General features: G+C 33.3%; 2 protein-coding genes and 1 long non-coding RNA gene across 4 annotated transcripts; 1 reads left to right on the top strand and 2 right to left on the bottom strand.

The window, feature by feature from the left end:
* The first annotated feature begins 7,276 nt into the window (after positions 1 to 7,276).
* LOC103501298 (probable CoA ligase CCL7) lies at positions 7,277 to 10,595 on the top strand. The gene is made up of 6 exons (XM_008464841.2): positions 7,277 to 8,713; positions 9,052 to 9,241; positions 9,444 to 9,589; positions 10,001 to 10,068; positions 10,160 to 10,262; positions 10,342 to 10,595. The coding sequence occupies exons 1-6, from the start codon at positions 7,703 to 7,705 to the stop codon at positions 10,453 to 10,455; spliced, it is 1,632 nt and encodes a 543-aa protein (XP_008463063.1). The 5' UTR covers positions 7,277 to 7,702; the 3' UTR covers positions 10,456 to 10,595.
* Positions 10,596 to 31,034: 20,439 nt separating this feature from the next.
* Positions 31,035 to 44,669, bottom strand: LOC103501308 (protein SEMI-ROLLED LEAF 2-like). 2 transcript variants are annotated; one of them, XM_008464853.3, is made up of 19 exons: positions 44,303 to 44,669; positions 44,123 to 44,197; positions 43,450 to 43,565; positions 42,872 to 42,986; positions 42,562 to 42,690; positions 37,624 to 37,671; positions 37,014 to 37,195; positions 36,741 to 36,937; positions 36,338 to 36,630; positions 35,882 to 36,031; positions 35,209 to 35,757; positions 34,957 to 35,103; positions 34,051 to 34,123; positions 33,755 to 33,882; positions 33,376 to 33,576; positions 33,114 to 33,254; positions 32,898 to 33,023; positions 31,994 to 32,230; positions 31,035 to 31,755 (listed from the first exon to the last, which is right to left on the bottom strand). In XM_008464853.3, exons 1-19 carry the CDS (start codon positions 44,429 to 44,431, stop codon positions 31,594 to 31,596), a joined length of 3,198 nt encoding a protein of 1,065 aa, XP_008463075.1. In that variant the 5' UTR covers positions 44,432 to 44,669; the 3' UTR covers positions 31,035 to 31,593. The 2 variants fall into 2 exon arrangements, with proteins under 2 accessions (XP_008463075.1, XP_008463083.1); XM_008464861.3 differs by having other exon boundaries at positions 33,114 to 33,251.
* A 3,277-nt stretch (positions 44,670 to 47,946) lies between these two features.
* LOC127144371 (uncharacterized) lies at positions 47,947 to 50,454 on the bottom strand. Its single transcript, XR_007816035.1, has 3 exons — positions 49,426 to 50,454; positions 48,184 to 48,264; positions 47,947 to 48,091 (listed from the first exon to the last, which is right to left on the bottom strand). It is a non-coding gene; the product is annotated as an uncharacterized LOC127144371 (long non-coding RNA).
* Positions 50,455 to 72,089: the final 21,635 nt, after the last annotated feature.

Raw genomic sequence — 72,089 nt, 5'->3', positions numbered from 1 at the left:
AACATGATTCATCAGTTGTTGAATGGGATTGAGAACTCAAAACACTCTAAAAACGACAAGTTGAATGCTACAACACATCGAAATATTATTGTCGTTTTCAAATAGCCTTTTTTCTCTACTAACAACAATGTTTTTCTTGGTGCAAAACATGCTAATCTAAAATGAATCCAATACAAGAGCCTAAAGGTAAAATGGCAAAGACAATACACATTAACTAATTTAAAATCATAGAGCTTCAATCTTATTCTTAAACTTTTCAAAATGTTTCAATCAAGTCTCTACTCAACAACGTTCTAAGAATTGGTTGTACTAATTGAATACAAGTTCTCATATTTTCCCTTTCCAACACAAGTTCAAATTAGATTTTACATTCTCAAACGAAGAGTAAGAGCATTCCAAACTTGTTCATTTTTTCAAAAGGGAAATAAAAAATACAACATTTTGTGTACAAATTTTACAGAATTTTAAAAATACAACTTTGAACTTGCCCTCTCAACTTCAATTTCCTCCCCTACTACCCTCCTCAACCCTCCCCCTTCAAATTTCAATTTAACTATAAACTCTTCCCCTTCAAATTTCAATTCAATAATAACAACATTACACACATTCTATACAAAAATACATTTAACAATAAAAAATTTATTCCAAAACAAAATTCTAAAACAATTTTTTTTAAATCCTACACTATCTACCATAACCTAAAAGTTAACTTATTTAAACTTACCTGTATGGTGGTAGACGACGGTGGACGACAGCAGCGAAGGGCAACGGTGGTGGAACGGCGGCAAGGCAACGATGACAACTCCTTCTCCCTTTCTTTTCTCTTTTCCTTCCCTTTCTTTTCTTTCTTCGTTTCGGTTCTGTTTAACACAGAACTGAAATGAATTTATAGGGGATCTCCCTACGCAGCACGAAAACATCGGGAGATCCCACTTATGGTATTGGGAAAACACCTTATTCTCGACGCCGTCCCTGGGGCTTTGCCGACGCATAAGGGATGCGTTGGGAATAACCTGTAATTCTCGACGCATTATGCATGGCTTTGGGAATACATGCCTGCCATAATTAATGTGGCCTTATTTTCGATGACTTTTGCCCGACGCGCACTACAAGCGTCGAGATAACCTGCCTTTTCCGACGCCATTCCTGACGCTAAGCCTAATGCGTTGGGAATATCTTTTTTCGATGTCTTACTTTTTGCGTCAGGAGAGCCTGTTATTTTCGACGTCGTTTCTGCCGACATCTTTGGCTCGGTCGGGAGATCCCCGATTTCTTGTAGTGCATTCATGTTATTTCATGTACTTTGCACCGAGGCACATAGAATATAACATTTGAGAAAACTTTAAGGACAATATAATTGTTGGTATGTTTAGGGATGCAACACAAGCCTTCCAAATGATAGAGTTTCAAACACATTGGGATCAGCTTAGGTGTTTTTAAAACGACGTTGTCACATCGTGGAGGATATTAACCTTGAAAGGGCACAAGTTTACCAATTAAATCAATGATACAACAACATAACCTCTAATAGTGCAAAGTGTTTCAATTCATTGACTAAAGAATTCTGTCTTTTGCCTATTACCTCCTATCATCTTCAACATTCATTGAACCCTTCTAAAAGAATCTTCAATACTTGATGAGTTGTTGGTTTAAGAGCTTTCTTTCATCCGTACAAGATAGAACACTGGTTGTTTGTCTACTAGAGTATCTTTAAACTCAATCTCACATCGGTAATGACAAGACTCTATTTGATCCTTATCTACATTAACAACTCAAAAAAATCGGTTAATTAGTTTCAATTTAATAGCCATATAATTTAAATTGCATCGAGTATACTTACATTTGGGGACTAAAAAATGTCTCTCTCCAATACTTTGAAGGAAACCGAGTGGGAACATGACCAACATAATATATGAGTCACAACTACCTTATTTCTTTGGTTGACAATATTTCCTGCTACTGATGCTGATTAAATCTCGTACACCCATGCCTAAATAAGAAACAAAATTTGTTAAAAATTAAATAGTTCGGGAAAGTAAACAACAAGGTTATGTAAATGATAATTTATTTGGAATGCTTGTGGAAAACACGGAGCGAGTATTTCACAACATAATTTTTATGCTTCTTCGCATTCTTCTTGGACTAATCGACAATGTCATTCATATAGTTTTTAGAGAATTGATTGTCCACTCCCAAATAACGATACCTCAATCTAGAATATTGAAGTACTCAATGTCCTCAGCATCTTTGAACAATTGAATTTCTACTGCACCTTTCTGCTTGTTCTTCCCCATCATTGCAATGTTTATGTAGTATATATATACTAGGGTGATCTTTCCAACATCATCATCATTTTCAAACTCTAAAGTCTTATACTTTTCTTCTAGGCTATCGATGTGGAATGAGGTCATTGTAGATTGATTACCAAAGTACTTCATTTGAAGTTCAAGTGAGAACTCCTAATCGTTTGAAATTAAGAGCTAAAATTTTGAGGTAAAATTTTTAAGACATTTATAAGAAACTTTTTAGAAGAAAGTTTTCTCTCAAGAGTTGTGGATTTTTAGTTATGAGCTTCCAAAGTTGGGTTAAGTTTCTAGATAAAAAAAAATGAGTTTCTAGGTATGACTGGCCAAGTAACAAGGTAAGCTAAGCAACTTTTTAGACAAGGTATACTTCCCAAACGCCTAGTACCTCCACCGCAAGGTATACTTCTAGAAGGCTACAGAGCTTATCGTTTTAAATTAAGAGTTAAAATTTTGAGGTAAAATTTTTAAGACATTTATAAGAAACTTTTTAGAAGAAAGTTTTCTCTCAAGAGTTGTGGATTTTTAGTTATGAGCTTCCAAAGTTGGGTTAAGTTTCTAGATAAAAAAAAAAGAGTTTCTAGGTATGACTGGCCAAGTAACAAGGTAAGCTAAGCAAGATGGGCGTGCAAATTGGAGATAAGAGAAGTTAGTGACGCGTTAAGGTTGGTGCTGGACATAGAGCTTGCATGCAAGGCGTGCTCGGAGAAGGAGGCGCATGGCAAGCCCTGCGTGCAAGGGGGTCATGCAAGACGCCAGGTGCGCGCGGCCAGGTGAGCCACGTAGTGTGTCTGTGCATTCGATTAGCACATCGCTGTGTGTTTGTAGCCAAACGCATGCGACCAATGCCCCAACGCCCATCCCTGCGTGCCAGACAGTGTCATGAGGTGCTTTTTAGCCTTTTTGGTGGTTTTTGGAATTTTTAAGTACATTTTTAGTATTTTCTTGATTAAAGGGAATTAAATGAATGATTTTACCATTATTTCAGGTCAAGAAGAGATCGGACAAATTTATAGACCAAGGACTTGAGCTTGTATTTGTGAGTGAAAAATGAATTTATTAAAGTGATTTCAAGCATGTTTTCAAACTACTATTTATGATTGTTTTGAAGCAAATATTTAAGTGATTTATGAATAGTTTTTCAAGCATGTTATTGTTTAAAATAATTATTCAAGAATATTGTTTGTTGATGAATTTTTAAGGTTTACTGGAAAATGAGTTTATCAAGGTATTATGAGATTTTACCATTTTTCACAATGATGTTTGAAAACATTGCTATATCTCTTACTATCCCTTTTTAAAAGATTAGATGTAGGTCGTGGACAGTGCGCTGGGCTATGGGATTTAAAGAGTGTATTAAAATTAGAGCTGACAAGAGGAATGACAAAGTAGGAGGTTCACTTTGGATAAATGAGAAATTCATTTTTAAATTGACAAAATAGCAAAACAGAAAAAGCCCGTCGTCGTTTTCGTCGAAACTCTGACGTCTTCCTCTCCGTTGGCCACACTTTTCTCCTCTCTTGTTTGCAAGAAAAACTTTCTCCCTCTAATGTTTGTCTCTTATGTCGGCTGCCCCATCCCTCTCAATCTCCTTCTTTTCTTTTCTCAAATAAAGCCTAAAAGAAGAAAATTCAAATAATTGCAAAAATGCCATTGAGGCATAATTACCATTCTAAAATTTTATTTCAAATTGTTATTAAAAATATATATTATGTATTATTTAATAAATTGTTTAAAATATAAAAAACTAAAAGACCTGTATCTATATTTGACATTATTTTAGGGAAGAATCTAAAATTTAAATTCAAATCGTTATTAAAAATATTTATTGTGTATTATTTATTAAAATGTTTAAAATATAACAAAACTGAATATCTTTTATATATTTGGCATTACTGTAAGAGAAGTTGTTGCAATCTTGTCCAGCGACAAAATAACAAATTTAGTTAATATTTACCAACTTTGAATGTTGTTTGCAAAATACATTTTCATGCTATTTCCAATATCCTGTCTCATTTTTTGACCTATTCAAATACACTGTAGAACAATACTATATCTTGATGACCAACCCTTTTACCTTTTTTGTCCCAAATCTGGTGTTCATAACATTATTCATACTTGACATATACCATGTTTGGGAAATCTTGATTCTATTGGTTATAATAAAGTTCATTTAATTAAACAACCATTATTATGATTCAATGACACTATTTAGAAAATTGTTTGGTTTTGTAACAAATTCATCTTAATTTTAAGGTTTTTTGGATTTGAAAAGCATATGATTATATGAGTAAATAAATATTAATATTTGAATATGTGATCATGGTATAGAACGAATAGTTTATCACATTATTTAAAAGTGTAAATTACAATGTAATTGTGTCAGCAACATATGTTATACATTTTGTCAAATACTGTGGATCTAATATAGAAAGAATGATATTGTCATGTAGTATGTACAAATACATAGTAACTCTATAGAAAATCAACACAATCAAACCTGACTGATTTAACCAATAAATCAATTTTGTTAAATTAAGAAAAACGAAATAAACAATAAAACAAATTGAACAAATTAAATATATTCAAATTTAAACTTTCCTTATAGTTTCCAAACAAATATAAGGGAAACTTTCTTAAATATAACAAACTATTGAAATATTTACGGCGCGTGTAACAAAGCCTATAAAGTTAGCCATTTTTTAAATATTCTAGATTTGCCCTTCCATCTTTTTCTCCTCCCTGCGATTTTTTAATCGTCCCTCTATACTCTTCTTTTTTAGAAGCGATTTCTTCATCTTTTTTTGTTTTTAGATTTGAGTAACCAAATCTATTTCTTTCTATCGTCTTTCTTGTTTTTCTCTCTTTTTTTAGATGTGTGCATGTCTTTCTTACTTTTTCTTCTTTTTCTTTTTTTTTTTCATTCACTGCATGCATTGTATCGTCTTTCTTCTTTTATTTTTTTTACGTTTAGATTAAGTAACCAAATCTGAGGGTATATAAGAATCTTGAAAAAATTGGTTAGGCTTTTAAATTAGGGTAACCAAAACTAAAAGATTGTGTATAAAGAATATTAAAAAAATCGTTAGCCAAATCTAAACAATCGTGTAGCTAAATCTAAACGAATGTATACCAAATTTTGAAAAAAAAACTGTTTAGATTTGGGATAGCCAAATCTAAAAGATCGTTTAACCAAATCTAAACGATTGTGTAGCTAAATCTAAACGATCGTATAGCCAAATCTAAACGATCGTATAGCCAAATTTAAACAATCATATACCAAATTTTGAAAAAAAAAATCGTTTAAGTTTGGAACCCCAAATCTAAGCTATCACATGTAGCCAAATCTAAATGATCGTGTAGCCAAATCTAAACGATCGTATACCAAATTTTGAAAAAAAAAATCGTTTAAGTTTGGAACCCCAAATCTAAGCTATCACATGTAGCCAAATCTAAATGATCGTGTAGTCAAATCTAAACGATCGTATACCAAATTTTGAAAAAAAAAGGTTAAACGATCGTGCAACCAAATATAAATGATCGTGTAACCGAATTAATTAAACGATGTAACAAATTAGTCAAATCTAAATGATCGTGTACCAAATCACGTTACAAAATATATTACGCGCATTGTGACGGGGCATTTTTGGTATCTTACACGTTGAGCCTTTGGGCTTTTTCCATGTTTTATACAGTATAAATACTTTGTCGCTTTTTTATATTTTTGAAAAGACCACATATTTTTAAGTAGGTTAATCAAATGTTCAATGAAATATTTTTGATAAAATTGAATTTATTAATTTTTTTTAATAAATAAATAAATTTGGAGATTATCAAAACAAATTAAAACTAATAAATTTTTATTTTTATTTTTAGCATTTGAATCATCCAATCAAATCGTTATCTGTAGCATCATTTTAGGGATAATAAAATTTAAATTCAAAATAACAATTATGTATTATGTATTATTTATGAAATTATTGTTAAATCAGTAGAATTTGGGGATGAAGATGTTGTAAATGAAGTTTGTTATTTTTATAATACATTATTTTAGGAATGATAATCTAACTTAAATTTAAGTTTGGTATATTTAGCATACTTTTAAATATATAAAATTAAGGTGTAAAATTTGGATTTAAAATTAAGGTATAGAATTTGAATTAAAACTAACCATTTTAGAGTGATATATATTTCTAAGCTCAAAATATTAATAAATATCAAATATGTATTATGTATTATTTATGTTTATTTTTTGATAAATGGTTTGAAAAATAAAAAATGCGAAATAGTTGAATTTATTTTGGCATTATTTTAGAGATACGAGGCAAAATTTGAATTCAAATTGATGATTTAAGGGAATGATATAGAATGTAGATTCAAATTGTTATTAAAAATATGTAATATGTATTATTTAATAAAGTTTTGATAAATAATATGAAATATAAAAAATTGTGAATTAATTAATTTAAATCCTAATAATTTGCAAATCTAGTTGAAACTAAAGTCATATCTTTAAGGATATTGGTACAATCTTCTACGGCGAGAGAATATTTTATGATTTAGTTAAGATTTACTAAAAGTGAATGTGTTTACAAATACATGTTATGGTATTTTACTTGGTTTTTTAAGTATCTGGACAAAAAAATTCAAAAAAATTATTCAGAATGCGGTTTTGCTATAAATTAAATTATTTTTGGGATTTGCTAATTTTATGCTTACTATCCAATATTTTGCTATTTTGATGGTTTTTCTCTTAAAAGTACTTAAAAATTCGGGCTTACAGAAATTAATAATCATAATTATTAAACATTTATATATTTATATAATATTTTTACATTTTGATGGGCGTGGATATAAATTTGGTTGGGTTGGTTCGGTTTTTCAAAACCTCTTCCTTAAACCTACAACTACCAAGCATTTTTTCTATAAAAACTAACCATTAAATATCGGTTTGTCGAATCGGTATTTTGGATGTCGATGACCATCCGATATGGGGTAAGCTCTGGGTTAGTTGGCATTATTTTTGAAAGATGGGTCAATTTAGATATTGACCGACTAATGGGTCATCGTGCAAATTTCCAAATTTTTTATCACCTTCCTCTTACCGGTCAAGGTTGAAGACGAAATCTCCAAATCTTCCCATTACCTGCCATTCATGGCAACAATTTTTTCTTCCCTCGTGCTGCTGTAACTACCCCACACTAAGGTACACTCTTCACTCTTTATACAAGTCTCTTCTTATTTTGCTTCCATTCAACCAAGACTTTTGATGATGCCTCATTTTTCTCATATTCCTTGTCATCTTCATTTTCCTTTTCTCCCTCAAAATCCGCATCGGTCTGTGTGCTACTACTACTTATCCAAACCCTCTCCTCTAATACCTTTGTAATTTTGATTCAATGGAGAAATCTGGGTGTGGTCGCGATGGAATTTTCAGGTCTTTACGGCCTCCACTTGTCTTTCCTAAAGATCCCAATCTCTCCATGATCTCTTTCCTCTTCCGAAATTTATTGTCTTATCCTAATAGACTAGCCATTGTTGATGCGGAATCTTCATATTCTGTGTCGTATTCCCAGCTTAAAGCCTTGGCAATTAGGCTATCCAATGGTTTGATCCAATTGGGTATTGAGAAAAATGACGTGGTGATGATTTTTGCTCCAAATTCAGTTCAACTCTCCATTTGTTTCATTGGGGTTATTGCCATTGGGGCTATTGTAACTACTTGTAATCCTGTCTACACGGTTTCTGAGCTAACTAAGCAAGTTAGAGATGCTAAGCCTAAACTCGTGATATCTGTTGCTGAATTGTGGGATAAAGTGAAGGATCTAAACATCCCAACTGTGTTACTAGACCAGAAAATTCCTTCAGCAATTCATTCTTCTAAAATATTGTGTTTCAATGATTTGGTGAACATGGCTGGTGATAAATCTGGGTCTGAGTTTCCAATTGTTGGGGTGAAGCAGAGTGATACAGCTGCACTTCTGTATTCATCAGGAACAACAGGAGCTAGTAAGGGTGTGATTTTGACTCACAGAAACTTCATAGCATCTTCTTTGATGATAACAATGGATCAGACGTTTAGTGGAGAGGAACATGGCGTATTTCTGAACTTCTTGCCAATGTTTCATGTGTTTGGATTGGCTTGTATAACATATGCTCAGCTGCAGAAAGGAAACACCATTGTCTCTATGCCAAAGTTTAATCTTGAGAAAGCCCTGTGGGCAGTGGAGAAGTATAAGGTGACAGATCTGTGGGTTGTGCCGCCTGTTGTGCTTGCTTTGGCAAAGCAGAGTCTGGTGAAGAAATACAACCTTTCATCAGTGAAGCGTGTCGGTTCAGGGGCTGCACCTCTTGGGAGGGAATTAATGGAGGAATGTGCTAATAACATTCCCAGTGCTGTGGTTATCCAGGTACCCTGTTGTAGGCTGTGTGTGTTCTATAACATGTTTTATGTACTGTTTCTTTTTGTCTAAAATCAGCTTATCAGATTACAGAGGTAATTACTAAATCACCCTGAGTGTTTTTAGAAATTTTCAAAATCTCTGACGGTAATAAAAACAATGAAAATGTTTTCAAGTTATTTTATTCGGTTAAACATACTTCCCGTTCTAAAAGTCATAGACAATCAATGTTGACTACGAATGGAAATTGTAATGGTTCTCACTTCATTTGACTTTGATTTACAAACCCGTAGAATTAAATTATTACATTTTAATGTAATGACTGTTGAATTTGTTATCATTTTCAGGGTTATGGTATGACTGAGACTTGTGGAGTTGTTGCGTTGGAGAATCCAGCAGTTGGCAAACGAAATTCTGGTTCAGCTGGAACACTTGCCTCTGGTGTTGAGGCTAAAATAGTCAGTGTGGATACTCTAAAGCCTCTACCTCCTAATCAATATGGAGAGATACATGTTCGAGGACCAAACATGATGCTCGGTATGATTGTGATTATCTTTTCATTGATTTTATGGTTTTCATACGATACTTTGGAGAGTGTATAAGCGTAGTCCCTGCACTTGTTTCAGTTAGAGTAACTATTATCATGAGCTAAGGTGATCTTTCCCATGTTAGGAGCCATTATTAGTACCTATGATTAAAGTCAGTTTTGAAATTCAATATTGAAATACCTCACTTACAGGTTATTTCAACAATCCTGAAGCCACCAAGCAAACTATTGATAAATATGGATGGGTGCATACTGGAGACCTTGGATACTTCGATGAAAACGGTCAGCTTTATGTTGTCGACCGAATCAAGGAACTCATCAAGTACAAAGGTTTTCAGGTGAATATATGATATATGTTTATCTTATCATATTTAGTTACGATCTGTACATTTTTTAAATTGAAGTAACATGAGCTGAGCTTTTTTGTCGCTATAACTTTGTTGTTGAGATGATACTGCAATCAATCATTACCTTTCAAAACTTTGTCGAGACATTAATGACATATTTTTAAGTAATTTTGGAATAGTTAAAACCAAAATGACGCCGAAACTTGGTTTTGCATAGTGAAAGATATACATATACTTCAAAGTGATTTTAACAATCTCAAAATCATTGACGAACATGTCCTAATATCCGGTAACTTCTCTATCAATGGTAGCATGCTAGGTTAGTCATTGTTGTATATGCAAATGCTGTTTGGAGTTCAAGCTTTTCTCTCTCTCTATTAGTTTTTGTTACTATATCACCAGGTTGCACCAGCTGAGCTTGAAGCACTGCTGGTTTCTCACCCGGAGATACTAGATGCTGTTGTCATCCCGTAAGCTTTTATTACTCGTATTTAAACTTTTCAAGTTCATTTCTTAGTAGCCATTTAACTGATACTATCAAGTTTGAAACTTCATCGACAGCTACCCTGATGAAGAAGCTGGAGAAGTTCCAATTGCTTATATTGTTCGATCTGCCAATAGTTCTTTGACTGAAGAGGACATCCTTAAATTCATTGCTGATCAGGTAAACCACTTTAGAAGAAAGTTTACTGTTGTTCAACGTACATCATGAGTTAAACTTACTTGTCTTTCTCTTGTAACAGGTTTCTCCTTACAAAAGGTTAAGAAGAGTGACATTCATCAGCAATGTCCCCAAGTCTGTTTCTGGTAAAATTCTGAGGAGAGAACTCATTGAGAAAGTAAGAGCTAAAATCTGAGATCTTTGTTTCCTAGTTTCATTCTGATAGTGGCCATAGAAGAGAAGTAATAAGTTAGTCTAGGCCTAATATTAAACCCATTTTGATCGAATCTGAATAACTTGACCATAAAAGTGAATAAATTCTCTCTTTTTATTTCATTATGTGGTGCCAAAAGACTCGATAGTTATCTTGTTTGTCATCTGTTTGGTTTTCCAAAATTATGCCTACAAATTTTACTTCTGTCTATTGGTTTCCAACTTTTTGTTGTCTATATTTTATGAGTGTTTTTTTGAAACCAAACTAAAAAAATTGTTTTTAAAACCTCGTTTTATTTTTGGATTTTGGCGGTAAAAAAGATAAAATGATTATAAAATGGAGTCTCAACCATCTTTGAAATTTGAATATTGACTCCAACTATTGGTGGAGAAGTTGCACAGTTCAATTCTGTAGAAGATCTATTTTATGTTGGACTATTATACAGTTTTGAACTTCTGAACATCATTCTCTTTACGATCTACTTGTCTCAAAATGATCTAATTAATTTGCCTTATGATATAGTTAATTAAAAAATGCATTTTTTTAGTACAAGTTGGGATGAAGATTTGAACCACGGATGTCGTGGTTTTTACCAATAAAATGTCAATTGAGTTAAGCTTTTGTTGGCAATTAGAAATTCCCATATTTGAACAAGAACCTATTCTCTTAGATGCAGTTTGTTCGGAGCATTGCTCTGCAGCTAGGTAGGGGAAAAAAAATTAGAAAACAAAGTTTCAACCTTGGAATTTATTGGTCTACCCCAATTTATAGATCTTTACAAATGTGAAATGTGCATTTACTTTCTCTACCTTAAGTATGACATCTAGAAATTGCTTGTACATTAAAGACCCACTCTATTTTTCTCTCTTTTCATAATTCACTGTCAAATTTCATGGGTGTTTTAATAGTGCATTTAAAACAACGATTTAAAAAAAACACACATTCTTTTAAGATAAATCAATGCATCGCTTGTCTTTTCTTAGTACAATATATTGTTTGACTGTCTTTTCTTAGTGCAGTTCATTGTTTGACTTTGAATAGTTGATATAAATATATCATCCATATCAGAAAATAAAACAAACCAACAAGGAAAAACATCATGTGGGTATGTAAAACAGTTTCGAAAACACAACAAGAGCTTAACTCATCTGAATTTGAGTGTACTAATAACATCGATGATTGTGGTTTGAAACCCCTACCTCCAATTTTTATACTAAAAGAACCGAAGAGAATGTTAAAGAAGCTTTTGTTCTACCATTTAAAGACTTGTGAATGTTTATCAAAGTACACATATAAGAAGTTTTTTGCCGCTGTGACTTCTCAAGAGATCTTTTCAAAACCTACATGTATCTCCAAAAATCCAAAAATTATTACCCTCATGAGTGAAAGCAAGAATGGATACGAAACTTCGATGGAGAAAATAATATATTTGGCAATATACAATACAATATATTCTATATTTATTTGATTTTTTTAGAAATAAATTGAAGCATATTTGATAAATGCATGGATAAAACAATTTGAATAATTTTATATATAGAAAGATATATTTGAGGTATATTTACATTTTTCAGCATATTTATAAACACAAAAAAAATAAATTATGATATATGCAATGTAAACACTATTTTGAAGTATATTAGTCGTATATTTAACCAATACTTGAGATTTTAATGGAGTGATGGGTTTTTTTCAACCATGAATATGATAGAAAAATAACGAAATCTATTAAAAAGAAGAAAACAGCAATTTGAAATATTGTATATAAAAGGAATATCAATAAAAATAATAGAGAAACTTATGTGAAGGTAACAAAACACCAAACTATTTATGTCTCCAGTAAAGTTAGACATTTTTTAAATATTACAAGTTTGCTCTTCTCTTTCTTGCGATTTCTCTTTCGATTTCTTTCATCGTCTTCCTCTTCGATTTCTTTCATCGTCTTTCTTCTTTTCCTCTTTTTTTTTTACGATTTCTTTCCATCATCTTTCTTATTTTTCAATTATTTTTTTACGTCGTTAAATATTTCCATCGTATTTCTTCTGTTTTTTCACTACATTTTCTTTCCATCGTATTTCTTCTTTTCTGATTTTGTGATTTCTTTGAACCGTCTTTCTTCTTTTTTTATTCTTTTTTACATCGTTTAATATTTACATATTCTTCTTTTTTTATTCTTTTTTACGTCGTTTAATTTTTCCTTCGTCTTTTTTTTTTTTTTTTTTTTTGCGCGTTTACATTTGGTAGCCAAATCTAAACGACTGTGTATAAGACAAAAAATCTTGAAAAAAAATCATTTAGATTGGAGTAGTCAAATGTAAACGATGTTGTAAAAAAAATAAATGATTGTATATAAAGAATTTTGAAAAAAAAAACCATTTAAATTGGAGTAGTCATATCTAAACGATGACGGATATATTAAACCATATCTAAACGATGGCGTATAAATTTAATTATATCTAAACGATCGTAAATAAATTACGCCCGTGTTATTAATGGCATGGTTGACGGGGCATTTTCGATATTTTTCACGATGGGCCTCTGAATTTTTTCCGTTTTTGGAATTGTTCTATATAGTGTAAATATTTTGCTTTTTTTTTTATATTTTTAAACTAAAATAATAAGTAGCAAAACCTAGTAAAAATTCAAGAATGATTCAATAAGGAAATATTAAATATTTCGAAAGTTATAATGTCAAAATCATGTTTTGGGCTCTTTTTTTATTTTTTTATTTTTTTATTTTATTTATTTGTTTCCATTGCTCAACAATCAAATAAATTACAACCATTTTAAAAAGTTAAAATAGTCTTTTTGGTATACAAGTTCTTGAAATGAATGGATTGACAGTTCTAAATTTTTAAAATGTGTGTAAACTCTTTAATTAAAGTGAATGGAGTATTGATGAGTGGCTACATATTTTTTTTTTTTACTTTATTGATGAGGATAATTAATATATTTTAGGTTAGTATTTGTTTAGTTGTTAATCTAGATTAATTAGTGTTTAATTAGAATTAATTAGTTAAGTATGTAATTTCTTGTAAGGCTGTAAATAGCCCATTAGAGTTGTGTATTGGGAGTTTTGGATCATTATATTTCAATACAACATTGTTGTTGAAGAGTTCTCTTCTTCTTTGAGTTAGAGTTTCCTTTGTTGATAATGGATTTGGCCTAATATCTTCAACCCGCTACATCATATATCCTAACACCAATAACATTCACTAATAACATTTAATCGATAATCATTAAAAAACAATATTCATAGTTTAATCGAATCAACAAATTCATAATTTAATAGACTAACAATAAAAGCAAATAACTTCATAAATGAGGTGAAGCAAATGGAAGTACTAACCGAAGTGTAAGAATTATTAATTTTTTTTAAACATCAAAAGTAATGTCTTCCTTCTTCAAGCACTCTATGAAAAGTCGCTTCTCTATATATATATAATTATAAATACCAAAATTATTTAATAATTCATTTGTTTGAAAGTTATATCTCTTTATATGTTTAAAAACACTATATTACTATCCGTTAATTTTTTTTGTCGTATATATACTATGAAATTCATTCCTACACTAATTTTTGAGTCATTGAATACTTCCTTAAGGTACATTTTAATTCTATGCATGTGTGTATGTGTGTATATATATGCCTCCACGCTATAAGATTGTGGATGCATTTTGAAAGTTATTAATTTTGTTTTTTTTTAATTACTATTTTTGTTTGCATGTCAATTATTTAACAAGTGGCTGTAGTTCATTAGGTAGGTGTCTTAAATATTTGTAAGAATCGAGTTAGATGGTTAAATTTTATTTAAAACCCAAAATTTGGAGGAAGTAGTAGTTTTGTCCCATGGTTTAGACAACTTATAGAATTTATAGATATTAACTACCATTCTTCCTCGATTCAAAAGAAGAGTTTACTCGATAGTGAGAGAAAGGAATAGAGAAAGTTGAGCAAAGACTCTGATACCATTAAGGTCAAGGGACGTGCCCTTATATAGAGAAAAGAATCTCCCATCGAGATATCTTTTCTCCATATAGGTTAATACATGTATCAACAATAATTTACAAAGTAGAAAGATACAAAGAGTGGCCCACAGGACAAGATCCCTGACTGACATTTTCTCTTCAGAATATTTCTTTTTGAAAAAGAAGACATTACAATAAGATTTGAGTGGGATAGGACCCCGAATTATCCTTATCTCTTCGTAATCTAAAATATGCTGAACAAAAGCTAAAATACAAACCGAAAAGTAGGATTACAAACAAACAAAATATAAACAAATAAAAGAAAAGCTGAATTGATATGTCTGCTAATGTCTTCAAGTCATTTTTGGTAATTTCTTCTTGAAGATGATGATGTCACCTGGCCTCGTCTGAATGGTCAGGATTGGTCTTACCATGCAATATATGGCTATAGATTCTCTGAGATAGCATACGTCCAGAGACTTACTCTCAGCTTCCCCGCCATTAACTACTCAAGCATTCTAATCTCTTTACATTAGCTGGTCACGATAAGACTTCCTAATCGGAAACAATCCTTACTGATTGCGCTAGCTTGTGGTTGGTCACTCCACTTTAGTCGCTTTCCGTCCCCATCACCTCCCCTTCAATCGAAGATTATTTCGATCAACGATTACATTTTGCAGACTGGAAATAAAGGATAAATTTTTTTACAGGGACAAAAAATTATTTATGTACTTTTTTTTTTAATAATACAAAAGCAAAAAACTATTTTTTATCCTGGTTGGGAATCCAAATAGGGGTCGAAAATATCAAAGTTGTAATATAGATCATTATCAGAATCGATATTGTTGACAGATGAATCTGAAGAAATTCTGGTATCTTCAGGGTCATCCTCTTTGTTGTCGTCGAAAATGTTGTGGACAACTGTTTTCATGATCGCCTGGAGATCTGCCTCAGATTTAGCTCCAGCGATGGAGGTCATAATTGAGTTCTTTGCAAGAAGGAACTGATCTTCTTCTTCTCGCAAGAGACGAGCGTTGGTTTTGAACCATTTCGTTATTTGATCTTCATCTAGGTGGGAGTAGTTGTACTTATCCCACCATTTTACTGGCAAAATCTTTCCAAAGATTTTGAACTTTGCTCTGGACGAAAGTTGGTGAATCCATAAAAAAATCCAGGACACTTGGAAATAGAGAGAGAATCTATACATCGACGAAAGTGCGGACGAATAGATGCTTATTGAGAATTGGTAGTAGGCTTGATGGACCTCGATAGGGAAGATCTTTGGAGTTAGACCGAAGTAACTCCAACATTTTCGAAACCAGTTTGAAAAGTTAGTTTTGTAAGATTTCTTGTAAAATATAATGAACCAAGAGTGGTTATGAGATTCGTGTCATAATACTTTGTACCAGGCTTCCATGTAGTTCTGGTACATGTGCATTTGAGGGCTTAATATCTTAGAAAATTTCTTAGGAACAAACATCCCCTGTGACCAGTGAGATGGTGCGAGTGATGGAAATCAAAACATGCGTAACGAAAAATAGGAACAAATATTTACTCCAATTTCATCTAACTTATTAGAGATTAACATGCAAATTACCCTAATGAAATATAGATCATACCTTTGATGCTTTTCCAATTCCTCGAACTGGGACTACCACTAGAGTTGACCTGCTAATCTCTGGATTAAGAATTAGGTTGTGGGACCCGTTAATTGAAGGAATTAGAGAGAGATGTGGAAATTTGGAAGGAATTAGGTTGAGATATTTAATTTTTGAAGAGAGAAAAAATAAATATTTTTTAAATTAAAAAATATCAAATGGTCAAAGTGTCTTTTTCAATTTGAAAAGAGAACTATTTATAACCTAATTACATGCAAAATTGCATGTAATTAATTGGTCAAATCTTAACACCTAACATTCCACTAACGATTGATGGAACTTAGTGGGCTAGGTGTCTACATCTCATGTAGCCACTTATCCCACTAAGTGTTAGTGGAATTATCCAACAAAATGTTGGATTTTTCCACTAACTTAGTCCAAGGGCTTTTTGATCATTTGGCTATTAAAGTCAAAGTCAAACTTTCAACTTTTTGACTTTTTACCATTTCGTTCGTCTTGGTCAATTTCGACCTCTCGAGCATGAATCCACATTCATTTTTCTAAAATTCAAATCATATTTGAATATAAAGTCAGTCAAAGTTTGACTTTTCAAAGTCACTTTGACCATTTCCATCAATTGTGAGCTTTCAAATATGAATTTGTATTTATATTTTTAATATTTAAATCACATTTAAACATAAAGCTCTTTCTGAAAGTTATAACTGACCACCATATCACATATACTTGTTGGTTTCTCTTTCTTTACCTAATTTGAACAATTCAAATTATTTCAACATGTTGTTCTAAGTTAATTCTGTATGAGCTAGTAGGTAAACCTAATGGACCTATAGATCATGGGCTCCAACGATCCGAGATTAACTGGATAAACTCTTTTAGATTAAGCCAATCAACATTCGTTAACTAACGAGTAATTCCACTAAAGTCCCGTAGTTGTACTCCCCCCTCACCATAGATATATTTCTATCCATCTGATATAACCACGACCAGTAAGTTAATCTTTCACAGGTTGTTCGTAACCTCGACTGGGTTAAAATACCGTTTCACCCTCGAGACTATATCTTATTCCTTAAGTCCCACTGATCCATTATTGAAAAATTGGTTTAAGGTCCGATCTATAAATCGAATCCCTCTCGGACAAATGAGAGGGTGGGGCCCCTTGTTCAAGACTTTGATTCAATCCTTAATGGAACAATCTATTTACTAACCTTAAAGCAGGTAGGAGCAAATTTTGTCTTACACCCTATGTCTCTAGCTATCCACCCGATCTTATCCCTAAAATGGGACACTTGTTGGGGCAGCACTTTTGAGCTGTCCTCACTCATGTAGATTTGAGGATAATACCATTTGAGCAGAAGTTTATAGTTAACTCGGAATTAAGATTAAGTGACCTAGGTCATAAAAAACAAAATAGTCACTTTTATATAGTCAACGATGTTATAACTTAAAAGTGACTATTTCATGGTTCCAGTCTTATGTAAACTCTTTACATAGGATGCCCCCACTCCTATGTCTCTACATGAACGATTTAGAATCACTTCGTTTGTACTAACTACAAAGCGGACCACATGTTCTCAGAATAAGGTGCTCAATCTTATTCATACACGTCCATTTGGGCTATAAAATCGATCTTAATCCATGTTGATGTCTCTACATAAAGTTCAAGCCTACACTAGATAGCCTCAGGACCTTAGTTTATTGAATTCAAGATTATAGTATTATATTTTTACTAATATGTCCTCAATAAACACTTCATTGAACAGAATGTAATTTAAACTACAAACTACGAGTTTTAGGACATAAATTCCAACAAACTCCCACTTGGACTAAAACTCATAGTGGGATAAAACAATGTTGAATTTAACTGTGAGAGAATTACTTATATGAGTACAATAAACATATGAATATGATAAACTATGGTAGACACCCAAACATTCTCCCACTTGTCCTAGTGCACAAACTCCATAGACCTAAACTCTTTAGGTGACTTTCAAACAATTTAGCTATGAAGGACTTTGTAAACCGAACAACCATGATTTGTTCAACTAGTATCGAGGTTACTACAACGTCACTACGACGCATAATTACTCAAATAAGGTAGTACAATTTGACTTTACGCTTTTTCACACTGTTGCTCCTCTATTTAGAGTGAATATTGATTCCAACGTAAACTTTTTAGCATCTTTGGAAATTTGAATCAATGTATCTAATAAGGATTAGATCCTTAGTACTATACACAAGCACATAGTCTTTTCATTTCTTAAACTAATTTAGAATATACTCAACAACAATCTATCCATTTCGAAATTCTATATTTTTATATCTAGACAACATTTTGTCTATATAAGATGCTTGAGACTGGCTAGTGTTCTATTCTTATAGCTCCAAACAATTTGGACCTTGAGAACACATTATGCATTTCCATATTTTATTTGAAATTGCATAGCTAGTCATTTCTTGACGTCAGGTAGATAATCTACATCATTCATTGTCTATTCATAAGTCAATGGATCCTTTTAAATCATCATCAAGTATGACGATTTAGTTTTCAATAAAACTAAGTAATGGTCAGGTTGATGAACAACCCTCCCACTAATTCGAGGCACTCTTAACTTTTGAGAAGGATGTAACCAACCAGGATGAACTAGGTTTATCTCTAACGTCTTTGGAAATCCTGTTCAATACTAGATGCAGAGAGTTGTGTCTGGATTCCATGTTATATCAAATAGTCTTGGAATCTTAAGTCCACATACTCTCCACCTCGATCTGATCGAAATGTCTTTATACTTTTACCTATTGAATCTTAACTTCAGTCTTATATTTTCTGAACTTTCAAGAGAATCGGACTTGTGATACAATAGGTAAACATGACCAAACCCTTGAATAATCATCAACAAAATTAATGAGATATTCATACCATCCTTGAACATTGACATTCATTGATCTACAAAGGTCCAAATGTATGAGCTCTTTAAGGTATTTTGGTTATGAGATCTTTTTTCTAGTAAAAGATCTCTTGGTTATTATTTCTTTTAAGATAAGACTCACATGAAGGTAAAGAGTTATCTTTTAACTAATTTAGAAGTCTACTCTTAACCAAAATCTTCCAATCGTATTGAGATTTATGTGACCGAATCTTAAATACCATATATAGGTATTAGAATAAACCTTTATCTTTTATGCTAAACATTTCAGTATTTTAAGATAAAATTTGCTCCAATTGGTCTTAACTTATATAAGTTGTTTATAAGTATAACAGAATAAAATTGAATACTTTTTCTAGAAAAATGAACATTTCATTGATTTCAAAATATATTCTATACATTTATTCTGAAAAACATGAAATAGATATTAAATTCCTCAACTTTGAGAGACATATAAAATATTTTTAAGTATGAAATATCTATTTAAACAACTTTAGATCTCTCACTACTTTAGCTGAAACAAACTCTTTTGTTCTAAACTTTGAGGATGATCTCGTCTTCACAAGCTTTTCAAGAACTAGTTTCCTGAAATAAGAAGTAAATATGATTAGTAGTTTCCTGAATCTAGTATTCAAGTTGAAGTATCATATTCCATTAAGAACGTTTCAACAACAAGTAAATCATATTTACCTTGTGCTTCTTTCTCAACTTTCTTCTTAGCAAGGTACTTTAGGTAGGCAATTTCTCAACCAATGTCCATCCTTGTTGTAGTGGTAACATTTACCTTTAGCAACTTTCTTTCACATACTATTCTTGGGAGTCTTCCCCTTTCCCTTCTTCTTCATTTGTGAAGGTCAAACTCTAGTCTTAAAGGACAATCCTCCCACTAACTTTTTCTCTATGGTAGCAACATTTGCTTCCACTTCCTTCCCCTTACCCATGGTAAGGTTCTGGAATCACTGGAGCTCATTTAGAAGAGTGGTCAAGGTGAACTCATTTTGTTAGGAGACGTGTTGGTATAAAACGGTACAAAACTCTTTGGAAGAGATTGTAAAATAAAGGTCACCTGATTTGCCTCATTAATGGGACCACCATTTACTTCAACAATATTGAAGTGCATCTAGGACATGTTCTCTAACAGAGGTCCCTTCCTTTATTTGCTTAGTGTAAATGTATTTAATTACTTTGTGTCTGAGGGACCATGAAGGCTAACCAAACATTTCCCTCAATGAATCCATAGTCTTTTTATTCGTGACTAAGGATTCATGTTTCTTTGCCAAAACATCTGACATGTTGGCAAGAACATAGATACGGGCCTTTTCATTGGCCTTAACCCATCAATCATATGCTTTCCTAACATTTCGGTTAGTATTTGAGGCAGGGGCTTAAGGACGTTCCTCAGTTAAGACAAACCTTAAATCATCTATGACTAGTATTGTATTTAAGTTTAATTTCTAAGTTGTATAATTATTGCTGTTAAGCTTCTCGAAAGCTAAGAATTGTACTATTGAGCTATTCATGCTGAAAAATAATAACATACTCAATTTAGTGAAAAACTACAATCCTTTAAGAACCAATTAATTTAGCAAATATTAATAACATACCCATCATTATTATGTTTTGCAACGATATTTCGAAGGTTTAGAATAACCTCCACCGAAGGGTAGTCGATTACTCCTCCTTTGAACCAAGACAATCTTGACCAAATGCTAACTCTTGAATATCTCATATTCGCTTAGCACTTAGTTACCGCTACTTCGGTCGAGAATATACTAACAACATAGTAATTCTTGTAAGTGTAACTATCCATTTTTCAAATCTCAGAGATAAGAATCATTATGCTCCCGAAAGTGGAAAGTCAATATGAAAACCAATCTACGAGACTCTATCCATATAAGGAGTTTGTGGTGTTCTGAATCCTATAATAAAGCACTTCGAAGAGAACGTCACTCCAGGGCAGACAAGCAAGCACATTATAGGAATCTCACAGTGCGACCTAATGGAAGAGACCGTGGAATGTGTTGTCGCATATCCCTCACCCTACTTACTATGAACTACTTCCCCTATTCACCTTGATATTGATCCATGCAGACACTCTCCAAAGGGAGTTCGCTCCTATGCACGATCCAAAGCCCTACATGGACCTCACGGTGTGAACTCTTAAGAACGTTGGAGCTAAAAGTACACTACTTTTCTTTAGCTGAAGTGTTGACGGTTTTAAAGGGTACTCAGAAAAATATGATCATACTTAGGCTAATTTAAAAAAACCATAAGTCTATATGAAACATCCAACTATAACCCTTATACTGGATTTTAACCTTGATGTCTAGGTGATAAACATGTTTTATTACCTCACATCTCTCACACATGCTCATAAAACTAGATTAATTAGGCTCAAGAACGGATTATGATCTCTAGGTAGCAAGTGTTCCATAAACTGTCAACTTAAGAACCTCCAACCTTAGTCATCTTATCTAACTTGTTGACAAGATTGAATCAGGTGAGTCTCTTGTAACTAGTTTTACAAGATATCGACCTAATTTTATGAAAAATTGGTTGATATGTTTTTAACCTAGGTTGATATATTTTTAACCTAGGTGGGCATGCAACTAATTCTATGAAAAATTGATTTTATAACGCTTATAAAACTAAAGACAATAGTCTATAACATACATTCATCATTATATGACCATTAAATAAACAATCAATTAATATAGATTTTAATTTATTTAACTTTTAATTAAATCATATTTAATTAAATTAAATCCTACTTAATTAAATTAAATAAATTATTAATTAATTAATAAACTAACTGTATTAAATCATATTTAATCAAAATTAATTTAATTAATTTCCATATTAATTAATTAACATGCATACTATACATTATAGCCATTATAACATATTTTCAATGCATGAACATGTTAACTTATGGAGGGATTTTAAATCTATGTGGCATACATCACATGCATAATTAATTAAACAAATACCTTAAAATGGATTGGTTTTGGCTTCTAAATTAAGCTAAGACCTAAATTATTACAATAGTAATCTGATGTAGTACATAAAAACTCCCGAACTAGCTTGAAAAACACCAACTCTACACTGAACTGGCCCAAGAACGAGTGAACTGACTCAAAACCACCAGCCAAATGCACGGGTCAGCCAGGTGGGTCTCGAAGCAGGAACCGAACGCGTGGCGCAAGCAGAGCGGACAAGGACCGGATAGGATCCGGGTCAGATGCACGGTCACAGGGCAAACGAACCGAGTTAGGGCGCACGCGGGTGAAAGGCCGAAATTGAATCTGGGCTACGCGCATGCTGTGGGCCGCGTTACTGGGTTTCATCTGAGACTTGGGTCGGGCCTGACGGGTGAAAGGCAGGCCAACGATATAGGAACAGACGAACCGGGTAGCGAGCCAGACCCAGGTCGGGTTACGACCGGGGTTTCAGGTCTGGAAAAGGTAATCTGGGTTTATCTTCAATTTTTCACCAAAAACTTTGATTTTCTAATGATTCTTGAACAAATTACACTCTTTAAAAATTGAATGAAGCCAAGAACAAGGCTAATTACAATAATTAAAACAAATAAAAACACCTAATTTAGGGCCAAAACCATAAACTACCATTTTAGTTCATCCACATAATTTATCAAATAAATTACAATACCCACTATATGCAATTGAGTAAATTAATGCATGCTCTGATACCCCATGATAGAAATCGAAACATGCGCAGCGGAAAATAGGAACAAGTAGTTACTTTAATTGCATCTAACTTATTAGAGAGTAACATGCAAATTACCCTAATGAAAACTAAAAATAGGGCTAATAGAAGATCATACCTTTGATACTTTTCCAATTCCTCGAACAGGGACCACCACTAGAGTTGACCCACTAATCTTCGAACTTAGAACCGGGTTGTGGGACCCGTTAATTGAAGGAATTGGAGCGAGATGTGGAAATTTGGAGGGAATTAGGTTGAGATATTTAATTTTTGAAGAGAGGAAAAATAAATATTTTTTAAATTCAAAAAAATATCAAATGGACAAAAAGTCTTTTTCAATTTGAAAAGATGACTATTTTATAACTTGCATGTAATTAGTTGGCCAAATCTCAACACCTAACATTCCACTAACCATTAATAGAACTTAGTGTGCTAGGTGTTTACATCTCATGTAGCCACTTATCACATTAAGTGTTAGTAGAATTATCCAACAAAATGTTGTTTTTTCCACTAACTTAGTTCAAGGGTGTTTTGGTCATTTGACCATTAAAGTCAAGTCAAACTTTGACCTTTTTAAGCCAAAAGTCAACTTTTTGACTTTTTACCATTTTGTCTGTCTTTACTAATTTCGACCTTCCGAGCATGAATTTGCATTCATTTTTCTAAACTTTAAATCACATTTGAATATAAAGCTAGTCAAAGTTCGACTTTTCAAAGTCAAAGGTCAACATTTTGACTTTTTACAACTTTGATCATTTCCATCAATTTCAAACTTTCGAATATGAATATGTATTCATATTTTTAATATTTAAATCATATTTAAACATAAAGCTCTTTCTGAAAGTTATAACCGACAACCATATCACATACATTTGTCGGTTTCTCTCTCTTTACCTAATTCGAACAATTTGAATTATTCCAGCATGTTGTTCTAAGTTAAAACCATATGAGCTAACAGGGGAACCTAATGGACCTATAGATCATAGGCTCCAACACTTCGAGATTAACGGCTAAACCCTTTTAGATCGAGCTAATCAACATTCGTTAACTAACAGGTCATTCCACCAAAGTCCCGTAGTTGCACTCCCCCACTATAGATAATTTCTGTCCATCTGATATAACCATGATCAGTAAGTTAATTCTTCACAGGTTGTTCGTAACCTCGATTGGGTTAAAATATCGTTTTACTCCCGAGACTATATTTTGTTCCTTAAGTCCTACTAATCCACTATTGAACAATTGGTTTAAGGTTCAACTTATAAACTGAATCCCTCTCGAGCCAATGAGAGGGTGAGGTCCTTTGTTCAAGACTTGGATTCAATCTTTAAGGAAACAATCTATCTACTAACCCTAAAGTGGGTAGGAGTGAATTTCGTCTTGCACCCTGTGTCCCTAGCTATCCACCCGGTCTTACTCTTGAAATGAAAGGCTTGTTGGGCCAGCGCCGTTGAGATGCCCTCACCCTTACAAATCTAAGGATAATACCGTTTGAACAGAAGTTCATAGTTAGCTCGAGATTAAGATTAAGTTACCTAGGTCATAAAAAACGAAATAGTCACTTTTATATAGTCAACGGTGTTATAACTTAAAAGTGACTATTTCATGGTTCCAGTCTTATGTAAACTCTTCACATAAGATGCCCCCACTCCCATGTCTCTACATGAACGATTTAGGATCACTTCGTTTGTACTAACTACAAAACATGTCGAATCCTTAGCGTTTCCAGAATAAGGCACCCAATCTTATTCATACACTATAGACCATTTGGGCTATAAACTCAAATTAGATCCACGTTTATGTCTCTACATAAAGTTCAGGTCTACACTAAATAGCCTCGAGACCTTAGTTTATTGAATTGAAGATTATAGTATTCTATTTTCACTAATATGTCCTCAATAAACACTTAATTGATAGAATGTAATTTAAACTACAAACTACGAGTTTTATGACATACATTCCAACAGTGAGGACCCTGACAAATTTTAGCTTGGAATAAACAATTTTTCCAAGATTGTTATGATCTGGAATACGGGTTATTTTGGCGGAAACAATGTCTACCAAAATGAACTCATAAAATTGCCTGATTTTTTTTATGTCTTCCGAAAAGAAGTTGAACTTATGTGGGTAGACCTGGGAACAAATTTCTTGGATGGAAGGTCTTTTGAATTCTTGTTCGATGACTATATCATCTAGAATAGCTTTCTTTTATAACTTATGACTAGTGGTTGTGGAATAAATACCGCTGGTTTAACCGTCCAAGCATAGGATTTGAGCTTCGGAGGTGGCCTGATTGTTGTTGCGGTGCTTGTTGGGTGCAACAAAGTTGTTGAAGGATCAGGACTTGATCCAATTGTTAGATTCCTTTGAGAGGAACCCTGATGACACCAAGATACAATTTGGAAAATGAGATCCATGGCGTAATTATCTGCACACATTGGGGTGAGAGCAAATGCTTGAGACATAGGGCATTAGCCCTTGGAGGAGCTTGCTCTAGAGGAGCCAGTTGTTTGCGGAGTAGCCGGATTAGGTTGATTGGGAGGAAGAGGAGGTAGAGGCTCCCTGGTGGCCGAGGTCGATTGGAATTTTCGTACATTATTGGGAGCGCATGGAATATTATGAGAGAGTTTTGGTTTTGAGAGATGCTCTCTTTATAGGTAATCCGCAAGGTAATCGATGCTTCCTTTTATAGGCTCAATTGTGAAATCAAAAAAAGATAGAATTGCTTTCCACCTTGCAAAGATTTGCTTTGAAATAAGATTATTTACATCTTTTTCAAAGACGAATTTACTTGCCTTTAAGTCAGTTTTGAAAAGAAAATCTTTGTTGATAAGATCTCCTTGAAATTTTTGGACGGAAAGTACTATTACTAGAACTTTCTTTTTGACAATGGAATTATAGTTCCATTGGGCACTATTCTATATACTAGAATGAAAACAAACTAATGATTATTTTCCCTTAATATCTTGTTTGAGGATGCTGCCGTAACCTTTTTCAGATGCATTAGTTTCGACGATCATTTTTGGCTTTTTCATCCATAGGCGATAAGCATGGAATGCCTTTAGCCAAAGATTTGATTGACTGGACTGCTCGTGCATGCTCAACCATCCATGGTTTTGGATTTTTCATTAATCTGTCATAAAGTGGCAGACAAATTGTTCAGAGGTCTTTAATAAAGTCTCCCATATAATTGACACACCCAAGAAATCGTTGCAGTTGGGTTTTATCTTGAATTTTATCAGGAAACTTATCCATGGAGTCTAATAACATTTGGATAGTTTTGATGATTTCTTGATCAATATCAAATCCTAAAAATTGAATTTTAGTTTAAAATAATTTAACCTTCGGTAGAGACACCACAAGGCTATTTGTCTTAATAATATTGATAAACATGTTTAAATGTTTAAAATGTTGATCAATACTTTCAAAAAATATAAAAACATCATCAATGTAGACAATTGTGAAGTCTTGATGTTTATTGAAAATGTCATTCATGATCTTTTGAACTCTGAAGACCAAACGACTTAACATTCCATTCATACTGTCCGAAGGGAACATTGAAAGTGGTTTTATATCTGTCTTTTAGGTTAATTTAAATCTACCAAAATCCAGATTTTATGTCAAAGTTGGAAAAGATCTTTGCATTAGCAATATGCTTAAGCAAGTCTTGACGATTAAGTATGGGGTACCTAATCCATATGAGCACCTTATTTTGGGGTTTGTAGTTAATAACCAGATGAGGAACTCCTCGTTCTTTTTCTGTCTGATTGTTAACATAAAAGAGCACACAAGACCATGAGCTTTTTTATGGACTTATTAATCCTTTCTTTTGGAGATCGAATATCTCTTTGAAGCAAGTATCAACTAAATCCTTGCTCATTTGAATGAGCCTAGCCTTTGTAGGAATTTGAGTTTCCTTAAAATTATCTACATAGGGAAGGTCCAAAATATGCCTTTTTCAAGCTTAAAAGGCATTGGGTAAATTGGAACAAATCTCATAATTGATCCTTTTCAGAATGGATTGGATTTTTATTTGAATGGAAGGTTTACTGATTTCTTTACTAATCTTTCGCCCTTTTCAATTGAAGAAAGGTACCTTTGAATATTTTTCTTTGTCATCGTGAAGAAATTCAATTTGCTTCTTTTTCTTTGAAATGAGATTAAGACTTTGCACAATCTCATTTTCAATTGAAAAAAGGCACATGTGAATCATTGGTTTACAGAATTCAAAGATAATTTCTTTATCAAATTTCTGAGACGTTAAGCCTTTATTAGAAATTTTAAATGGATAAATTTGGGTAAGAAATGGAGTACCCAAAATTACTTCCTTGGTAAGGCCTTTAACAAGGAGAAATGAGTTCACTAGACACACTTTTCCTTGCAAACATGCACCTTGGAGAGCTTGTATTTGATTTTTAAAGAATTATTTCCTGCTCCTTTAAGATTCTCTCTAGTAATCTCAAAATATTTAGACGAAATAATTCCTTCTTGGATCACATTTTGATCAGCACCTTAATCTATTAGGGTTGTTGCTTCAAATTTATAATCTTTAATCTCTAGTGTAACTCTTGTTAGCCACTTTTGATTAAAGATTTTGCTGAAAATGTTGATTTCATTTTTGGAGTTTCAACGCTTTTCTTTGAAATTATCTGTCCTTGAATTGCACTGACTGCAATTTCAAGATAAGATATTTGTTGCCTATTTTCATTGATTTCCTTTTTTAGGACATTGGTTTCATGCTGGAAGTCTGTGACTTTAACTGGTGCAACATGTTCTCTTGATAATTGGTTCATTACAGCTTGAAAGCTGAAATTCATCAGATCTTTGAATTTTTGATCGGGAGTCTCTAGATTCCTTCGAAGTCTCAAAAGTATTTCTTTTTAATGGCATCATCTTCAACTTCTTTGATGATATCCAAAAGACCTTTTTGGGTGCTAGTAAGAACATTAATGCAGCTAAAACAAGGTATTGCATCTTCGTTGTCTAACTCACTTCAAACGACGAAGGTTCTTCCGAAGAGTCTTCGAGGATGCCATTGAGAAAATCTTCCTCTTGCTCAGAAGAGAATTCTTCTTCTTCTGAGGATATTTCTTCAGCTTTGATGACCTGCAATAGAGATTTTTTTTTTTCATTTTCATCAATCTTCATTTTGTTAATCTTTTTAAATACAGGGCATCGGTTGGCATAATGACTCTTATTATTGCATTTGAAACAAGTGGTATTTTCTTTAGAAAGTTTCCTCTTGTTTTTATTTTTGCCATGGTACTTCCTCCTATGGTTATAGTACCCATTTGATTCACTCAATTTACTCCTACTAAAGATCCTCTTTGAGCGGGTCTTCTTTCTAGAAAGAGGAGTGTTGTCAATTCCATATTGCTTGCAGAAAGATCCTATTCTTTTTCAATAATCTGATCTTTTGCAATCTTGGTAGCATGCTTCTGCTATTGACAAATCTCGAGGCACACCTTTTGAATTGTAGAATTGATATCTCCGTAAGAGATACCTTCCCAATCTCTTTCTGTTCCTCCACCGTTTGTGATCATGGTGGAGTACAACCTTTCTCTAACATACTTAGGTCGTCCTTCTACATATTTATGTTTCCAGACTACATCTCTACATGTTGTAAGGTTATAAAGACGTGACATAAAAGTGTCTTTATACCACTTGAAATCAATCATTTTGGGGCATTTCATTCCCAGAAGAGCTTCCATTGATTGATCATTGTATAGGGTTGTTCTTCCTACAAAGTGTCTAATAGCCACGTAAAATAGAGTGTTTACTGAATTTGGCTGGATTGTAATAACGTCACTATTAGGTCCTTGTTTTGTTTTTTCTATAACAACTTCCTTTATGGCTTCTCTATTTGCATCTGTGAGATGATTGTGCCACCAGCTTCTGAGGTTTCCAGTGAATCCAACAGTTAGCGCATCCACAATCTCTCTTTGATTCATTCTCCTAAGATAGCTAGTTGTTGCCACGAACATTTTTTGGAAAATGATCATCATCTGTCCTTCGAAACAACCGTCAATATTCCAAGTTTTGATGCTAGTTCCATTGAACGAACGAAAATTTGGACGCAAGTCATCCCATCCTACATCGGGTGGTAAAGGCCGTTTGTAATGATTCTTCATATCGGTACTGTAAACTCTAATAGGAAGAAGCTTTGGAGAATCATAACTGATTGCATTGAGACTTCCCATTCCAAGATTACTAATTTCTTTTCTGGAAGAGGTTCCTACATGATATTTTGAGATAGTTGTCTCTGAGAGCTTTTGGTTGGTTCTTTGAGAAGGTCATCAGTATTTGATCCCTTTAATTTGATATCCAGGGAGTTCTGTTGCACTATAGGTCTATTGGAGTCAACTCTAGGTAATTCTGGGCGCTCTAGAGGTGCTATAGCTTTTTTCTATTTGTCTAGTTTCATTTCATCAATAGATCTTGATAGAGTAGTCAAAGCCTTGTTGGAATAATTAAGTTTCTGTTGGATATTCTTTATTTCTTTAGCACCAACAGTTTTGGTTTTCTCTTCATCAATAGTTTTGTAGGGTGAAGAGATGATTACAACACTCAACATTTTTGGATGTGGGAAATAAGCTTCTTCTTCTGGAGGATACTCTGAAAGGATCTCTTTTCCAGTTGTAGTCTTTCAAGTAAGGGGCTTGTTGATGACACAAATACTAGCTTCTTTGGCCTTTTGATTGACCCTAACTATGAATTCGTCCTTAGAAAGAAACTTGGATTTGTTATCCCAATCTTTCTGATTGATATACTGATAAACATATTTTTCATAGTATCGAACATATAAAGACTTATCTTCAAGAGAGATTGTATTTATCTAGTTGTAGATGTTTCCAGATTTTCTCTCCATGTCAGTCTGAGTGGGAGATAAAGATCCTTCAGACTTCTCATACTAAACATCAAGAATAGATTGCTCAAAATCCACTGACATTCTCATTGAATTAGATCTTACAATCGATCTTTCTCTAACAGTTGAATGATATTCCAATACGCTAGATCTTCCACTAAAAATTTCTCTTATTTGAGGATGATGGGCTTCTTCTTGAAATTGAACTTCAACATGACCATCATCAAATTTTGTGATATGATAAGTACTGTTTTGCCTGGTTCTAGAGGCAATTACATGCTCGATTGACCAAACTGGATTTCGAGTTAATTCCCTCCAGTCCAAAAGCTTAGGAACAGTCATTGAGGATCTCTCAAGATTCACTTCCATAAGCATGGTGTGATTTTTGGGGGAGACCCAAAGCTTTAGGAGAAGCATTGGTGTATATCATTTTGTAATATAATACATACATGATGGAAAATGGGTATGAACCATTTTTCAGCCAAGGTCCTTTGGCTCAATATCAAGGCATAATACATCATAGATATTCTTATCTTGAAGGGCAACTGTGAATCCGACCTTGCAGGTGAAATAGACCGGCATTGTCTAGATTAGATTGGATAATCCCTAATAATGAATTAGAGAAGTTTAAATGTCTTTTGTCTCTTAGGGCTATATAGATTGGTACATCTAATCCTGTCCTCCTAAAGAGAGGTTTTATGGCGACTTGAATACATCCTATATGCATATATATGTAATTATGTCTTCCGCATAATTCGATGTTCTCACTTGCAAGAAGACAACATTCCGAAAAGTCTTCACTTATTGGAATATTACCTTCTGAAATCCTTACTACATCGTTTTCTCTAAAATTAAAAAAAAAAAGATGAGCATAAATCTCTTTTGGTTCAAGCCTATAAATAGATTAATTTTGTGTATTTGGATAGAGTTTCATACAAATTCTTGAAATTAAATCTAGAATTATTTGAGGAAGAGGAAGTTTCGATCACGGGGATTAGGAGATAGTTTCTTTTTTTAACTTAGAGAGCATGAGGAGTTAAAAGAAGAACCCAAGAATTTGATAGTCACTTTCTAATACAATTCTTCGAATTCTTTGTCTATATTAATCTTGTCTTATATCTTAATTTACAGGCTGTTTATATCAATCGATCTAAATTATGAAATCATAAATAAGATTATATTCTTAAACTTATTTTCATGATATTCAAAGTACGTAGGTTACCAAGCCATATTCATGCCAAAAGAATAGATGAATATAAGTTTAAGATAATTCTCTTATAAAGATAGAAATAGAGAAACACTTATCTAAAAAATAAAGAAAAAGTTTAAAAATTAAGATGCTTTGAATCATGTATCAACCACGTATTTGAATGTATCCGAAATAATACCAATTCTCTTGACAGTTTGAAGTATCTAAACTTCATAGATACATAGTTCAGAACATAAGCAATGAGTAGACCGAAGTTTCGTAAGATAAGCCCCACTAATATAGCCTATAATGAATAGTTGTCAACTGTTACAAAAGGAAATACTTACACTCATAAATACAAAGATACTTGTTACAAATATACAGCTAAACAAATCTCCATTAATCGCTCTTTTATCACTTACAAACCTATGACAGTCCAACAGGTAAACAATCTCCTGTGAATGCACCTTCTGGACAGAGATAACCATGGAATCTCCAAGTCTAGACAAACATTAAGCCCAATCTCATCTAACAACCTATTTCTCTATAATACATATCCAAAGGCATCATATATGAATGATTTCAACAATCCAAACATGCAACTGGCTGAAGGAAAACAAATTACCTGCCATCAAGAAAATGGCATGTATGAATCATATCAAAATATACAAAAACGATGACAAGAACTTGACCGAATGAGTAGAGCAGCAGCAGCAGCAGATGCCCGGTCCAGAATGTAGACCTCAGGAGTTTTGCTTGCTCATCTTGAAATATATAGCCAATCCTCACAGTCGCCGAGAAGCCTTGAAGAGTTTTCGTGTTCTTTTCCATAACTTAACAACCAGCTGCCTTTAAGAAGTTATCGTATGGGCTAGAGGATGGTAGTTGAATGAGATGGGGATAATATTGGTACTCTGTTGCACAAAGTGCTGGATAAGTGTTAATGGAGGAATTCCAGTACATAGGTACATCTGAGTCAACAAATGGGTTGCCACTCTGCATTTTAATGAATTTCATAGTCAGATTTTACAAGAAAGAGATAGCCAAGAGAGAAGGTGGACATACTTATGCATACATGAGCTGATGTCAATCTATGAAAGCAGAGATGGAAGTTCCAAAATACTTACCAAGAGAATAATAAGATCTCACATTTTCAGTTAAGAATTATTCCATTTAAATTTTCTCCATATCAAGTATTGATTTGATCAGAAGCCGTGTATATGATAGAAAGTACCTTATTTACAGTGAACTGAACATGGCGTTGAGAAGGCTCTTCTTTTCCCAGATTGTCATCATCATGAGTGGGGGTTCTAACTGAACTTTCATTAGTTGGTTGAGAAGTAATGAAATTGGATATCTTCTGCTGCTTTTCTTCTGAAAGAGCTTCGCAATTTCCAGCCATTTCCTTGTAAGGCATGTTTGTCGGTAAGGAGCCAGATAACCTTCCAACTTGATTTGTTATATCAGAAATCTGTATCAAAGATTGTTAATAGGAGGATACATTAGTTACACCAAGGAGATAAATGAGGAAAATAGGTTAGGCAAAAAATTATCTTCCCAGCCATGCTTATACTTCTGCAAACATCTATCACTTTGGAAAATATTGGAAGAAACGTAATAATATATCACAGGAAGAATTAACTTCAACCACCATAGCAGATCCCAAAACCGTTCATGGGATAAACGAAGGAAAACTAAAATCGAGACCTTTTTATTTTTTTATTAAATTGTTTATCTGATTAAATCAAGGCTTTCATAAACATTTCCTAGAGTTCAATAGGATAAAAATTTCCTTGAGTTCAATAGGATAAAAAATTCCTTGAGTTCGATAGGATAAACATTTCCTTGAGTTCAATATAATGTTAGGAATTGCATGAAAATGCATACTGAACCCTAAGAGGATTATTGATTATTTATTATGTTTCCAGAACAACTTTACATTTCTCGATCAGTAAAGTACATTCCTGATTCTAATTCCCTTTTGTTCTGCTTTTAACACTTAATTCTGTAGTTTAAATCTTCTTAAATTTTGAATAAATTTTGAGACAATGTAGAATACAAGATTTTGTAGTCTTTATGAATGTTCATCTCAAATGCTCAAATGTATACGAACACATGTGCAAAGTTTAGCAACTTACCAAATTCAAAAGTTCATCAGCACTCATTACACTTGGACCTTCTGGGACCTTCTCTATCTCAATATCATTTTGACTTTGAGGTTCATCGCATAGATTGTCATTATCCATTGAAAATAAGGGGTCAACCTACAAAATACACTAAAATGTAAAGAAAAGTCTATAATTTGAAAATAGTTTGAAATCTTAGACATGTGAGATGAGTGAATTGTAATGAACCGTGTTAGAAGTCTCGTCACTCTTGGGTCCACATTGATAAATTTCTCTTGGTGTGACAAAAAATTGAGTTCCTAATGGACAAGTATCGTCTGGCAAAAAGTCTTGAAGCAACTGTTCTCTAATAGAAGATAACTCGTTCTGCTTTAGAGACACAACAGTTAGTTACAATTACTAGAAATGGAAAATATAACATTAGTTTTCTGGTATACTAAAATAAAGATTATTTGCCGTGAAAAAAGAAAAGAAAAAAAGTAATGCTTACTTCTGACATGTTATGCAATGTCTGCAAAATTAGCTTAGCAAATGACTCCTTAGATTGACTTTCACTTGTGTCAACTGCTGAAAGCGACTTCTCAGCATCTTCATTGTCTTCCTTAGATCCATAATCTGGTCTGGGGTTGTCATGTCCTAAATGAGAGACTTGTAGCTTGCAATCTTCAACCAACCGTAGAAACGGATCAACCTGATGAAAGTAAGAATTTAGTATCACTCAGAAACCAAAAATCTTAAACTTTATTTGAAACCGAAATTAGGATCAACAAGAACCCAATTACATATCCAGTAAAGAGATGTCAAGCTGGAAGATAGACATATTGGTACTACACATGAATTAGAGTAGCAACAAAAAATTTTGAACGTACTACTTCACTAGTAAGGGCAACTTTAGCACGAGGGGCAAGAGGCACGATGTTGTAGGCTTTTGCTGTGAAGATGATCATTGATGTTGCCAACGTAAAAAGGGACCTACGATGTGATGGTTGCAATTGCCCTGCAATTTGTAGAAGGTCATTTTAGCTGAAGAGATAACTTATTGAAGCCCCATCCAAAGGGTCGTATGACAAGCAATGAAAAAACATATCTTTCCATCACAATATATTTGGAATGTTCAGAACAGTAGATATGAAATTTAATTTTAATAACTTAGAATGTTTTCTACCTCCAGCCAGGGAAATGCTCCGCAAGGAAAATGCTAGCTGGAAACTTCGAATGAGCGTCTCATGGCTGGAGTTCTATCAAATAAGAGTATAACATAAGGACAATTATATAAGGATATCTATCTATTGATGCTGGACAAATGATTAAGTGTCAAATTGACAATAATGCAAACTGACCAGTAACCATAAGCTACGCTGAGATCTTAAAATAACATATTCCCATCAGATTTTTGTTCCAGTTCACCAGAACTAAGGGAACTAAGATTTCAATTCTCTCCATCACAGTTTAGAAGCTGAGCTGAGATCTTATATGAATTTAAAATATGATAGACTATGGAAAAAGTCTACTTCTACACCATAAGTTTCCTTCTCAATAATTCAGAGCAATCCAGCATTTTCCATTTAAGACTCATGCTTAACAGTTCAAACCCATTCATCAGTCCTTGATGCAAATTATCCTGGACTCTAAAATTCATATAATCATAAAAAACTACATTACAATAAAAAATATAAAAGGAGCATTTATATTTGACAAATACGCTTGAAGAATATTAGCAGCTGATGCAAACTAGTAATGGTATCCATAATCCACATCATTGTCAAGATATATATTTACTTTACATTACCAGAACTTATGAGTATCCTGTAATTGACTAGTCTGTCAGACTAACATGATTTTATATCTCTCACATTCCATAGCCATAAAAATGAATGACGATACCATAGCTGCCCAAAATTGTAGTCAACACTAAATGAAGGGAAAAAGAAGAAGTTCACAACTTATAGTTAGGAACCAAAGTATAAGACATAAATACGACCCGAGGGTAGATCTAGATTACATTCCTCAGGGCTTGGCCAAAATATATACTAATTCCATAAAGTGATTGAACTAACAATAATGATTTTACCTTAGTCCGCGCAAATAGCAACACAAGGCAATAAGTATGAGCAATTGCTTCATAGTTTTCAGGTTTATTGAGAGGAGAGATGGATTGTGCCCATATTGATGAGAGAAGATTGGTAATCTGGCGGCTGCTAAGCCTAAGGAATGTTGTCTGTAGTTTTAATCGAACAAAATGATAATGTTAGACCATGAGGAAACACTAAACAGTAATTGAGGAATACCTTGACGTAACAATAATAAAGAACAAAACACATACCTGTTCCTTTTCTGAACTTCCCAAAGGTTTCTCATCAGTAACTGTACTAGGTGTAGTCTTTTTCATACTATAAGCTCGGCTGTAACTAGATTTCAGCCTATTCATCATAGTATTATTGTTGATCTTTGGCTCTTCCTCTTCTTCTATAATTGAGGCTTGAACTGAAATTGGTGGATCCTTTTTCACTGTGTGAACCCGACTGTAACTTGACTTTAGTCTGTTAAAAATGGAGTCACCTTCAACTTTTGTAGGCTGCTGAATTATAGGTTTTTCATCCACCTTTTGAAAGATGTTCTCTGGTGCAGAATGAGGCTCAACTTTAACTTTCTGAAAAAGTGCTGCTGAAGAGGAGAACACTGACACAGTTCTTGAGAGTGTCCGTTGAATATAAGTAGGCTTTGCAGAGTGGGGTACAGAAGCATGAGGACGTGGGCAGACAGATGATGGAACAAGAACAACAGAAAATATACGGTGAGCACCAACTCTAGTTTCATGGTCTGAGCAGACCATTGCCAGTAGTAATTGATGGAATAACGCCTCAGGAAAGCCCTGCAAAACATTTTAAGTTTTACACGGCTGGGGTAGAGATGGGTGAAGAGAAAAAGGTGGAGACTAAGATTGAACCACAATCTTAAAGAATTTAGGGGAGATGAAAAAGAAAAGATGCTCTTGCCTTATCTTGATACACAAGATTCGGTATTGATGCCACGATCTGGGCTGTACGGTACACAGTAGAAATTAATGTTCTAGACATGACAGGAATATTTGACAAGTTCTCCAACATGGCAGCCATCATGTCTAGAATAAGACCCGCATCTCCAACCTAAGCCATTGCATGAAAATCAACAACAATGTTAAGAACTTAGAAGGTTATCAGAAATTGAATTGAGAAGATTTCATAGGCATTCACAGTGTGCATGCGGAAGTCAAACAAAACAATGTGAACTTTATGATTGTATTACATGTAAATATACAATGGAATGACCTCGTCTTTAAATAGCCATTTTCAGATAATCCACAAACCAGTAAAGAATTTGTAGTTACCAGTTTAATGGGTAACTACAGCCTAATAACTGTTCTTTTATATGAAAACTGCTATCTAAGTAATAGAAAATGAATGCAAAATTACCTTTCTTGACAACTCTACAAGGCATGCATCAACTGACGCTTGGTTTTTTCGGTTCCACTCGACAACTTCTGCCCCTAAGTTACCATCATCAAGGGAGCAATGTATACTTTTTCGAAGATGTCTCATCATATCACCTAGAGCACCAATTATTGCCACTGATGGTTGGGCATTTGTTTGTTGAGCAAGGGAGGTAGCAATATTAACAATGTCAATTTGCATGGTAGGGTTTTTAAGAACATTCTTGTGATCGAGGTGCTTGATTAAAATTGCAAGCATAAAGTGTGAGTTGTGCCCTGTATAAAAAAACAATAACAAACATGAAAATCACTAGTACAATTATACAAATATAGGAAGAAATCAGAAGTAGTAGTTTAGATCTCAAAGGTCAAAACTCAAACAATACCCAAATTCTCCATTATTATTTGCATATCCATCAAGACAGAAAGACCAAGCCCAAGTTTTGGAGACCAAAGATTGCCAGTATCAAAATAGCGGAAGAAAGATTCCAAGACACGTCGTATAGTTGTAGCTTCCTTAGCTAACTTAGCAATATTATGTAGGCAAACCCTTGACCAAAATTCTGGATTTTTTGCGTCTTCTCTGTTACATATAAGAATGATATCAATTGGGAAAGTTGACACAAATATAGTTATGTAGTTCCAAGACATAAACTTACAGAGATATATTCAATTCCCCCCTTTCAGTTACTATCATCCTCCATGAAGACACCCTTGTCAAGTGCTCGTTTGAACGGGGAACTACTTCAGCACTTTCATCCTGAGTATCTTGCTCGTTGTGGGAAGGAGCAGTGGAAGTACTTTTAAGATCTCCATAATTATCCAACACGACAGAGATAACCTAAAATTTTAGATGAAACTTTTTACCACCAACATAAGACATAATAATACGTAGACAAGTAAAATATCTAGAATAAATAAGAGAATCAATCAGAGATCAGCATACTTCTTACAGCCCACAACTATAAGGAAACTACCTACAGCATTGACCTTCTTAAAAAGGATGATAAAATTCGGGGTGTGGGGGCTGTTTACAAGTTATATGCAGTTTACAAGTTATATGTAGTCTTGACCACTTAGATACTAAAGTATTCGTATACTTCCTCGTGGTTATAAATATAACCACTAAAGTCTTAAACTTGCAGAGGAAGACCAAGCAGAACAAAATAAGGAGAATGATTTAAATAACCAACGGTAAAAAGGCTGGCAATAGTTCCTAAAACTAAAGAGAGAAAATGATAATAATGTGGTAAATGCAAAGAAACTTACATTGTCAAATTCTGATGATATATTGGAAAATTCACCCATAAACCAAACCTGCAGATGGAACACTCATTAAAAAATTATTTCCAGACTAAGAAAAAACCAAATAAGGATCGCCAACAGAAACAGGGAACACAAAGAAAAGTGAACCGATGTATCAATGTCATTGTAATTTGAACATGAAGGAACGAGGATAAAACAACAGAAACAGTTACATCAAAGAGATATATTTATATATGAATTGTGATTCAAAATTTAAAAGGCAGATGAGAAAAGCAGAATTTGGAAAGGAAAGTTTAGTTCAGGACAACAATTTGTTTTTGGGTATTTTCAGCAATATGTTCTCACGGTGTCTTAACAATAAGTTCTTACGTTGGCCATTCTGGTTCAATGTCCCTCCCTCCCCCTAATTAAGATAATGGATTTGTTACCATTTGAACAGACCAAAAATTCAATTCTTTTAGCAATTAAAAGATATGTAATTTTCTTTTAGTATTAGGTATATTTGTGCTAATATTCAACTGTTCTGGCCATTTATTTCATCAACCAAAGAGAAGTTGCCTCAAAGGTTATGCATGCAACCCAAATTTCACTTTGGTGACTTCACTCAATTAAATTGGGACATATTTCAACAGGATTAGTTTTGGGCCTGATTTTGGAAATTAGTTTTCCATTCTTCCTAAATTCATAAAAATTTTGGAGGGAAGCAGGAAATTCTCCTTCCTATGATGCTACTAAATTTTTCTTTAGAAATTCTATGTAACCGTATTTCAACTGTTCCTCCCAACTATTTGTTTAGTCAAACCCAAAGACAAGTCCAAGAAACCTTTCTAATCCAAAATGTCTTTTTCATGGTTTCACTTTTAAGTCAGTCAAGAACTAGGACCTGACAAAAACAAATGTTTGTCAGCTTCACTTTGAAGATCATTTTTTTACTCTACCTTCCAATACACAAGAGAAGTGGAGTTGCACAATCACTCTAACTTCTCTACTGCAATTCTATTTATTGAAGAAATCCCCAATTGAACTAAAGTGTGGTTTTCTCTTTTGAGTAAAAAAAAAAGAAGGGGTGCATGTCATCTTGAACCATGTTCTTCACCAAGGCTCACCATTTTTTTGCTCTTTCCATAAATGAATTTAAACATTCAAGAACGTAGACATTGAGTCTTATCGACTTATTTGTGCCTTGTTAACAACACCTTATTGGTTAGCAGATGATAAAATTAAAGCAATAGAAGCAGTGGGTAACATGACTATCAATTCATGCATGTCTAAATAGAAGAAAGGGCTGCTGCTTGTTTAACTAGTTACTACTCTTTTCAAACCAAGTTTTTCATTAAGTATAATAAAATAATAATAATCACAATAGCCCAAAAGAATCCAATCAGGGACTAGCCTAAAAATAACGAACGGGCTTTGACCCAAGAGAATAAGACCTATTAAATATTTATATAAATCTTTAAAAGTAAGGCCTTAAATGTAGCAAAGGACCAAACCTCCTCCCTTAAACAGAAAATTAGCAAAAAGAACCAACCCCCAGTATTCTAACTTAAGAAATAGAATGGTGGCAACTCCTTCCTTAATTGGATAGTCTTTTGCTTTCTTCTTGGAAGGAACTTACGGGTTAATACACCTTTCTACATTACATCATTATATTCCCCAAGTTTATCAATATTTTACATTTTTTAAAAGGAACTGAGCTTTCATTGAAAAGTATACAAGGACATAGAAAAAAGAGAACCAACAAAGAAAAGATGTGCCCCATGAGAAAGTCCTCCAATTAACAAAAATGAGACCTAACCAGTAATTACAAAAAGTTGCCAATTTGTTAAACGTGTTAGGTGATAGGAGAGATACTTCTTTTTGAGAGGATAGGTGACCGGGAGATATACTCCTTTGGTCCTTGTTTCTCCTATTATATGAATTTTCCTCCTTGTGGAATCATATGCAGCTTCAATCTTTAATCTCTAAGATTTTCTCTTCTCCTTCCTTGGGGTTTACTTAGTCACCAATAGGAAAATGACACATGCTTTGACTATGTTGTTATCCTAGCTTGCCAACTATCCCTAGATCATATCCCCTAGAGATTTAAGTTTTCCAAGGTTCTTTAAAGTTTCTTTTTCTGAGATGTTCAACTTTAGCTTTGCCAGCTTTCTTAGTTGTAAAAAGACGATCAAACTAAAAGGTTCTTCATTCGAGAAATTGGTGGTTTTGTGGGCTCTTCAGTGTGAAACTAAAGACATCTCACATAGATGAATGGTCCCTGTTAAAATTTAAGTTTCTCTTTGGGGCTTTGGTGACAAGACCGTTTTGTAATTACTCGTTAAGTCTAATAAATAGAAAAGGAAAAATAACAAAATAAAATGTAATTTATCAACATTTTGATTTGGTAGAAAACCAGTTAAATGGCATCCACCTCGTAAAAAAACATACACCAAGTGCCATTTGAATCATAAGTATTGAGGGCAGTTTTGTATTTTCAATATTAAGGGTGTTATTATAATTTACTTTTCCATATTAAGGATACACTTAACAAGAAGGCCTGGACTATATTGAGACTCTTTCACCAGTGTCAAAATGGTTAGTATCAAACTCTTACTCACTCTTGCAGTTTCCTATAACTGACTCTTAGCTCAACTTGATGTGAATCATGCACTCTTACATGGCGATCTTCACAAAGAGGTATATATGGACTTGCCTCTTGGCTACAATCATAATGTTGTTGCACCTCAGGAGGAGTGCTTAGTCTGTTGTTTACATAATTCCATATATGGTATCAAACAGGCTTCGGCCCGTGGTTCAACAAGCTCTCTAATGCATTGTTTCTCCTTGGTTTTAAGCAGTTGAAATCTGATTATTCTCTCTTTATCCAAGAATCTAGTGCCACTTTTATGGCCTTACTTGTTTACGTTGATGACATATATTGACAGGTGATTCCATTCAAATCATTAATAATCTTAAAACTCACTTGAATACTGCTTCTAAATTGAAGGCTTTTAGGGACCTTAGTTACTTCATGTATCTTTAACTTGCATGTTCTTCTCAAGGTTATTTTCTTATCTCAACAACGTTATATTTTGCAGATTTTTGAAGATACTAGTCCTTTGGGTTGTAAACCTTTAAACTGTTCCATGGACCCTAGCATTTATCTGTTGATGATGGTCTTTTGTTGCAAGATCCCACTATTTATCGTTGTTTGATTAGCAAGCTTTTACATCTCACTATTTCCAGCCCTAATATGGTTTTTGGTGTTCATGAGCTTAGTATATTTCTCAGCCTCGACAATATCATCTTGACGCTACTTATCATCTTCTACAATACTTGAAAGGTTCTCTAGGTCAAGGAATTTTTTTCCTCCCTTGTACTGATTTCCAGGCTAGGGCTTAATCGGATTCGATAGGCCGTCTTGTGTGGACTCTCGTAAGTCCACAACTAGCTTTTATGTGTTCATGGGTGACTATCTCATGGAAAGCTAAGAAACAAACGATCCATATGAGATGAAGTTCAAAAAGCTTTATCCAAATGATCACATAAAGATAAACATATTGTTCTAAAATTAATGAATTTCGTATTTGTGGAGCCTCATTATAAATCTGCAAAAAAGTGAGCTACTGCCAACGAAGTGATAGGCATTTTAGTGTTAGGAAGTAGTTTTACTTATATGATCAACCACCACAAGCACACGCCTTCCGAGCAGTAAACTTTCATTAAACCCTGCAGCAAGCCTCGTTGCCATGTACTTGTCTCTTTGACAGACCTCACAACCTTTACCTAGGCTTAAATTTTATTCAGGAGTACGTAGCTTGGAATTTCCAGTGTTTTCACTTTCCATGGTGGGTTTTAACTATGGTGAGTTTATTGTGGAATCATTGATCCAAACACCCTGGTTATATGTTTTGTTAGTATAAATTTTACCATTGGACAATCAAGTATTTCATTACTGTCAGTTAGAGAGTGTGCACCATTAGGACCTTCTTCAAATTAGACTTAATGCAGCAAAGAAGAAGTTACTATTTATCTAAGAAACAAGTACTCAAGAAGCACCCAGACAGAAAAATCTTGTCTAATCTTTGACTAAGGCCACGTTACTTCAAGGAACTGGAATTAAGGGTAGGAATGAAAAATTTTCATTCCCATCGCTAGTGTCTACTAAAATATAGCAATGAAATCAATCGATGGGTCAGCCACAAATATGGGAACCCCTGCCCCATAAAGGGGTAATCTAACTTCTCTCCCTAAAAACAAATCAATCTTATTCTCATTCCGTCTTTTGTGACAACGACTCCTTTTCATTAATCACTTTCCATTATTACCCCTCCTCTCATCAATAAATGACACTCACGTCCTTTTTATTAATTAGTAACAATTTTTTCTCCATCTTTTCGCTAGTAATGACTTTTCCGCTAATATTTTTATCAAATTAATTTTTTATTTAATTTTTGATATTAAGTTGGAAATTAGTGTGTAAAATAAAACATTTGTATTAAATACCCTATACAAATAAGATTAGCCTATATTCTTTTAACAAAAACTACTTTGATCTTTTTTAGTTGATATAATCTTATTTTAATTAGTAATTATTTCTGAATATTGCAAAGTTGTTAATAAAAACATTACCATCAAATTAAATAAATTAAAATTTAGTATTGATTATTATTTCTTTAATCAAAAGTTAAAACAGTTAAAAATACCTAAACCTAAAATAGAGTATTCCATGAATACATCTTGAAACTTTTCTGTAACATCAAAACCAGAAACTAAATAACTCCTTCCAGGGTTTCATGCTACATGCTTCATTAAAAATAAATTATCAATAAAAGAAAAACAATCATATATATAAGTCTGTTCACGTAATGACGTAACTAACAGATTGAAAGCCCAACACATGAAGTACGTGCATAAAGATAAATAGTAATACGCCCAAATAAGCATAGTGCAGATTACCATAGCTGAGAGGGCTTGAAGGCTAGCAGAACGCATCTGTTTTTCTCTCCCTTCCTCCCCTAATTCTTGAGCTAGAAGGCAAAGTTTGGGAATCATTCCATCTAAGTTAAACATATAAGTGCTGTCCCTCTGCATAACAAATGTACATAAATACAATAAAGGTTTACAAGTAATGACTTTAAGCTAATTCATCACAACCTTAGGCCAACAACCTTTTTTTGGGGGGGAGGGGGGAAGAAATAATTCATTAATAAATGAAATAAATGGACAAACCATGAACTAAGCAACATTACAAAAAGCAAGCCTTTACCTGGTTATTAACAAAATCAAACAGGGCTTCGCAACCTAAAATTCGCATTTCATCATGGCGTGCTTGGTCCAGTAGAATGTGGATGATGCCAAGCAAACTACTCGCAAATAGAGGCCTGCAATAGTTATTTATGCCAATTACAACTTTTAAATGTATATAAATAATAATTAGTATATTTTTAAGTTGGGACATATAAAAAATCAATAAGCATGCTTAATCCACGGGCATTCCTCCATAAATCGCAAATGGTTTCCAGAAAATTTATTCTGAAGAAAAATAACTTAATTCAAAGTCTCACATATGGCTTATAGTTAACATGATTTGCACAATTTAGCTTTATAATTTCATTTTACATATGAATCCCCACATTTTAGTAAAAAAGTGAAGTTACAACAACCCGACTGAATTGAAATCCATTGATATGACTGAGATGTTAGCAAGTATTAGCAACTTGCACCACTCAACCAAATTTTAGCTTGCGGTGTTAGTTTATAGCCATCTCACAGAAAGATCCAGGAAATGATATTGATATTCAAAGATTTCACAGCTGTCATTACAAAATTAAATATGGAACTCACATTTGCTCTTTACAAGAAAATAGCAGCTTTCTGTAGATACATATGACGACTTTAACAGAGTGCAATTGCTCGTTTCTCAATTCCTTGTAAAATCTTTGCTCAAGATAAGTTGTGATCTGCCAAAAGAAAATAAAAAAATTATTAAGAGAAAAACCTAACGTATTATAAATACAAATCATCAAATTACTATGCCTCCATACCCCAGGGACCAAGCAATGAATATATCATAATGAAAAACAGCCAAAGCATCTCAAAAAATTTAAACTCAAGAAGGTTGCACCAAAAGAAAATGCATAACCTCTGACATTGGGGATTAAATTTTAATGGGAAGCACGGAAATAATAGAGTATCCAAATCAAGCGTTGGACAACTAAGTTTCCCCCAAACCTTCAAATCGTCAACTCTTCTGTCATATGATTTCTCAAGGAGAAAAAACATAAAAGGACAGAGAAATATGTCATGCTAGATTTATATGAATATAATTCAACCACTTCCTCCATATTAAAGGACTTCATAATCTCCTTGTCAACAGAAGTTCACTCTATACAGAAACTTTTGTTCTAGACATGTGAGATGAAGATAAAAAAAAATTATAATAAAGATATTCACGTTAGAATAATCTAAGAACAGGGTTCCAACATATTAACGAAAATAAAATTCAGGCAAACGGAACCTTGGGAACCCGAAAAGGGTTTTTCGATGCATATTCACATAATTTACCAATCTTCCTGTCATTAGGTTCTTCTTCCTGCCATAACATGAAAAAAAGGTTAAATGTCTACAAAACAGCTGCCACAAATTCCCTTCACCCAACAAACACGGTAGTTGAAATATCGTTAGAGAAAAAATGAACCAGAGAGCGAGGGAAGATATCCGCAAGCAGCTTCTTGTAGCGCTTGATGGGCTGCCTAGATCTAGTACTCAAAGCAGGGCAAAAGAAACAAAGTGTACCACAAACAGGCAACACTTGGCGCGAAACCATTTCCCGTTAGCAGGAGGAGGAGAAGGAAATCCCAAAAATCCGGTTAAAGAACTAAATACATAAAGATGAAAAGGATTGATTAGGATTGGGAAGAAGGCTGCAAGCACCGGGAGGAGGACCCGAACGAGAAATGGGAAAGAATAACCCTTGCCCTCGAAAAATGGTGAGAAGGGATCGACGTCCGGTTCCGGTATGTGAGCGCAAGAGCACCGGATCTCCGAGACCTCCACCGAAACAAAAATGGAGGAGATGAAAATGATTATATACCTTAATCTTCACAATTGCCTCCATTTTCGGCTATTTGATCTCCTTGTTCTTGGCTTTTTTCGCAAAATACCCCAGAACTCGCATTCTCTTTCTCCACTTCTCAACTGCCAAATTAGGTCCCGTTATTTTCCCGCTTCTTCTCATTTCCTCCTTTTCTATTTTTTAAATATTTCCCTATTTCTTTAATTAATTAATTAATTAATTAATTATTTATTTATTTAATAATAACAACCACATCGAAGAATATTTTCTGTTCAACTTTCATAAAAGTTTTTGTTTCATAACTATTTCATTTTTTATGTTTTTTTTTTGTAAATTAAGTTTATTTTTTCTCCATGTTTTACAATTAAATGAGTCATATATATTTTAAATACAATGGTTGAAATCTTGACAAAGTTCAACAAAAAAACATTTTGAAAATTATCTTTTTCTTTTAGTTTTCAAATTTTTGTTTGGTTTTTAAACCATTGTTTAGAGTATTTATAATGTTAAAAACAAAAGGGTTATAAACTAAGTTTCAACTTTGGTTTATAATAATACGATCATTTTTACTTTTAGTTTGGTGTGAATTTTAGTTCATGAATTTTAATATATAAATAATTTAATGGAAAACTTTCCTAAATGTAACTGTTGTCCTTTGTATTCTTTAGACGTGATTGCTTTCATTTTTTTTTGTTTTTAGATTTGGATAACCAAATTTATTTTTTTCCTCTATTTTTTTAAATGCGTCCATGTTTTTCTTTCTCTTTTTTCTTTTTCCTTTTTTTTTTCTTCACATTGTATAGTCTTTCTTCTTTTCTTTTTTTAGGTTTAGATATGGTGTATAAGAATCTTGTAAAACCTAGTTGTAAAACTTGGTTAGACATTTAAATTAGGGTAACCAAAACTAAAAATTGTGTATAAAGAATATTAAAAAAAATCGTTTATATCAATTTTTTTTTGGTATTTTACATGTTGGAGCTCTGGACTTTTTCCATTTTTCGAAATTGTTCTTTACCGTGTAAATACTTTGCAGCTTTTTTATATTTTTGAAAAGACCCGTAATTTAATCTTTGTACTTTCAATTTTTTAACAATTTAGTTCCTAAATTTAAAAAAATCATTAAAATTAGATTTTGATTTTAATTAGTTTAAGATGCAGATAAACTTTGTATTTTATAAAAATATTGAATTTTTAACTAGCTTATTGGTTGATGGCGCGTGTGAGGAAGAAAGGAAGAGGATGACATGCGATGAAGAAAACGGTAGTGAGTTCAAAGATAGCAGGAAAAACATTGACTCATTCCCTTGCCCATGGGGAATTGGGTAATGGAAAGGACTTGTGATCCCCTAGAGAATAAAATGCCTAATCCCCCTTTTACGTAACTATATAACATTAATTTTAAATTTAAAAAGATGAAGGAGCATTTTCAAATATAGCAAAACGAATCAAAATATTTATAAAATATAGTAAAATTGTAGATATATCTGCAATAAACTTCTATTAGTATCTATTATGGATAAAATTTGAAAGTTTACTATATTTTATAAAAACTTTTAACAATTTTATCATTTATGGTGATTCTTCCTAGAACAAATGAAATGATATGTATGGCCACATAGAGCTAAGAAAATGCAAAGCTATGGAGGGAGAAGGTTTATTGAAATGAAATATGTAATTTCTTGTTAAAAACTAGTAAATGATGAGAAATTGCTCTTTTTATGTTTGGATTTTAAACATATAACTCATTGGAAATTCTATTTAAGGCACACCCATATAATATTTTTTTTTTTCTATTTGTGTCTTATCATATTTCTATTATTATTATTTTTTAAAATGTCCAAAATTTGGGTAATCTTTCTCTCTATGAAAGCCTTGTACGAATCCTTCACTACAACATATTGGACTTTTAATAGCCCTCCAACATAGCCCATTTTAAATTGAGCTATTAAAAAAAAATTTATAATTAATTAAAGAATATCGCGTGCTAGCCCTAATTATTTTCGTCACTTCCCTTTTTTTCTCTCTGTTTCACTACCCGCACGCGATATTCAATTGTTCATCTCTTTTCTTCTTCAATCGGCCCTCACAATTCAATCGACTTCATCTCTCAGATTATTCAATTGATTTCTTCATCTCATCTCTTCATCGGCCGAACTCTGACGCTTCCATTCAAACGACAACGACATCACTTCTATCTCCGTCTTTCGTCCTCTGTTCATCGTCAGTCGATAGCCGATCGTCTCTCTATTCGTGAAAGGAAACTATCACCGTCGATATTACACTTGAAGCCTAATGATTCGAGGTTAGCCTTCTTCTTCTTTCTAGGTTAGAAACTTGACCGATGCTCCCATGGCTATTTTCCCCTCTGTAAAATTAAAGTTAGCAATTAAATTATAAATTTAATTTGCAAAATCATTTTTAATTTAAATTAGAAATTAAACATTTAATGATGTTAAACAAGGCAACATGTGTATGATTTATATCAGTGATATTGCTTATAGAAATTTGAATAGAGTATAAACATCCAATATCAACAATTTTAATTTATTTCACAAAGTCTAAAATTGTTTGTTTATTAATTTAAAGTACTTTTACAACTCTGTAAATAATGTTCAACGTTTATAACTTTCTACGGAAACACGTTTTATCGTTTTTTTTACCCTTCAAAGTTTGAGTCCTCTTGGAACACTACAAGAAATAACATAAACGATAGCTAACGAAAAACGCTATAATAGACTTTTTATAGCGTTTTTTGAGAGTCCTGACAGCCCATGTTATTAAAAGTCTGGATCTTTTTATAGCGTTTTTTCGAAGCTATAACTAATGCTATCGTAGAGTTTGAAGATATAGCTTATATACATTGCTATAAAAACATTTGATAGCGTTTTTCGTTAGAGCTATAATAAGTTTATATAGCTTTAATAATGTGCTATCTTTAAGATGTAATAGCCCTTTTTCGACGCTATAGTATAGTATTTATAATTATAATTTTCAGCTATAATAGCCTTTTTTCAACGTTATAGTATAGTATTTATAGTTATAATTTTCAGCTATAATATAGTATTTGTACCTATAATATTAAGTTATAATATAGTATATCCAGCTGTAATAATGCTATTTAATTGTTTTCAATTATTATAATAACTTTTTGATACCATGAAAGAGGTAACGTTTTTCTCAAAAATAATTTTTGAATGAATTAACTTTCATTCATAATGTATTAAAATTACTAAACACAGTAGTCATTCTAAATGTACCAACCAAACAAATTAACAAACAAAATACACATATTAGTAAATAATGTACCAACCACACAAATTAACCCTCAAAATACAAACAAAGTTCATCATAAGTGTATAAGATTATATGAGCTAACTGTCATCGTTGGTTCGACGACTCCATTTCATTCACCTACATAAATTTATAATACATATTTTAATTAAACAAGTATAGAAAATCTTTAACAAATGTAGATAAAAAAATATTAGAATTAGACAACATACCAATGATCACTTTATTAGATGGCCATGCAACTATACTTCCCAAAGCTTCTTCAATATATGTCATTTCAATACATGTCATTTCTGAGAAGGCATTGGACAAGTTGGAGGAATATTTAGTCACTTAAGCACACTTGCAGTAGCATTTGAAAGTAATATTCAACAATTCTATCTAACATCTTCAGAGAAGGTTTAAAATAATAATAAATAAATAAACAATCATATTCCATTATTAGGTGAAATCTTGGTACATTAACCTCGCTGTAAAAGCCACAATCATATTCCAAGTTAGCATCATAGAAAAAAACAACAGTGTCCAAATGAAACAGATATAACCATCCCCCCCCCCCCCCAAACCAAAGAAAAATGGGAAGCTTTGGAGAAAGGAGCATAACAAATGCAAAAACATCAAAGATCTAAGCTATTGTGAATTTCTAGACTCAAACATCACATTTCATACACAACCTTCAACATCAAAGTCATAATGTAGAAACAGTATAGAAACTAACAAAAGAGATCTCAATGGTGGATGAAACTCTTCATTCTTCAAAAAGATGCAAATCACAAAAAATGGGCAAAACATGGTTCATGAAAAGATACAAGTAACCATCTATGCATATTCAGCAAAGCAATGACATATTTAGCTCCCCGTCTATGCATTCTAAGAGATACAAGTAATCGTCTATGCATGTTCAACAAAGCAATGACATCTTCAGCAAAACAAAGAAACTGACTGCAAAGTCAATGCATCAATCAAGCAATATTTGGATGATGAAAATTCCAAGGAAAACAAAATTCTATATTTGGACACTGTTGGTGGAAAAGTTGAACACAATCTAAATGCAATTTTCTATTAAAACCAGAACAGAGAACTTCCTAAAATCATAGATTTGGAAAACAAGTCAAGAAAAGAAAAGGTACCCATTGTCATTAAAAGAAAACCCAGATTCTAAATGAACCACCACCAAACAAATTTAACAACTAAAGATCAGTAGAAAGCAGAAAAAGGAAAATGCTCATTTCATCAGAAAATAAAAGCACAAAAATGGCAAGAAAATCCAAATTCTAATTAGAGCAATTGCATAACTAATTCACTAACTCTTGTGGACATTTCAATAAAAGTAGTACGCAAGCTGTTACATTTTAGTCTAAAGTTGTAGTTAACAAGCAGGATATTTCATAAACTTAAGGATGGATATATAGAGCAAAATACATAAAATTCTAGGAAAGAGATTGATCAAATACCTTAATTTGTCATCGACAAAGTCCATCTTTGTTCCTATTATGTGCATCAGAGTCTTCGGATCAATCATTATTTTCACATTTTGATCTTCAACCAACTCATCAAACTTCCCTTTCTCATCTGAAATATTTGAAAAAGGAAACTGTTAGCGGATATGAGAAATCAGTAGGCATCTGAAATATTTGAAAAAGGAAAGAAAAGAGATAGCAAATCCACATACTGGAGTTAAGAAGAATCAGTAGGCATTGGAAGCAACGAAAGTAAAGATTGATATGAGAAATCTAAAGTTTGAATGTATGAAAGTAGTAGGTTAACTTAAATTGGGACACTATTAAAGACTTCACTTACCTAACATTACAACAATTAAAGTCATCAAATTAACAAAAAAAAAAAAAATAAAAAAAAAAAAAAAATAAAGCCACCAAATAAACCAAAGAAATTAAAGACTTCACTTACATAACAATTAATCTTACTTAAGAAAAGCTTTCAACCTTGGAAGTATGATGTTGCTGCTGTTGCTTGTTTTGTTGATAGTGGTAATGGCGTTGCTGAATATGGTGTTTACTAACCGGAATGATGTTGGTGGGAGGTTGAAGGTTGTTAAAACTGCAAAGGCTAAGAGAGCTATGGACCTTTTGCATAGGAGGGTAACTTGGTTTCATGCTATACCAAGACAACATTTCTTGGGCCATAGATTCAGCCATTTGGGCATTTAAAGAAGATGATTTTGGAGATGAACAAGTAGATGAAATACTGAATGTAGGTCAGTTAGCGGTACTACGGGAGAGTTTTACATTGGCAAAGGAGCCAGACCATACAATGTCATTGATAGCTTCAAAATAACGTTGCTCAATTTGCTGGGGATTTGAGGAGAATGGCTGAGCCTTAATGAAAATTGGATTTGAAGGAAATAAGAAACATTGAAGCTTTCCTTCACTCTCTAGGCAATCATACTCATCAAGCCTATGCTTTAAATCCTCATCAGACCTTATAGAGACCAAAACATCAAGATCTTCAAGAACTAACTGATACTTGAGGACCATATCTCCATCAAATACACAAATGAATAAGAAGTTATGTAGTATTTGATGTTCTTACATATAAGGACAATAAAAATGAGGCAAACCAAACCATGATAAACTAACAGTTTATGATCCAACATCAATAAGAACTTAGGAACTACAAAAAATTGAGATTTACCAGAGAAAGGTTGGCTACAAAAAGGACACATTTACAGCTCTTTTGTTAGAGTTGATCTGCAATATGGATGTAAATAAAGTGTGCTAATCATTTCAAAATCGAGTAATCTCCTCAAATGTTGGAAGTAGAAGAAATAGTCGATAATTTATAGGTATTAGGACTTATCTCCAAAAAGTACTTGACAGAGCCATGCCAGAATTATTTGGTTAAAGAAACATCATATGGGGATGATACATCGTATAAGGTGATAAAAAGAAAAAGAAAAATGTCATAGCCTAAAACAGTAGAAGTGTAGGAAAAATAAATAAACTTGAAAGCTCAATATTTGCAACCAAATTCTTTCGACAAGTAAAAAACACATTGTGATCTCAAATATCATATGTTGCAAAGCCATGGCATAAGATGATTTTCTCTTAACAAATCATTTAAAGGAATAAGTACAACATCGAAACCTCTTTTCCTATTAAAATTTGAAATAGGTGTTTGAATATAACTAAAATGACAGAACTTAAGCAAGCCCTCTTTGACATAGAACATTACCTCAAGTATAGACCTAAGTTTTATATCAAAATGTCATTCTCACAAACTTAATGTATACTACATATAATTGAAATCATAATTTGTGACCTAAGAAGTGTGAAAGTTTGCAGTGCTGTAATTATGTTAACACAGACAACAAAGTATGCCAATGATAAATTTCATAGTTGTTCATCAAGTGCAGTGTCACCTCAGTTTTCCAATGTAAGAGCTACTTGATCTCAAAATGTTTTCGACATCCATTGAGATAATATACTTCGTGCTAGAAGTTCTTTGTAGCTTCGTAGAAAGAAGAAACTTTCCATTTGCAACCAGTAGAGTTGTACCTTTGAAGTACTGAAACTATAAATAAATTGAATGACATCAGAACAAGAGATTAACAAGCCTATTCATAACTATCGAATTTGGATCTAAGGTTAGAAGTGTTAGGAAAATATATTCATATTCCAGCATCTGTAGGATTTGGATCTAAGATTAGAGGTGTTAGGAAAAAAAAAATAGGTTAAAAGAAAGAAGAACAAACCTCCCAAACAAAGCCTTGCAGCGGTGTGAGTTATCGTGTGGAAAAATACCCCTAAACTTCAATGAACAACACAATGATCAATTAAAATATAAAACTACTTAATGACATTCATGGATTATTTTCCTTCTGTTTAAGGATAAGGAGACACAGACAAAGATTTAGAGAACTTGTGTCGGTAAAATCTAGATGCTAATCTACATCATGAACTAAGAAATTAAGGAGTGGAGATGCAAATTTTTCTCATTCAGCAAGCAGTAGTTGAGAGACAAAGTTATCATTTAAGTTCTACCCAATCGATAGGAATGTTAAATAGATAATGGAGAGAGAGTAAACCATTTCGTATTGGTGATTGAGAAGTAGGATAATATATCAAAAACATAGAGCAGTGGCATGAAGATCATCACCGGATAAATTAACGTAATGCGGCAGCGATAGTGGAGGAGGTAGATTCAGATAGAATGGCAACATTCTACGAATTGAAGATGAGTGAGCATATTCCTCACTATCATCAACTACCAAGGACACGAATCACAGTCACTATGGCAATCGTCGAGCAACCTGTGGTAGAGACTTCAAATGGAGCTTTGGGGTTCAACTTTCAGTGCGGCTTGGCGTGTTTTCGTCGTCCGACAAGCTAAACGGCAAGGGGGTGGCTGGGCGGTAACGTTCTCAGAGTTCCTCATCGGTGTACGGGTGCACAGCCTATTGGTCGTGGCATGATAAATGGCGAAAGAGAGAGATGGTGAGTAGAAAAGAGCATCAGAGAGATAGGGAGAGATGACAACGAGAGGAGGGAGTTTGAAATTTGGAAGGGGAATGATTTTCAGAAGTGGGTTTCTGAAATTTGGGAGGGGAATGAAAGGAGGGAAAAACTTTGATGAAATTTTGGAGCACATTGCTTGGCTATCTCTTAGAATGAAGGGAGGGAAATGAGGGAAACCCTTTTATTTTTTAATTTAAATATTTTTTCCTCTCATCTTTTAATAGCTCTATTTAAAATAGGCTATCTTCAAGGGCTATTAAAAGGCCCATTTCTTGTAGTGGAAAGAGTATGTATTGAAATTAATTTAACAAAATGGTCTCCTTATGTTTTATTAGAGTTATTTAATTTTCCACCCCTCAAGGATCATGCTGTTATTGCGATGTTTTCTTTATTGGGGATAAGGATGGGAAATTGTTTGATTCCTGTTATTTTTAAGTTTTGTTTTAACTTAACTCTTACTTTTGACTTTGAGACCCAAAGTTGTACTTTATAAATTACAATAATAATATGGTAAAATTGGTAAAGAAATATACAATGTAATTAAATCCGTAAGAAATGTACCAATTCCGACATATCATCTTTAGTAAGATATATGCAATGTACCATACACAAAATTTAATGTATCTCTTGTTGGTATAATTTAATTAGGGATGTATAAAAATTAGGGAGTGTTTAAATAAATTGATATCCCGACCAACCTTGATTACTCAACCCAGCTAACAAAAATTAGAGTTTGATTGGGTTAAAATTTTTGTTGGATCAAGTTATAAAATTGGTCAAGTAATTTCTTAACAGGACCTTGCCTTGCCTTTTGCTTCCCATGCAAATGGGATTACCTTGTCTCAAAATAATCAAAGTATTTATGTTGTGACGATTAATTAATAAGAGTAGTATCTATGTTCCTTTTCATTTCTTCCTTGACTTCTTTTCATATTCTCTTTTCTCAAGTAGTGCTTGTTGATCAAGTCATTGACGATTGAATTGGTCATTCAATTAAGTGCACCAACATCTCAAAAATGTTCAACAAAGATTGGGTACATTTAAATCGGTATGAAATTAACCAACTTTTAATATTGAGCTAACCTTTAATGCATATTTAACTAAATTAACTTTATTTAATAGTGCTACTAATGAGTATATGGAAGGAGCATGGAATTTTCTGCAAGAAGTGAAGAAAAGGAAGCCAAATGCCAACAAATTTTTATGTCCATGTAAAGATTGTAAAAACATGGCACATTGTGATTTTCAAATCATATATGAGCACTTGGTCATTAAGGGAATGGACCCTACATATAACTTTTGGTACCATCATGGGGAAGTATGTGAAGGAGATGAAATGGAGAATGAAGTTGATGATAGTTTTATGTGTGAAGCAACAAACTTCTATGAGAGCACATATATGGGAAAAGAGGACATCATTCATGACAATTCTACATCAAGGAAGGAAAAAAAAATTTCTCAAAAGGTGGAAGAGGCAAATACTCCATTGTATGGTGGTTGTACGAAGTATATAAAGATGTCGCAGTTGTAGCATTGTACAAACTGAAAACTTTTAATGGTTGGTCAGATACAAGCTTCACTAGCCTTTTGGGGCTTTTGCATGACATGCTCCCAATGGACAATGTTATTTCAAGATCCATTTATGAAGTTAGAAAATTATTTAAGGAATTTGATTTAGGTTACCAAAAAATTCATGCATGTGTTAAAGACTGTTGCCTATTTAGAAATGAGAATGAAAAGTTAGAAAGTTGTCCTCATTGTGCGAGTTCAAGATGGAAAATTGATGAACAAACAAACCAAATCAAACAAGGTGTGCTCGCCAAGGTATTGAGATACTTTCCTATCATTCCTCGACTTAAATGGATGTTTAAAATAAATGAAGTTAGTGAAAGTTTACGTTGGCATTGGAGCCATAAAAGTACTGATGGAAAGATTAGACATCCCGTTGACTCTGTTGCATGGGAAACAATTGATAAAAAATGGCCTGAGTTTTCAATGGATCCACGTAATCTTAGGTTGAGCCTTGCTACAGACGGGTTTAACCCCTTCTCCAATTTAAGTAGTCGATATAGTTGTTGGCCGGTCATGCTTGTTACTTACAATCTTCCTCCTTGGTTATTCAAGAAAAAAAAAGTCTATTATAGTGTTTTTCGTTAGCTATCGTTTATGTTATTTCTTATAGTGCTTAGTCTGTCTACCATCTCTTTATTTCCCTCTTTCCCTTTTTTGAATCCCTTCTTTGTTTCTATTCTTCGAATCCAGATCCAAAACACTTCTCCTTCTTCATCGTTGGTTTCATTGAAGGCTCAGTTTTCACCCCTTGTCTCCGAAACCCTTCTCCTTCTCTGTCGTTGGTTTCGTTGAAGGCTTTGTTTCCACACCTTGCCTATCATGCCCCACCCTACCAGCCACTTCACGTGACTAGAAGGAAGCGTGCCGCCTAGACACCAAACACGTACCTCTCTGCGAAATAACAAGTTGAACACCTAGTAAGCGGAATTCTTAACTAATCTTCATCACATAGTTCTAACTTTGAACTTGGAAGATCTTTTCAACTCATTGTAGCAGAAAAACACTAGACCCACCCGTTTAGCTTAATCGCCTAGCCTTCACTCTCAACTCATTTTCTAAGCGATAAGCACCTTAGGGATACAAACGTAACACAACAGAAAGATAGAAAAACACAACTCTAATTTTATTACTTGGTTCAACACTTTACAAATACATTTTCTTCATCGCAAGCCACTTAAATAAAACCAAAGTTCTAAGCTCCACGTCTTCTTTGACCTATTGGATTACTACTTTTCGCGCCAAGGTGTTCAAGAGTATAAGAACCCCTTTCTTATCCTTCTCCTTGATTGCCTAGCAATCCATCTCCAAGACAAGACTCAGCCCACACACAAAACTATGTTGTAGCCCTCCTTGGACATAATAACTTTAAATCATCCGAAGACGGGTAACTTGATCAACTTTTCCATGCCACAATCAACCTTACCTCTTCTTACTTGGCCTCAACAACCGACAACCTAGGAAAGGAAAACTTAAACACATAAGTCAAATACTTAGTGAATGAGAGTTTTAGAAAAACCTTTTTCGAAATACAAGTCAAGTATAAAACATTTTCATTTCTCAAACACGTCTTCTAACGCCTCATTTCATAAATCATAGAAATCTAACACTAGCTCCTCTTATTGCTTTTCACCAAGAACATGAATCTTTCTCATCACCAAGCATATTGCGATTCACTCTTGCCAGCATCTTGCGATTAAGCTACTGTGATTTTCACTCCATCCACAGCCTTTAGGAAGTTTCCTGATTCACTTCCTTGTTGTTGCACTGGTCATCCACACGACGCCATTCACATTATGCGCACATTGTATAAGCACTACTCACTTGATAGGAATAAGGCTACTGGTTTGCATGCATTCATTACAATGAGTACATAAAAAGAAATCAATTTCTTTTTTCAAACAACGCAGCAGCAATAATAATAACATAGAGATACAGAACAAATTATGCATAACTCAGACTCAAATGAATCATGTAAGAAAATGTTTACGAAACATTAGCTTTAAAAATCACCCTCGTAGGAGTGTTAAGTAAGATCACCCATGCAGAAGTGTTTAGTTTAAGAAAGTCACTAATGCATGAGTGTAGAGTTTAAGAAGGTCACTCATGCAAGCTTTTGGTCCTTTTCTTCCTCTAACACTTCTCCTCGCCTAGAACTCTTTCAGCAGCAACTCAACTCCTTACACTCTCTTAACGAAACTTTAAAAAACAACAATTCTCTTAGGTCTTTGCTCCTATTTATACTAATCCTTTGGACTAGTTACTTTCTTTACCTGCCAGTTTAGAATTATAACTTTACACGTGTCACTTTACCACTTTACCGCTTTGTCGCATTATACAGCCAAACCAAGCTCAACATGTAAGTCAATGGTCAATCTTCCAATTTGATATTCCTTGAGAAGCAAACCTTATCACCTCAGAAAGCCAAACCTTTCATCATCTTATCTAAAGGGATGAGAGCTCTTGTAGATCGGAAGAATTACAGAGACCTTAACTAAATTTAATTGGGAACCTAAAAATACCACTACATTGGCAAAAAATATACATAAACTAATTTCTATTATGGTTAAGCATGCTAAAAATTACATCATAGAGGATTACAGAGATGGGGAATACTTATGCTCGCGGACAACTTTAGATCTACAAACCACCAAATTTGGAGACATCACCACTTGACAATCTTCCTATTCTCTGGGTTATTTGGTTTGTGGGAACCAAAATTGGAGAATGGATTCAAAGAGAGAATTTTCTTCTTGAGAGAAAATTGCAGTACGCAGAACTCACGAACAATTCAGACAGAAGAAGTGGGAAGTTGAGAGAAAAAATGGGAACGTGGGAAAACCACCAACGTTCCCTATTAATTTAATAAATTAATATTAATATTAAAATAATTAATTAAATAAATCAGATAATTATTAAGTTAATAATTAATTAAATCACGTTCAATTAATATTTCATTTAAATCATATTTAAATAAATATCTCTATCATAACCTATAGTTTTAATTTAATTAATTAAGTTAAATTAAATTAAACAAAACTATTAATTAATTCTTTAATTAATTAATTGCTAAATTAAATATCATATATTTAATTTAATCTAAATTCGAATCATATTCAAATATAAATTTTTCTCATAACCTATAGTTTTAATGTATACACATTAAATTTTAACCTATAGTTTTAATATGAAGCTAATTCACATTAAATTAATATTTGAACTCATTTAAATATTTTATTCTCTCATAAATTAATTTGGATTCATATCAAAAATTAAATTTATATAATAAAGTTTAATTAAAAAACAAACTTTATATTATAATGTATCACCAGATTCCCAAAGTAGATTTGAACTTTTCAAACTACAACCAATATAAATAAATCTCATTACTTTTTATGAGCTAGGAAGGGGATCTAATGGACCTATAGATCAGAAGTTACAACGATATGAGATTAATTGGCTAAACTCATTAACTGCATTAATCAATATTCATTAACTATGTGTACACTCCACTAAAGACTCACAGTTTAACTCTTCTCACTGTAGATATATTTCTGTGTCCATGGACATAGACCAATACTAGTACGTTAGTCCTTCACAAGTGTTCGTAACACCAGTTTGATCAAATTACCATTTTACCCTTAGGTTACTTCTAGTATTTAAATAATAGTGCTCCTCTAATGAACAACCTGTTTATGGTCCAACCATTAAACAGAAACCTCTCTCGTGCCATAGAGGGGGTAGGATCCTTTGTTCAAGTCTTGGAGATACTATTTAAGAAAACACTTATCTACTTACTTTAAAGTCGGGAAGGAGTGAATTCCATCTTGTGTGATTATGTTTCCAGCTCCTCACTCGGTCTTCTCCCCAAAATGATAAGCATATTGAGTCCGCAGTCTTGCCACTCTCACCTGTATAAATAAAAGGATAATCCCTCATGAACAGGAGTTCATAATACACTCAGGATTAAGACTAAGTTACCTAGGTCATCTTAATAAAATAAAAACCTAACTAGTTAATGGAGTTACATTTAGTGGTTACTATTTGGTGATCCAATCTTATGCAAACTCATTGCATAGGATACCCTCACTCGCATGCCACCTTGAACGCGTTTGATCATTGTGTTTGTATCAAATACAAAGTGAGTCGTATCTATAGTGTTACCAAGATAAGGTACCTAGCCTTAACCTTATACTATAGATCCTTTAAGCTGATCTCGAAAATTGATCTCTGTATGTCTCTAAATACTGTTCAAGACTCATAAAAAAATTTAGGATGTTAGTTTATTAGATTTGGGTTATTAAGACAAAACTAATAATATAACTAATAACACTTATTGAAATTATAATAATAATACTTTATTAACAACGGTCAATGGATTATATTTACTATCTACGAGTTTTAGGACATAAAACCCAACAGTATCTTCTCAAGAAGCTACACTTCTTTTTTCGACCTCTTTCTTCCTCGTGACAGACTATAACCGTCCACTTCTTTTCTTACTTCTCTTTGCATCACCTCACCCAATTGCCTAACCCTTCTCGTGATAGGATTTCTTGTCGCGCCAACTTTTCCTCCATCGCCTTCTCTCAATGCAACTTCCTTCCTCTCAAATTTTTATCTTTAGAATGATCATTCCTTTCATTTTGGAAGGATCATCCCACTCCTCAACGCCTTTCTTCTTCTACAGGACTTACTTTCTCGGATCTGGGCCTCACATTGCCTTTAAAAGTCTTCTCCTTCTCCATCATTGGTTTTAATTTGTTGAAGGCTCGGTTTCCACCTCTTAGCTCTAAAACCCTTCCTTGCATGTTTGAAGAGATTTTCTGCGAGCATGCAAGGATCTCTTCCTTGTCGCTCGGACTAGCCCTTGTCCTCCAACTTCCTCTTTGCCGCTCGTATTTGTACCTGAAAACGACTGTCAACTTTTGCTATTTCTATTGTGGGATCTAAAGAATGGTAGGGATTTGACTTTGTTCTGAGCATGATTTGGGAGAAGCGAGCATGGTAGGGATGGACGTCCTCTGGGTTTGTATCCCTGTCATATCCATTCTATCCATGTTATAGCTGATGATGAGGTCGTTTTCTGAAATCTCAATTTCTTTTTTCATATTTGTGTGTTAATTTTTCAATTATTTTTCCATTTTTATGTGTGATCTATCTTAGAAAGACATGGAGGTTTTTTTTTTTCTTTTTCATATTTTTGAGTTCTCTATTGTCGATACGTTACTGCAATTTTTTTCTTTCTTTATATCTTTATGATTCTGTCATGGAAAATGTTGCTTGTTGTTCTAAAATACATTATTTGTGTGTTCTATGTTCTATATTTCATGTCTTTCTTCATATCTTTGTAGTCTCTTTTATTTTTGTTTCTTCAACTTTGTTGACTTCTTTGTTTTAGAAAAGTTGGTCAACTTTTGTTTCCTTTGTTCATAATTATGTGTTCTTTGTATGATGTATGCTTCAATTTTTTTTTTGTTAGTGTTAGACAAATATTTTCAACTTTAGGTTTAGGTTTGATTTTGTATACGATGAATTCTGTCCTATGCTACAAAATTTGTATTTGATCCTTCAATTATGTGATTGTGATTTGGGGTTCAAAAATATTTTTAACTTCTTTGACCCATTCGTGTACATTATGGGATGCCATTTGTTGTACTCCTTGGACTGTCATATCCATTCTTTCTTGGGATTTTTGGGTTCTTTAGTGTGCATAGGCTGTCATATCCATTCTTTCTTTGGGATTTTTTGGGTTCTATACTGTGCATAATCTTTAGCTTTATGGCAAATTACTGTGCATAATAAATTACCCTTACCCCTCTATAATCAATACTTCATCTCATTTTTGTAAACTTCAAGTTCATCCTCATTTATATTCGAATATACATAATTCCTTGCTTTCTTAGTATGTTTTCTATTTTTCATTCACATGTCTAATTCATATTGCAACTGATATTGATTTCATCTATGGAAAACCTTTGTTTTTGTCCATGTTTATTTGTTATTGATTTTCATTGCATCTTTCCAAAAAAATAATCTTACATACTACACCTATAATAAAAGAAATTCAAGTTTTAATGATTGAATGAATTTCAATCCTTTGAGGCTCCAATTTCTTCGTACTTTCTTTACTTTTTGTCTCTCATGTTTGTTGTTTATTGTTTCAATCTAGGGTGTGTTTGAGGTGGGGATTTAGGGGGATTAGGATTGGGAATTTGGCCCAATCCTTGTTTGGGTCAAGGGTTTGAATAAATGGAGATTAGGGTTGTCCTAATCCCCATAACCCTATCATTTTCCCTATCTTCATTACTCATAAGCCGTCGTACATCTCTATGAAACCCTACCATTTTCCAGTCGTTTTCCCTTCATTTTCCTTTGTATTCCAGGTGATTTTCTTCCTTTTTCTCTGATTTTTTCCTCTTTTTCCGTTGTGCTTATCCTTTCCCCTCCGTTATGAATCGAATTTATTCCTCATTCTTCAATTTTCTTCCTCCCCTTTTCGATTTTTTCCTACTCTCATCGTCATCTTCGATTTTCTTCCATTTTGTTCGTCTTCGACTAGACACCCATATTATTGTACTAGTATCATCGATTTACTTTCCCCGTCGTTCAAACCCATTTTCATTTTACGACGGTTGCGTTTCGATGCTGCCTTCGAAACGATTCTCATCCTCTCCCCAATAAGTTTCGTTGATCGGTTTTCATTTATGCGCATTACGTCTGAAATGATATCCTTTCTCTCTATCTTTCCACTAATGGCTTTGCTTTTTAGACGTCGTCGTGCCGATGTACCCTTGTCGCTTTGAGTACGCTTTTGCTGCAATTTCGTTTCGACTCAAAGGCCACTCAAGTGACAAATGCTACACGTACTTGAACAAAAGTCGAGTAAGGGCCCGGTGGAGCATGACAGGGGTCACCGATCTACATCCAAGGTATATGTAGCTGATGATGAGTCCTATGATGGTCACTCTCTGATGCATTTTTCACATCCTCACTAATGTTTTCTTGTATATTTTTTTGGTCTGTTCTAAATTTTTTTGTTTTGTCAATGATGAGTCCTATAGTGGTCACTCTCTGATTATGGAGTTAGTTTCAATTTTTTTTTGAATTTCTTTGCACATGTATGTCTTTGGTGTTCCCCACTCTGTGATTCGACTTGTCTTCAACTGCATTCCATTCATTCCTTTACTGCCCAATTGTTTTTGTGCTTTCTTTGATTTTTTCATTGTCTGATTATTGTTTAAATAAATGTTTGTATCATTTTTTGTTCAACTTATGTGTATTTTTTAATGTGATGGTTGGTTTGGATGGAAATAAATTTGTTTCGCTACTTTTTTTTTTGCTATTGTTCCATTCCATTCTGGTCACTGGCTGTTAGTTCTTCATAACAATGTTTATTCCACTAGCCATCTGTGCTTATGTCAATATTGTGATGCCTATTATGTACTTATGTTGTTGTAGTTGTGCATACCTAATTGCCTAATTTTTTTTATTTAGGTCTTCAAGTTGGACTGTCATTTTGCATTGTCACCTTTAATTGTCATATCCCCTATTTTTTGGGATTCTTATTGGTCTTTAATGCTTCCTGCCTTATTTAATATCATCTTCCCTTTACAATATATATATATGACCCTTGCTTCTTGTTCCATTGCATCCCCATGTTAGACCTTTTGCATTGATTTCTTCCTCTTTGGTATGTTTATCCACTGTATGCTTTCTTTCTTTCTTTTTTTACAAAAGGATACGTATGCTTTCATTCTTTAGCACAACTGACTTCTCTGTTTTCTCCCTCTCGGTTTGCTCACTGTGTTTACTTGGCCTTTTTTATGGCTATTTCACCATTCTTGTGTATGTGTACCATGCTTAATTATCATGTTAACTTCTCCCTCATTTGGCCAGTTTATCCACTGTATACTTTCATTCTTTACAACACACTCACTTGTCTGTTTTCTCATTGTTTTCTTCCTCTTCGGTATGTTTTTGCACTGTAGCTTTCATTCTTTAGCACACATGAATTCTCTGTTTTGAATGTTCTCGATATTCTCACTATGTTTGCTTACTTTGTATTTAGTTCTGATGTTATTATTTCCACTACACAAAATTCTACCACAAAGTCATTCTTCTTGAATGCCTTTGTAGGAATTTCTTAACTTTGAGACTACTTTCATTTCCTTACATTATGTACTGGTGCTTGTGTATTTTATTGTACGATTATATGGATTTGTAAAGTTCTCTTTCGGTTAAGGTATGTTTAGTATGAGCTTTTCTTTCTTTTATTATTATGTAATGTATAACGTGAGCGTACATGTGTTTTCTAATATTTGGTTTCGTATTTTCAAGTTGTAGCATTTAAACAATTCATAAATGAGGTACTACGATTATAACCATGTACACTTTTGGAGTTCTTTCTATTTATGGTTTAGTTAATTGAATGTTGTAATAACTTCCTTCATTTCCTTCGTATTTTTGAGTGTTTGTTAAAGGATTGGTATTTTATTGTAAACAACCATTTACTTACTTCTTTCATTTCGTAATACTATCTTGAAGCATAGTTTCCTTTATTGATTCATTTGCATATTGCCATAAACATGTTGCAACTATTGCACCACTTTCTTAATTCATTAGTTTTGGTTGTAATAAAAAAAAATCATGTTTACAAGTAGTTGTGTAGAGATTTTGAAAAATATATACAGAAAAGCATTTTTTAGGGTTCATACTAAGTTGGAGTTGTTAAAAAAAAAGTCTTGAACTTCAGAAAATAAATGTGTTTTCATAGTATATCGCTTTTTTAAACCCAAAGAGTTCAAAATATTGGAAACATGATATTTGGAAAATTAGTACACTTTTTCGATTTGTCATGAAATTCATGTAGAATCATAAATTAAAAAAAAGTAAGGTATTTTTTAATCAATAAAACCATAAAACGTCAAAATAGGTCTAAGACACATATTAGGTTGGTGTAATAAAATATTCTTTATAGCGTAAACATTTTATTAGACGAACATTACCGTATATACTATAGCAATGTGTAACTCGTTTCTTAGTATAACATATAGGAAAATACATTCACAAGTTCTTCTCACATACACAATCGATTTTACAAACTTATTTTACATAATGTATTAAAGAGAAGCACAAAATGACCTACCCAATGACATTGCCAATCTATACATATATTACACTTTCTATAAAAAAAATTCTTCTAACAATTTTGAAAACTAGGTGGACACTCGAAAATTATATTCCTTTTGAACATTTATTACGATCTTTTTTGTAAGGAGGCTTTGAACATTCTACATAGAAAATTTATGGTTTGAACAAATTTTCAAGATCCCTAAACCCAAATTCATAGTATGTGATTAGGTTAACTACAGTCATTTTTAACCCATTCGTAAGGTTCTTTTCCAACAGGGTGTCAATCTAGAATTTCTAATGGATAAACATGAATTTTCATCTCTGCTCAATGCATTCATAACATCCCAACATCAGTTACTAATGTTAAAGTTGTTACATAACGACACAAAGAGGATACCCTATGTACCGCACGAACCTAGGTATAGGATTAGGTAGTTAGCATATTTTCGCATGATTCATGTGTCAAACTTAGTGTGTGTCGGCAAAGTATGCGAATGGACCGATGATGTTTCACTATTCTATGCCACCTACTTAGGTTCGTTCTAGACTAACGTCGACAAAAGTCATTGATATTGAGGAGATGGTGGTAATGTTCCTTTCTATACTTGCGCATGACGTGAAAAACCGTGTCACTTAAAGAAAATTCATGCGATCGAGTGAGACAATTTTACGTCATTTCAATATGGTGTTACTGCCAGTCATTTGCCTGCATAATGAACTCTTGAAACAACCACAACCAGTGACAAACGGTTGTACAGATCAAAGATGGAGGTGGTTTGAGGTTTGTCTTTTTTCCCAACTACGTACTTAAACCCATCCAACGTAAGATTTGGTCATTAATTAGTTATGCGTTGTAGAATTATCTTGTGCATTAGATGACATGTTTATCAAGGTCAATGTTCTAGCAAGTGAGTGGCCTAGATATAGAGCACTAAAGGGCGAAGTTGCCACAAATATCCTTGGAGTATGTGATACGAAAGGATATTTCGTGTTCGTACTAGCCGGCTGGGAAGGATCAGCTGCAGACTCACTCATCCTTTGAGATGCCATTTCAAGACCGAACGGCCTGAAAGTACCCAAGGGTAACTACTTATGAAATTGTATATAGAAATACAATTTTTCCATTATCAGTTACGACATTTTAATTGTGCAATGTGATCACAGGCTATTACTACCTAGTCGATGTCGAGTACCCAAATGCTGAGGATTTTTTAGCACTATACAAAGGGCAACACTACCACCTGCAGAACTGGCGTGGCACTGAGAATGCACCTTCAACATTGAAAGAGTTATTCAATATGAAGCATTTTTCTGCACAAAATGTAATTGAAAAAGCATTCGGTGTCTTGAAGAGTCAGTGGGCAATACTGGGAGGAAAGTCGTACTACCTTGTGGAAGTCCAATGTTGCACGATACTCGCATGTGGTCTATTGAACAACCTCAAAAATAGAGAGATAACAAATTTGATATACCGAACAACATAGATTAGGGTGATTCAACGTATGTGACTACTGTTGGGGACGATATACACTACATACAGACCTCCAACGAGTAGAGTTAGTGGAGGGATGAGCTTGCAAATGAAATGTTTAATGACTGGGAATCGCATAACCAGTAGCATAAGTAGTGTAGCACTAGTGAATGTTACTACATTTAATTTGATTGTTAATGATTGCCCTGATCTTCTTTTGACATACTTTTCAAATTTCTATTTTTCGAATGTATTGGTTTAGCAAGGAAATGAATAACAATATGGTAGTTCTTTAGAAGCTAAATGTATTATGTCTTTATGTGGTAATCGTAGCGAAATTAATGACACTACCATGTTTGCGTTCATTTTATAGCATGACAATTTTATGAAGACTGCCAAAGCACAGTTGGACGGAAGAGGAGGAGGCAGCCCTTGTCAAGTGCCTCATCGAGTTAGTCAATGTCGATGGCTAGAGGTCCGACAATGGGACCTTTAGGCTTAGGTACCTTAGTCAACTCACAAGAATAATGTCCTTTAAGATCCTAGGACGTAACATCCAGGCTACAACTATCGATAGTCAGATAAAATTGTTGAAGAGAACGTTCCATGCTCTAGCAGAGATGTGTGGCCTGTCCTGCAGTGACTTTAGGTGGAACGATGAACTAAAGTGCATTGTTGCAGAGAAGGATGTGTTTGACGATTGGGTGAAGGTACGTTATTACTTATAGGAACTATTATTGTAGTATAAGCGAAAATAGTACTAACAATTTTTATTATATATGAATAGAGTCATCCGACCATAAAGGGCCTCTTTAACAGATCGTTTCCTCATTATGACGACCTTTCCTACATCTTTGGCAGAGATCACAGGAGGCTGGGTGGAGACATTTTCCAACGTCGGGTCTAATGTGTCTAATAGGTACGCAAGATTTGCCGCTTTCGCTGCCAATGATATGAAGTTCCATACAATATACAGTCAGAGACTAGATATGTCGCCTAACGAAGTAATGAGCACACGAACTACTCACGCAAGTGATCATAGTAATGTTTCTAGCGGGTCTAAGTGGAAATGGGGAGGACAAACCCTAGAAAGTGGGGACATAATTCGCAATGTCATTGAGTACGACAAAGAACAACTTAACCGCATTACTGACTAGCCCATCCTATAACGTCAAGACGCAAGCATAACACGGTAAGAGGTCATTCGACAGTTACAGGCCATCCCCGAATTGACTGCAATGGATTGGTGTTGCTTAATATGTATACTGATGTACAATGTCGACGACATGAAAGCATTCCTTGATGTACCTGATGACACGAAGTTCCCATACTGCAGTATCATTCTCCAAGAAAATCCTTGACTTGTCTTTGATATCTTTCATTGTCTTTTCTGTCTGCTTAATTATCCATGTACTTTAACGTTTTCGTATTTTGATCGTATGTACTGTTATTCCACTAACGCTAGTTTGTAGTGAACTAGTTACTGTATGTATAGTGATTCCATTATAGTATGTACTGTTTTCGTATTTTTATCGTATCATATGTATGTACTATTGTTATAGAATGTTAACGAAAATTTGTAGTGAACCAGTTTTTCCCAATTTCATTCACCTTAAAAATTTTATTTCAATGCTATAACGAATTTATGCGTTAATTGTGCACGACAGAAGAAAAAGAAAAAGAAACGAGCCTTAACATAACGATTTATAAAAAAAAAAAATTCACTAATCTCAGGGTACATAAGAAAAATATTGCAAAACGATAGTAAGAAAAAATAGGTTTATTATAATTACATATACTAATATTATTTATTTAAAAACAAAATTATATGATTTATTATAAATACATATATTAATATTTTTTATTTTATAAAAAAAATTATTACAAATCCATTAACGTAATCTTGCCCCCAAATGCATATTACAATAATACTACACTCATAACTCTCCCCCCAAACACATATTATAATAACACTACAATTATAATCCTTTCCCCCAATACATATTATCATAACACTACTATCATAATCTTTCCCCCAAACACATACTATCGTAACACTACCATTCACATTCTTTCTCCCAAACACATATTACCATAACACTACCAATAATAACCCATCCCCCAAATACATATCATCATAATCATTTTTCCCTATAACTCTTTTCCACCCCCAAACGCACCCCAAGTCCACTTTTGGTGATATAATTGGTATGTTCTTTCAACTTTTCTATTTCTTGTTTATTCACTTGGATTCACCTAAATACTTTTATTTTTTATCTTTTCAGGATTCTCCATTTCCTAACTATTTTTTGCGAGGTAATATGGTTGCAATATATTATTATTTATTTGCTATGCTTCAATGCTTGTAGTTTTACTATACTGTAAGAGTTAGACACTTATGTATTCAACAAGCGTTGTACTCGAACTGTTTATGTGGACATTGTCTTAATTATTTTTCAATGAATATATTACTATAATTTTCCAATGAAAATATTAGTATAATCTTCATGATTTTCTTGGAGGTTTGTAACTGTGAACAATTTTTTTCGCCCACACATTTATGCCATTAGTTTGGAACATGTGTTTGACAAAATATGTTAGGAAAAAGAACTTTGCATGAATAACTTAGGAAAATAAATAGTAGGAAAAATAACTTAGCAGTAATAACTTCGCAAAAATAATGTAGGAAAAATTATTTAAGAAAAATAAAATAGAAAAAATTTACTTTGCAAAAATAATATACAACTATATGGCCTGTTAGAAAAAATAATTTAGGAAAAATTAATTTGAAAATATATCTTAGGAAATTTTCATTGAAAAAAACTTTTGAATTCTAAAGTTATTTTTTCAAATCAATTAAACAGTTACTACTCAAACATAATACGAAAACATTTCAAAAATTTTGGATTCTACTTTTTGATTGGACAACTAAACATCCACTACTAAAAAAAGAGGCTTTCTTGACGGTTGCATTTTTTTTCTTGACGGTTTTTGGAAAAAAACGTCAAGAAAGGGGTGGTTTAATAGGAAAACTGTCAAGAATTTTTATGTAAAGGCGAAGGCTAGGCAATTTGCAGAATTCTTGATGGTTTTAAACCGTCAAGAAATATGAACATTTTCTTGACGGTTATAAAGTGTGAAGGATTATCTTCTAAATTCTTGACGTTTTTAAAACGTCAAGAATTTTTATAAAATCGACATTCTTGATGTTTTTCAAATGTCAAATAATATGTAGTTATCCTTGACGTTTTACGTTTTAAAACGTTAAGAATTTTAATGAAAAGGCAGAGAGGAGTAATTTTAAAATTTCTTGACATTTTTAAAACGTCAAGTAAGAGGATTTTCCTTGACGTTTCACAAACGTCAAGAATTTCTAAATAATTGAAAAAAGTAAAAAAAAATAATGTCTTTTTTTATCTTAAAAAAACCTAATTTATTTTAACTTTTTAAATAAAAAAAGAATTTCACTTTTTTTAAAAAAACATAAACCCCTAATCTTCCCTTTTTTCCAACCTAAACCTCCCTCGCGCGCCCCACTCTCATCTCTCTCGCAAAGACCGATGACCGACGACCGACGACCCACGCCCCCACATTGTGTCGAATTGCCGAAGAATCCCTTCGACGAAGAACCCCTTCGACAAAGAGCCTCTCCGCTGAAGAACCCCTCCGTCGAAGAACGCTGTCGACATACGACTCCTCTGCCGAAGAACTCAAAGAACCACGACCCCTCCATCGAAGAACTCGAAGAACGCCATCGACCCACAACCCCTGCGTCAAAGAACGTCGAAGAACGCCTCTATTGAAGAACCCCTCCGTTGAATCTTCACCGCTGAATCCGTTGATTCTTCACAACCGACGACCACGTGCGCCGCCATAGACCCACCTGAAAAGCTTACCCAACGTCGTCGGATTCTGGTAATTTATTATATATATATTATAGGTTGTGTATTTGAGTTTTAATTTGATCTATACCCTGCTTAAGAAGAATGATGTACATAAAATTGAAACTATAAGATTATATTATTATTAGACATAAAGATTAACTTTTAGAACTTTGAATAGCACTTTCAAAAGTGGTGGAAAAAAAAAGAACAAAATGCAAAGTTGAGATTAATTCGACATGTTTGTAGTACATTAGCGATTGGGCGATATTATTGGATTATGCTACCACTTACCTCCGACATCATCCATCACTTTCTTCACCTTTTCCTTACTTAAATCTATTTCATTACTCCTAAAATTGTTCTCGAACCATAACCTAATTAACACTTAAAACTTTGGATCTATAATTATAATTACCGTTCAACTTTAGAGGTAGTTGTTTTGCAAAATGTCCTCTAAATAATAAAAAGTGTTACATTTGAAATTATGAAAGAAACTAATTAGGTTTTTGCAGTTTGTGGAATTGATCAGTGTTTAGTGTATTAGCTTGGAAGATGAGGCTTAAAAGTCAATTGTAGTTTTATTGTTTCTGATTTATATGGGATTAGAAAAGTATAGTAGGTTAGGATAAACGAACTATGGTATAGACCAAAGATATAACGTTTGACATTTTAAATATATTAATCTTCTTTGATTCAGAGAAAAAAAAAAGAGTGAATGAAGATATTTTTAGAGGAGTTATATATATTTGTTTGGAGGAGAAAAATAGAAAAGATGCAACAAGAGATGGTTTAGGGGAAAAGTTGAGTTAGTTATCCATTTGCAGCAATTAAGCAAAGCAACATTCCTTAGTTCCTATCAGATGATTAATACGAATTGAGACTTGATAGAATTGTAATATGAATTTGATTTATTTCTTCCTTAGATACGTGTTTTAGATTTACTTAAATATTTTATCAAGTAAAGTGTTTGAATTATTATCCTTGGTGTATCTGTTAGGAAAGGAACTACTTAAATGGTAGAATTAGTTTGTTCATCCTTATAAGTTAGTTGTGTTTGTACCCATTATTCCTATTAATTAACCTTTTTTGTTACCACAGTTATGTATATAGATTATTTACATAGAAAAAAAATTACAAAGTAATAGTTAGAGAACAAAATTTATTTATTGTCACGATAGTTTAGGGACTATCGTTTGTTTTAGTCTTATTAAGCGAATGTTGTTCAATCTCCATATTTGTTTTCTCTTTTAATTATCTCAACAAGATTTTTTCAACTAATTTAATTTACTTTATTTGTCAATAGATTTACAATTATGGATAAATCATGGATGCATAAAAGTAGATTATCCAAAATCACTAGGAAGAGTTTGTAAGGTCAAGGTTACCGAGACCTTTCAGGTATGAATAACTTTTATACATGAAAATCATTTGGAAGAATATTTGCTACTTTCTCATTAACAAATACATTTGGATATAGGAAAAAAAGACAATTACAACAAGATAGACGATCGAAGAACAAATACAATCATAGAATCTCAAGGAAAGGGTATGCCAATCTTAAGGAAGAAATGGTAAGATGTTTAGATGTTTGGATGTTCATATGTTTAGATGTTTATGTTTATGTTTATGAACTCCTCTCTCCCATTTTTGTAGTTTGTTCTTTCTTTGTTGCCGAAGAAACCTTATAGAATTTGTTTTAGACCATATTCTAAGGGATTAGATTTTTGGGATGTCTGTTTAATATTATTTCCTTATTGTTTGGTTTGATATCTGGTATGATGTTCCTATTTGCTTGAGTAGAGGAGAATGAAAAGGCTTGTTTATTTATTTATTCTTGTTGGTGTTGTCGTTTTCTCATTGTCTATAAGTTAAAAGAGGGGATATTTGTTTCTTGTAAGGCTTTGTCATTAGATGGTTTATTTCAAATTTTCTATTGTTTGTGGAGTTGCATAAAAAGCAGTAAGTTTGCTTTATTTGTTTATGTGGATGCGTTGGCAACTATAGTTGTATAATATAGCCCCTTGATTATCATGTTCTTTTGTTTGTAATATTAGAAATCTGCGGAATTCTTGTTTTTATAGTTTGTCTCTATAATTTGGTTCATTTGGTTGATGCAAATGTTTTGCTTATTGGGAGCATGTGGGTGACAATGAGCTGATGACTTTTTTACTTCTCCATTTCTTCCTTTCTCACATTCTGCACTAGTTTTAGAGTTCTATCTGGTTTGTTTTGATTAATTAGACTGTTACTTAATGGATATACTAAACTTGAGTGAATTTGTATAGATATACATGAATTTTGTCTAGACATACATGGCTGTTTTCTGAAAATAGTTTTGAACATACCATGTCTCCATAGAATGACTGTTATTTAGCAAGTTGCTGTTATTGTTTACAATTTTTTTTTTTACTTTTTCTGGAATCAGTAGCAATATAGCTAAAATGGAATACAAGCTAATATGTTTACCACTTGAACTCCATGTTTTCGAATGAAGAAGGAGGGTTCAAATGAAGTTGATGTTGATCGAGATAAAATGTGGAAGAAAGCTCGAGTTAACAAACAAGGACAGTACGAAAACGACGACTTCAACAAGTCGTCCATAAAATAGTAAGTCATTACTTGTAAATCACACATTTCAATTATCCATTACATAAGCAAGCATTTTTATAACTTACATTAATTTTGCTACCTTTTTAGGATGAGATATCAATGAATACAAATTCATCGTCTGTGAATAGACACTATTCGAATGATTTGTTAACCCAAGCATTGGGTACAAAAGAGCACAATGGTCATGTGCGTGGGGTTGATGGATACATTACTCCGACAACGTACTTTTATTCAATTAAGAAAACATCAAAAGATGAGGCGAACATTCTAGTTGAGAATAAAGAACTCCGAAGGCGAGTTAGTGAATTAGAGGCACAAATTCGTTCAAATTTGTCTACACCATTGTTTGCACACGAGAGTTGTTCAAGGCCAATAATGTTAGAGGGGATTGAAGAGAAGGGTAAGAGAATAGAACTGGAATCGATGGACAAAACAAAAGAGAATGAAAATAAAGGGAAGGAGGTGGTGAAGATGAATGAACTAGAGTTTGACGTCTTCAAGGTATGTAATCAACTATTAAACTGAAATGTCTAATATTGTACGTCTTACTGAATGTGGATGTTCTTGAATTAGGAGAGTGACTTAATAAAAATACCTACGGAAAAAGAAGTTATATGTGAGTTGACATCAACTTTGCCATTAGCGTTGAAGTCGATTCTTAGATATGCTGAAAAGGTAATGGAGAAAGATTCTAACATCACTTTTTCACTACCCGCTGACATTTTTTGTATTAGTCGAAAGAGTTCTGTGCTTTGAGAGGATGTCATTGATTTTTGTAACATGAACGAAGTCAAAACGTTTACATTGGTGGCCTATATGATGTAAGTCAATTTCATTTCTTTGCATCTAAATTTATGTATCTCGTTTACAAGTTTATATAATTTGTAGGTACTTGTATTCATTTGTTCTTGGTTCAAAAGAAAATGTGTAGTATGTCTTCGTAGATCCGTCCCTAATCTCTTCTGGAAACACAC

The sequence above is a fragment of the Cucumis melo genome, chromosome 12 (assembly GCF_025177605.1).
Source record: "Cucumis melo cultivar AY chromosome 12, USDA_Cmelo_AY_1.0, whole genome shotgun sequence".
NCBI lineage: Eukaryota > Viridiplantae > Streptophyta > Magnoliopsida > Cucurbitales > Cucurbitaceae > Cucumis > Cucumis melo.
Note: the sequence above shows the minus strand (reverse complement) of the source record. Positions and strands in the feature narration are given on the sequence as shown.

What these genes read in the sequence shown, in the direction of transcription:
- LOC103501298 (XM_008464841.2), top strand. Translation starts at nt 7,703, where the DNA reads ATGGAGAAATCTGGGTGTGGTCGCGATGGAATTTTCAGGTCTTTACGG. An exon ending in AGGACCAAACATGATGCTCG is followed by an intron (nt 9,242 to 9,443) that starts GTATGATTGTGA and finishes CCTCACTTACAG; the next exon opens with GTTATTTCAACAATCCTGAA. An exon ending in TCAAGTACAAAGGTTTTCAG is followed by an intron (nt 9,590 to 10,000) that starts GTGAATATATGA and finishes CTATATCACCAG; the next exon opens with GTTGCACCAGCTGAGCTTGA.
- LOC103501308 (XM_008464853.3), bottom strand. Translation starts at nt 44,431, where the DNA reads ATGGTTTCGCGCCAAGTGTTGCCTGTTTGTGGTACACTTTGTTTCTTT. An exon ending in CATTGCATAACATGTCAGAA is followed by an intron (nt 33,255 to 33,375) that starts GTAAGCATTACT and finishes GTGTCTCTAAAG; the next exon opens with CAGAACGAGTTATCTTCTAT. An exon ending in TTCAGTTCACTGTAAATAAG is followed by an intron (nt 31,756 to 31,993) that starts GTACTTTCTATC and finishes ATTAAAATGCAG; the next exon opens with AGTGGCAACCCATTTGTTGA.